The 72,089-nt window shown below is 36.4% G+C and overlaps 2 protein-coding genes across 4 annotated transcripts; both read right to left on the bottom strand.

Moving 5' to 3' along the window:
- Positions 1-19,388: 19,388 nt before the first annotated feature.
- LOC149150900 (uncharacterized protein C24B11.05-like) lies at positions 19,389-56,785 on the bottom strand. Of its 3 annotated transcripts, none has more exons than XM_089437790.1 (9): positions 56,706-56,785; positions 22,718-22,792; positions 22,562-22,627; positions 22,179-22,276; positions 21,761-21,798; positions 21,496-21,583; positions 21,139-21,384; positions 19,861-19,926; positions 19,389-19,780 (listed from the first exon to the last, which is right to left on the bottom strand). In XM_089437790.1, the coding sequence occupies exons 2-9, from the start codon at positions 22,779-22,781 to the stop codon at positions 19,616-19,618; spliced, it is 831 nt and encodes a 276-aa protein (XP_089293916.1). In that variant the 5' UTR covers positions 22,782-22,792; positions 56,706-56,785; the 3' UTR covers positions 19,389-19,615. The 3 variants fall into 3 exon arrangements, with proteins under 3 accessions (XP_089293916.1, XP_089293917.1, XP_089293915.1); XM_089437791.1 differs by lacking the exon at positions 56,706-56,785 and adding an exon at positions 23,166-23,205; XM_089437789.1 differs by lacking the exon at positions 56,706-56,785 and adding an exon at positions 22,930-23,117.
- LOC149150901 (uncharacterized) lies at positions 49,143-50,096 on the bottom strand. Its single transcript, XM_089442979.1, has one exon. The coding sequence runs from the start codon at positions 50,094-50,096 to the stop codon at positions 49,143-49,145; it is 954 nt and encodes a 317-aa protein (XP_089299105.1).
- Positions 56,786-72,089: the final 15,304 nt, after the last annotated feature.

Genomic DNA, 72,089 nt, shown 5'->3' with positions numbered 1-72,089 from the left:
GTAAAGCATTTAAAAGGGCTCTAACACCTTCTAATATCAAGGCTAGATTTAGGAGGACTAGAATTTGGCCACTGAATGTTGATGCTCTTATTAGTGATACTAGTTGCAACCAGGCATTTGTTGTGGAAGGTCAGGAAGTAGAGGAATTACATGACCAGGTTGATGCCCAAGAAAATGTGGATTGGCAGGAAGATGCTATTGCTGCTAAAGGTATGATATCCCTTTCTCAAGGGAACTTCTATGATGATGAACATGTATGTGAGACAAAATGCAGTAATGAACCAATTGTCAATAACATGGAGGCTGCCACACCCATTGAAGAACCTACTAATTTTTCATGTGATATTCCAAATGAGGTAGTTGATCATGAAAATGCCAATGCAAATCCAGTTTCAAATGAGAATGTAACAAAAATCAACGATTACCAATTGAGCATGCCAACCCAAGTAACCCCACCATCATCATTGGTAGAGGCCATGATGAATAACAACAAATATAATGTGTCATCCACCAAAGATGAAAGAATGGCAGTGCCTTCTCAACCAACAGATTTGAGCACTGAACTTGTTCATTATTTTGTGGACAATGGATTACTGGAAGAAGGGTCTATTAAAAAATAAGTACCAAACGAGGACAACAATGGAGTTCATCCGGTTTCCCTGAGGTTGAAAGGAAAGTTTCAAGCCATTAGGAGCATGTGATAATGAAGCAAACAATACTTGGTAGGTTCCTAAAGCTACAAGTAGAGAGAGTGAAGGCCTTATCAACAAATTTAGCAACAAACTATCTTCAGTTAGAGAGGAGTTCACAATTACTCACCTTTGAAGAATATATGAACCTAATGTTCAAGTCTGAGTGTAGAAAATTTGAAATTTAGGAATCTAAATAGAGGAAGAAGGACTTGGCCAAGGAAAAGAGAGATTCAAGGATTGCAGCAGCAACAACTTGGGCAAAGGAAAGGCTCGAAAGACAAAAAAAGAAAGGATGAGAAGGTACATAAAAAATAGTTGGCAAGGCAAGAGAGGGAGGCAAGAAAGAATCAACAATTTCTAGAAAGAGAAGGGGTGTAAGATAGGGAAGAGCAGGGAAAATTTTAAGGATGGAAATTTATCTTAAAGTTTAGAAACCTTGGCGAATCCCACTAGTCCATAATATGAAATCTATAAAATGTTTGGAGATATTTTTGTAAAAATATTCAAATTTATAATATTTTTATATAGTCTATATATACTTTTCTGGCAATTTTTAGAGTAAAATAATTTCATTCTATAAAATTTGGGTGAATCATTTTTACAAAAAAATGGAAATTAACAAATCTTTGTTTTGGAAAAAGTATAGAAAATTAGCCCATGGGCGAATATTAGCCCCTAAAATTTTCCCTGGGGAAGAGTATGGTGCAATTCAGTTGGAGGAAAATAGGATGATGTCCAACACTTTGGACCACACTGTAGATCATACACCATCGTACCAGGACCTGATTAACATCCAAGTCCCCCACTATCAGTGAGGGGTTACACCCATCCCCTATACACCTACCAGTGCAGTGGTAAATCCTATGTATTATATGCTACCTCCAGTTAGTGTTTGGGTTAGTAGCACAAGTGGACAATTTGAATATTCAATCCCTCCATGGTTACAAGGATTAAACTGGACTCAAGCATATGGAAAAAGCTTGGCTCAGGCAGACACTTCAACAAGTTTGGGCAATTCAAAAAATGGAGGCCATCAAGAATAGAGGTGGCATGACTTTTTGTTTGTAACCAAATTGCAATGTGGATGAATTTACCATCCCTTTTTGGTCTATTGCAATGTAACTTCCAATGTGCATTTGGATACAATTCAAAAGAAAAACATACAGTTTAATATACTAGTTAAATAGACAATATGTTTCGAGTATGTTTTATAATTTATAATGTTACAAAAATAACTAATTGGCATTTTACAAAAACTAACTAATTAGCTAGCTAAATTCCAATGTTACAAAAACTAACTCATTACAAAAACCCTGCATAATTTATAATGTTACAAAAACTAACTAACTGACTGTTGGGGCTTGGTTTTGCCCAATTTTAACATCCTTTTCCATACTTTACCTCTCCCATTTTGAACTATGTTTAACCCCTATTATGCCTATTTTGGTTATAATGCTTAGGTTTTTGCCAAAAGGGTGCCGTAGGCTGAAGGTATGCAAATTAACATGAAAAAGCATCTTTTACCTTAAATTTAAGTATTCCTTACAGCTAGTTGTTCTTTATTTGATTACCATGCCAACTAATCTAGAGTTCTTTTGTAGATTTGTTTTGATTCGAAAACATGCCCAAAATTCTCGCAGACAGCTATGCGATCCTATTTCCTGCGAACACTTTGGAATTCCTGCAGCCACGAATTTCTTGTAACTGCCTAGATTTCCTTTAGCAACATCGGCGATTAGCTATGTTCCATGAATATCTAAGTCAAACGGGGACATGGTTTTTGTGGGGAATTGATCACATATGGATGTTGTCTTATTGGTCGTTTCAAATCTTTCGACAATACCGCCGAGATTCATAAACCTTCTCTCGTTGGCTGTTTGAAGGAAAGCTACAACCATGTAACGAATTTTGTCTAATCCATGCTTTCAGTCATGGATTAGACCCAGTATGGCTAAATTTGATATTTTGTAACAGGACTGTTAGCCGATGGCTTAGATTAGTAGTCTTCCTTACTTCGAGCCATATATGGGCTTTTGTAATTGTATAAATTCTGTTCTAGTTTAAATGATAGGGGGTTGTTGGGTTGGTTTTAGCTAAGACTATATATCATATTATAATCGACTATATCTTTTTTAGATTAATACAATATTATATTGTTTTATCTATTTCAATGAGCAAGCTCTTCTAATTTGAAGGGGTTGTGAGTAAGGGAGGGCCCCCTTTACTCACAACTCCTGTAGTTTAGTGTTTATGCATTTTATTTCTATTATGTAATAATAATTTGTTCCTACAGCTAATGCACTCTTTCTGATATATCAACAACAATTGATTAAATGAATTAGTTTCCTATTAATGTGTGGAATTCATTTGACGAAGATTTAATTTCTAATGTTGAGTGAATTTATGAGTTTGCTGAAAGTTGATTTTTGTATCTTTTCCTAATCATCATCATCAATCTTAAGAGTTGTAAAGGGATGTTTGATCCACTCTATAACCTTTGCTGCTAAGTGATTGATGCAGGAAAGAATCATTGGTTTTGTATGATTAACTAGTTAGATTAATCAACACTCAGAGTGTTAAGCCTGCATATATTTTGCGCAACATCTCACAAGTTTACCTACCTTGCGCTAATGATTTATGTTAATCAAATTATAAGGCTATAATTTGACTCAACATTTTGGCATTGTTTTTGGAGAGGTGCTAAAGGGATAATACTGAAGTGTTTATAGTACATGCATTTTTTGGAATTTTTCAGGACTGGGGGAGTCAAAGTGGTAAGACAAAAGGCAAAGCCTATGCACCAGAGGAGGTTAGAAGTTTGCCAAAGTCGTGTCCTGATTGTTTGGTAAGTAGTTTTTTTGAATTTGTTTGCATAGTAGATCATTGGCTCCAACATATACACATGTCTTTTGTGGTGGTGTGAGCACCACTTCATTTACTAATACATTGGCAAGGAAAAAGAAGTTTGCAAGATATAAGGCAACAAGAGAAGAAGAGTCCAAATAGGAGGTCTGTGGTCTTGAAAAGAGCCTAGAACATATTCCTGCTTCTACAATAGCAACTTCTATAGGAAAATCTTCTGTTTCTGTGCATTTTGAATCTCCTGTCACAAGGAAAACAACATCTTTGCTCAGTGGTCAGCCTGAAAAGGAATTCCTTGGCAATCCTGTTCAAGAACCAGAATTCCAAACCATTGATTCCACAAAATCTATAGTTTACAAAGGCCCCACTTCCTTTTGGTCCAAAATGGCTCATGAAGAGGGGACTGGTCACACAGATGGATATGATGAGAAGGAAGAAGAACTGGTCACATTCAAATTCCCTATCAGGGAGGCTGGTGGAGCTACTTAGATGAAGAATATTTGTACTTCAACCTTGCCCAACTTTTGTGGGGTTCCCAGTGAAGATCCTGATGCCTTTATTTTCGAGTTCAATGTGTTATGTAGGAGCTATGACTATTCTTCCAATGCTCAGAAGCTGAAGTTGTTTCCTGCAACATTGAAGGATGTAGCTCTCAAGTGGTTTATGGGGTTGGCTTCAAACTCCATTACAACTTGGGAGGAGATGAAAAAGGTATTCTTAAGGAAATATCAATATTATTGCAAGACTAGGGACCTTAGAGAAGAAATTTTTGGCATGACTCAGAAGGAGGGGAGAGTCTTGAGGACTTGGTGGAGAGATTCCAGTATAATCTTCAGAGATCCAATATGAATCATTTGAGAAAGGATATTAAAAGAACAATTTTTCTTAGAGCAATCAAGCCAGAATATTTGGAGATTATGAACTTAATGGGAGGAGGTGACATATCAAAGTTGGGCTATGATGAAGTATGCAAGATATGTCGGTGATATTTAAGAGGAATTTCTAAAGTTGGAGGAGGAATAAGAGATACTTCTTCTAGGCTTGTCAAGTCAGTTGCTGGAGCTGGAGTAACCAGAGCTGAAATGGGTAATTTATTTGAAAATTTTAAAACTGATATTCTTAGCACATTATCTTCTCAATTGGATGTTTTGTAGGTTAAGAAGAAACAAGAAAAACAGGAGGGACTGGAGAAAGACCTGGTCGGGTTCTGTTCGAAATGTAGGAAAATTCATGCCTTGAGGGAATGCCCTGTAGATAGTTTAGAGGTATGTCGAATCTGTGAAGCAGAGCATTCCACTGATAAATGTCCTTCACTTACTGAAATAAAAGAAACATATCTAGCAGATCAAGGAGCTGTCAATGCATTCTATGCAATGGCACCTCAAAGACCATGGCAACCACGTGTTGCAGGTATGGCTCAGTTGCATTATCAAGTTCCTTATAATTAAAATCAGATGTGAAGTATTCCAATGCCCTGACATCCTTGGCCTCCACAACAACCTTGGTAGGGGAAATTTTATTACCCTACCACTCAGAATTTTCCTTCTCAAAACTTTTATCCACCACAGCCCACACAACAACAAATGATTCAACCTCAACAACAGCAACTTCAGTTGCCTGCCCCACCAAATCAACCTTGTCCTATGCAACTTCCTACCCAGCCAGTGTCTAACCCCAATAATAAAGCCATCCAATCCACTCACAACATTGGATTAGTCACTTATCGCACTTTTCCTACCTATTGTATTGCACCACATTTGCTGCAGGAAATTTCTGTTCCTATGTCGCTACAGGAAATCGAGCTTAGGTCGAGAAAAGTGGTGGCTTAGCCCGGAAGAATTGAAGATATTGTATAGGAAGATACTCTAGAAATTCCCGAAGTTGAAACCACACCTTAACCAACAGAGCAACCTACTTCAAGGCCACAAGAACCTTCCTCATTCCATACGATCCAGCCTCCTTTTCTAGAGAGGTTGGAAATGAAACTAAAACAAACCAAGTTTGATCTTGTGTATGAATTGAGAAATGTATGCATTAAGATCTCATTGCTGCAAGAAATTAAAGATATGCCGATCTATTCCAAAACAGTAAGGGAGCTATGTACCAAGAGGCCAGTAAGACAAAAGAGAGAACTCTCTATAATTCAAGTAGGTGGAAAGTTTGCAAGTTTAATGTCTACAAGATTTTGTTGGGTGTGGAGCATGATTATCTTATTTATTCAAAGGTATTGCTGCATTGGACCCCAGTTCGTAATGTGGTGGAAACGTCGCCCATAAATGTGCACCGCCAAGGGGGTCTCGGGGGGGGGGGGGGGGGGGGAACGATGATTATTTGGAGCCCCCCCGGAGGGGGAGTGGGGGCAAAGCCCTTGAAGCTAAAAACAGATGTAAAATTGCCTTGTAAATTTTTGTAATTTCGTAGTCAATCTGGGCCATTCAGTGGGCAGAGATATGACGGTAGAAGTTATGTTTAATTTAGGGTTTTTTTCCCTAGAAGGCAACCCTCTCTATATATGAGGGAATTGTATTGCATCTACATAGATTGGTATTCTGAGTGAGAAAGAGAGAGGAGATTGTGTGAGAGCAAAAAGGGAATTACAATGGATCTATTGTAGGTTGTATCTCTTCAGTTTGCTAGATAATATAAAGGGAAGGACTGACTGTTTCTCCGTGGATGTAGCCCAAATTGGGTGAACCACGTATATCTGTGTCTCTCTTGTTTTATATTTTTTCTGTGTTTATATTTCTGCAATATATTTTATGTGTGCCATTGCTGTATAATATATAATTTTCTAACAGATTTGTTATTGAAAAATATGAATACCTTGGAATCCCTGTGGTTACCACCTTTATCAATGGACAACCTATAAAAAACACTTTAATTGATTTGGGTGCAGCCATTAATGTGATGACTATGGAGACCTTATCTAGAATAGGAACCTTTGACTATTTTCCTACTCCTACCATGTTATAGCTAGCAGACAGGTCTAAGGTAAAGCCAGAGGGGGTATTAGAAGACATTGTCATCTCATTGGATTCCTGGAAATATCTTGCAGATTTTTATATTCTTCAACCCAAAACTAACTTAGGAGGGAATCCTTTGATCTTGGGGAGACTGTGGTTAGCCATGACAGATGCTTACATAGGGTGTAGGTCTGGAAACATGACCATCACTCATGGGACTGAAATAAAACATATTAATTTGTATCCCCCTGCTCAACCTCTCTTAAGATTAGAAAATAAACATCAGGTTGAAGAAGAAGAGCACGATTCAGAATGTACCCAACCATTTTTGACAATCACCCAAGCCATCAGCCTTAAAGAAAATTCAGAAGAAAATTTGATAAATTGTTGTATTTCTAATCCTGATTTTTTGTAGAAAGAAGAAGGGAAGTCTAGTCATAATTTAGATTTCATTATAATATGCAGGATTTTCATGAGTATAGTACATCAACCGAAATACATTTAGCCTTATTATCTGCATTTCCTGCATATTCCATGACTGAATGGGGGAGTAAGGTAGTGGAAATTTTTCCTGAAATATTAATTTTGCCTTAACCCCTGAATAGGAAAAATAGTTAATTCAAGCATTGAAGAACTTTTCAGACACTTTTGCTTGGGAATACACAGATATGAGAGGCATTCACCCAGACACATGCATTCATCATATTTATATAGAAGAGAAAGCCAGGCCTGTGAGACAGCCACAAAGGAGGATGAACCCCGCTTTAAGGGAAATTGTGAAAGATGAATTGCAGAAATTGTTAAATGTAGGGTTCATCTATCCTATCTCGGATAGCCAGTGGGTATCTCCATTGGTTATTGTCCCCAGAAGAATGGTAAATGGTGAGTGTGTGTGGATTACAGGGAACTAAACAAGGCTACCTTGAAAGATCACTTTCCCTTGCCTTTTATAGACCAAGTGTTGGACACTTTAGCAAGGAAAAAATATTTTTCCTTCCTAGATGGGTTCAACGGGTACAATCAAATTAGGATAGCTCTAGAAGACCAGGAAAAGACTACATTCACATGTCCCTAGGGCACCTATGCATATAGGGTATTACCATTTGGTCTATGCAACGCACCAGCCACATTCCAGCGGGCGGTCCTTGGTATTTTCTCTGATCTTTTGCATGATTGCGTAGAGGTTTATATGGATGAATTTACAGTCATGGGTGATACTTTTGATGAAGCTTTACATAATTTTGAGAAAGTTTTGCAGAGATGTAGAAACGCTAATCTCTCATTAAGTAATGAAAAATGTTTTATGATTATGAATGAAGGTATTGTTTTGGGTCATCATGTTTCTGTTGCAGGAATTAAAGTTGATTCGACAAAGATTGAAGTCATTGCAAAGCTGCCACCACCAACCAATCAGAAGGGAGTCCGAATTTTCCTTGGACAGGCATGCTACTATAGAAGTTTTGTTGAAAATTTTACAAAGGTAGCCTCTCCATTATTTAAACTATTGACTAAAGAAGTTGGATTTCATTGGGATGATGAGTGTCAAGCTACATTTGATACACTCAAGGAAAAACTTTCTTCAGCACTGGTCTTGAGAGGCCCAGATTAGAAATTGCCTTTTCATATTTCTAGTGATGCCTATGATTCAACCATAGGAGCAGTACTGGGACAAAAGGAGGATCCTATAACCCATGCTATTTACTATGTTAGTAAAAATTTAACTCCTGTAGAACTGAATTACACGGTAACTGAAAATGAATTCCTTGCTGTGATTTATGCTATTAACAGGTTTAGACATTACATCATGGGCTATGAGCTTTTTGTTCACACGGATCACTCTGCCATTCGATATCTCATGAATAAACCAATTACTAATGGCAGGATTACTAGGTGGCTTTTGTTGCTGCAACAATTTGACATCACGGTATTGGATAGGCCCAGAAAGGAAAATCAGGTAGCTGATTTCTTATCTAGACTTAAACATGCAGGTGAGGATGTTCCTATTAATGATAGCTTTCCTGGTGAAAATTTGTTTGCTATTTATGTTAAAACACCTTGGTTTGTGGACATGGCCAATTACCTTGCCATAGGAAAGTTGCCTCCTTACTTTTCATCTAATCACAAAAAGAGAATTATTAGGAAAAGTGCTGATTACTCTTGGATTACGGGAGATATTTTTTTCACTGGACCTGATTCGATTATCCACAGGTGTGTTACAGAAGATGAGATCTATGACATTTTGAGAGCCTATCATGATGAACCGTGTGGAGGACATTTTGCAGACAAGCGGACAGCTTACAAGATCCTTCGCTCAGGTTACTATTGGCCAAGTCTTTTCAAAGATGCAAGAGAATATGTTCGAAAGTGTGACAACTGCTAGAGAACGGGGTGGCCTGTACAATCAGATGAGATGCTTTTGCAGCCATAGGTTCTCATAGAACCTTTTGAGAGGTGGGCTCTTGATTTTGTAGTTCCCATCAACCCTATGTCCAAAAGTAAGAATCATATTTTAGTTTGTACTGATTATGTTATGAAGTGGGTGGAGGCAAGAGCACTACCTAGATCAACATAGAACACAGTGGTAGGTCCTTTTTTTTATTATGTATTCTTGTAAGATTTAGGGTACCTAGGGAAATAGTCACCAATCAAGGTGCTCAGTTTGTGTCAAAGATTATGCAAGGAATTGTGCAGAAATTTCAGATTACTCATTAGAAGTCCATCCCTTATCACCCACAAGCCAATGGGTAGGTGGAATCAACAAATAAGGTGTTGGAGACAATCCTTACCAAAAGAATGCAATTACGTAAGAAGGATTGGTCTGACCGACTTCCTGAAGCATTGTGGGCCTACAGGATCACAGGGAGAAATAACACTGGCTTTTATCCATATGAATTGGTGTATGGAAAGCAAGTTTTATTACCCATTGAATTTCAGATCAAAATTTTTAAAATGGTAGCAGATTTGGTTATAGACCTTGACGAAGCTAAACAATAAAGAATACTGCAACTTAATGAGTTGGATGAGATTAGGCAGGATTCTTTTCAGCATATTGACTTGATTCAACAACAATGGGCTAAATGGCATGATAGATACATTAAAAAGAAGTAGTTCAAAGAGGGAGACTGAGCATTGTTGTATGATTCAAAATTTAAGAACTTTAAAGGGAAATTTAACACACATTGGCTGGGCCCTATGAAATTGAGAAAGTTTTTGATAATGGTTATGTTTAGGTTAAAACCATTGATGGGAATGTTACGTTCTTGGCGAATGGGCATAAACTCAAGTTATATCAAAAACCGCAATCCAAGGAGGAATTTGTGGAAGAAATTGTGAAGAAAAAAGAGCTAGAGATGGTGAGAGAAGGGATCATTCCTTCCACTATCTCTTCCTGATTTCCTGCTGACACAATGAGCTCACTCTGTTCCTCCTTGTGCTTGGTAAAACATGAGAGGAATGTCTATTGGGTATAGGTTTATTCCTTTTTCCGGGCCTAATGTACTAGTTATGGAAAAGGAGACCTCTTGGAGTCTTCTTTTCCAAGTGTTTCAGACTCTCTAAAATTGAAATCTGGCAAGCATGGACTGCCCTAGGCTCGTTAAAATTACAGGTTAGTAGGTTCGATCCTCTCAATAATTTTTTTTATCTATTTTTTATTTTTTATTTTTTATTTTTTATTTTATTTTATTTATTTATTTTTATTATTATTATTATTATTATTATTTATTTTTTAATTTATTATTATTATTATTATTATTTATTTATTTATTTATTTATTTTTATTTATTATTTTTTTTTAAATTTTTAATATTTTAATTTTTTTTTTAATTTTTAATTTTTTAATTTTATTTAATTTTATTTTTCTCAGTTAAATCTGGATTGCTCGTGTTGGACTGATGTGGGATTTCTTAATGCCTTCCTTGCAACAATCTTGGCCCATCAACATCAACAAGTTATCTGAGTGCAAGATCAGAGTCTGATGATGCCTTGAAGCTTGTATGCCGTAATGACAAGCTATCTCACCAGCAACAATGGGGAATCACTATGGCTCCTTGACTGCTGGATCCTATAGTGGGGTTCGAAAACAACTCATTAATTCACACCTGATAGGATGCATTAGGGTACCTTGGTCCTCGCTCTCATTAAAGATGATGGGCCTCGCATTGGTTAACAACTGACCTAAATGGTTGGTAATCCAATGAGCTCATTGCACATTTGACATCAACACCTTTATTCATGTGCAGTTAACTGTACACCAATGAGGGAAAAGTGTAGATTGATAGTTCGATTTCCTGCAGAAGCTCTGTTTTTCATGGTCTGATTTCTTGCAGAATTTCCACAAGTTATGGTCTAATTTCCTGTAGAAGTTCTGAAAGTTGTGGTTCGCTTTTCTAGAAGGATCAGAAGTCACGGTTCCATTTCCTGCAGAAGGCTCAACAGTCCCGGTTTCATTTTCTGCAACGACACCTTGATCTTCTGAAAAACAAAAATCATAGACAAAGCGTTAACTTAAATTATTTAAAGTACTGATAGATTTTAATTACTACTCAAGGTCATGAATTATGAAGTCATATATCCGATTTAACTATTAAGTGGGTTATCATCTCAAGGACAGGCATGCGTCATCCAAAGGACTAGACCGTTGGAAGGTTAGAAAGGTAAAGTACAACCGACGATAGGACACTTGAGGTAAAGGGTAATTAACGCTTTAATTTTTAACATTTGTATGATTTTTTGGCTATGGTCACCCTTGTGGCAGAATGTGGTCATAATCCAGTGCATTATGACTCGAGCTTCACGCCTGATCACCATGATTCTAACATGACCAATAGACATACTCTCCATATCTTCCTGTAGGTCGGATCCTGATGATAATCATGATCACAACTTGTCTCTCGAAAATCCCATGCTTTTTGATAACTTTCTATAATAAGCCCTCCCTTATCGTGTGAGTCTGTTGCAAAGCTTAAACCTGATATTTTCAAAGAAGTGCATACGCTCTGTCTTTTAGTTTTTCACCATGTCGAAATTGTGTGCCCCCGTCCACTTTGAGCTACAAGGGCCTGAGTTGTTGGAGGTCAACCCTCGCAGTAAGTCGAGATTGGAAAAAACAGGGTGGCTACCATTTTTCCAGCGATTCAACGGCCACAACTCCAAAGTAAAAAAATCTTTCGCCTTGAATCTGAATGGTGATAAGGCTCAAGTTGGGGATGTCCAATTTAGGTTGGCTAAGGGTTTGGTAGTGCGAGCATGCAAAATTCCACAGCTGGGAGAATGCTGGTTTAAACACCAGTGTTTTAACAAGGGCTTGTGCGCATCTTTCCTCCATAAAGAACATTCAAACCCTGACTCGAGTAAGGGAATTTCGTAGGATTTCTTGAAAAGTAAGTACCGAAACTTATGGTTTTTCCTACAGAAATACATAACGTGTGAAGGTCGCTTTGGGCTCACATTCTTGTTTCACATTCGGCTCCTCACCCATTTTCATGACAAGACATTTTCCATATTACTTGAGAATGTCTCTGATGAATATGACGACCACCACCAAGGAAAGGGGGGGCAATTTAGAGGAAAATATCTATCACCACGGGCTGGTTAAAATCATCCTCGTGGAGGTTTTGAAAGACAAGAAGCGAACATGGGAGGAGTTCCTAGCTGAAAATACTTTGCAGAAAATGAGGATTCTGATTCCCTAGATCCCATGGAGGAAGCACAGGCAGAAAAACCGAAGAAAAAGTGGTAGACGTGTCGGATATAAATAAAGGAAAAAGAGGAAGAGAAAAACTCTAACTGTTCAGAGTCTACAGAGGAGAAACCAGTGGAAAAATCAAAGAAGAAGTCATGGACTCATGGGCCACTAGTAAAGAAGGAAGGAAGAGACGAACTTGACTCTCCAAAGCCCACTGAAAAGAAGCCTATAGAAAAACCAAATACGAAGAAGCTGCAGACCGTTGGGTTCCAGACGAAGGAAAGGGACGAAGAAGTGATGGTGATAGGGGAAACTATGGGCAAACAACCTAAGGCGAAGAATGACACTTCCACCTTTGTGAAAATATTTACCAGAAGCCAGGCTATTCAGTTGGCTAGAAACAATACTGTGGATGCAGAAGTGTTGCTCGAGACACCAAATAAGAAGAAGGAGAAACACCACGACCCACCCAAAGGTAAAGAGAATATTGAGTCAGCTGAGTTCATCGGCGAAGAAGCAATGTCCTTTCAGGACTCCCCGCTGCATGGAAGTAGTAATAGCGCAACAGGAGAACAACAAGTAGAGGAGGACCTTGGGTCCCCTCAATCCCTCCAAGGACATTAGGAAGGGGAAGTAACCCCCCAGAAGAGACGGTCTCTACAAGAATTGGAAGAAATCATCACCGAGCTCACCATTTCGGAGAGAGCCTTGAGAAAGGAAAACGAGACCCTAAAAGAGAACAACCTGCGTATACAAAAAGAACATGAGGAGTGGGTTCAGAAAGCGACTCGAATTATGAAAATAAGCAGGCTAGGATTAATCATCTAAAAAAGAAGAATGAATTATACAATGGTCAAATTCTTGTAGAATCCAGCGGTAACCAGTTGGACCAATTGGAAGAGGTAGCAGATCAGTTAGTTGCAGTAGCTGCAGCTCAAGATGCAACATTTTTTCTTGCATAAGGGGCATGCAAGAAGCTAGGTGTGGGGGAGATGTTGGGGCTTGGTTTTTCCCAATTTTGACACCCTTTTCCATACTTTACCTCTCCCATTTTGAACTATATTTAACCCCTATTATGCCTATTTCGGTTATAATACTTAGGTTTTTGCCAAAAGGGTGCCGTAGGCTAAAGGTATATAAATTAACATGAAAAAATATCTTTTACCTTAACTTTAAGTATTCCTTACAGCTAGCTATTATTTATTTAATTACCATGCCAACTAATCTAGAGTTCTTGTGCATATTTGTTTTGATTCGAAAACAGGCCCAGATTTCCTACAGATAGCTATGCGATCCTATTTCCTGCAAACACTTTGGAATTCCTGCAATCGCAGATTTCCTGCAGCAACATCGACAGTTAGCTATGTTCCACAAATATCTAAGTCAAACAAGGACATGGGTTTTGTGGGGAATTGATCACATATGGATCATGTCCTATTGGCCATTTCAGATCTGCCGACAATACCGCCCAGATTCATAAACCTTCTCTTGTTGGCGGTTTGAAGGAAAATTATGGCCATGTAATGAATTTTGTCTAATCCATGCTTTCAGTCATGGATTAGACCCAGTAGGGCTAAATTTGATATTTTGTAATAGGATTGTTAGCCGATGGCTTAGATTAGTAGACTTCCTTACTTCGAGCCATACATGGGCTTTTGTAATTGTATAAATTCTGTTCTAGTTTATATGATGGGGGTTGCTGGGTTGGTTTGAGCTAAAACTGTATATCAGAGTGTACTCGACTCTATCTTTTTCAGATTAATACAATATTATATGTTCTATCTATTTTAGTGAACAAGCTCTTCTAATTTCAAGGGGTTGTGAGTAAGGGAGGGCCCCCTTTGCTCACAACTCCCGTAGTTTAGTGTTTATGTATTTTATTTCTATTATGTAATAATAATTTGTTCCTATAGCGAATCCACTCTTTCTGATATATCAACAACAATCGATTAAATGAATTGGTTTCCTATTAATGTGTGGAATTCATTTAATGAAGATTTGATTTCTAGTGTTGAGTGAATTTATGAGTTTGGGGAAAGTTGATTTTTGTATCTTTTCCTAATCATCATCAACAATCTTAAGAGCTGTAAAGGGATGTTTGATCCACTCTATACCTTTGCAGCTAAGTGATTGATGCAAGAAAGAGTCATTGGTTTTGTATGATTGACTAGTTAGATTAATCAACACTCACAATGCTAAGCCTACATATATTTTGTGTAGCATCTCACAAGTTTACCTGCCCTAGGTTGATGATTTATGTTAACCAAATTATAAGGCTATAATTTGACTCAACACTGACATGTAACATTAACTAACTAATTGAATAACTATTACATAACATAAGCACTCCAAATGTTACATAACATAATTACTCCCACTATTACATAAGCACTCCAACTGTTACAAAACATAATTATTAAGTTCACCCATAATTTAGCTGTTACATAACATAAGCACTCCAACTAGATTTCATTTAGCAATGCCTCGAAAAATTCTTCAAGAATTTCATCGCTGCAAGTTAATCCACTTGAGAATTCAATAAAATTTAACTACAACAAAAATTTAGGGTTCCTTTTGTTATCATCTTGTTCATCGAATAAATGAAACTCATATGCAAGTAAATACTACAGGTGTCAATTTTAATATTGGCTCGAGCAACTTAGTGGAATATGCATAGACTGTGATGACAAACAAATTATTATGGTACTAAAAGAATGACAGAGTCTATGCTTCCTCTTATGAAACCTTCCTCAGCAAGGCCACCACTTCCCACAGATACATTACTTGTGAAGGCCACCACAAGGTTGCATAATTATATAATCTTCAGTTATTTAACCACCTACAACATGAAAGTCCAATTAATTGACTATTTTTCCACTGTAGAAAGCTATAGAACAAGACCTCAGTTTTGTAGATTATTTCCCAACCATGAGGAACCCTCTCACATCACAATATTGTATGTCTCCTAGTGAAACATGTGTGACACATAGAAGATAGGGTTTGGAGCAAAGTGGTAAGACCACAAATAAAATAGAATGTGTTACAACCCATCTAGAGAAGCCACAATTGCTACAAATCCACCATGATACAATACAATTACAACTCTAGAAGCTACAATAACCCCAAAAGAAACTACAATTATGAGAGTTGTAGTTGTAGAATACAATGTTGCAACTCAAGTATCCACATAATACCCCAATATTCCAACTGAATAAGAAATATTCAAGGTTTTCGTTGCAAATCTAAAGAGAGATGAAGGTAGCCATGATAGCAATGTGAATTCATAGCAATTAAACCCCTAAGAAAGAGACGGTCCATATGATACATTAAAAAATCCGTGCTGAGAGTGCCAAGCCTTAGGATTCTTTATACAACAACAATAATCAGAAAGAAATTGTCTCCAATAAGAAATACTCAAGGTTTTTTTTTGCAACTCTAAAGAGAGATGAAGGTAGCCATTATAGCAATGTGAATTCATAGAAATTAAACCCCTAAGAAAGTGACAGTCCATATGATGCATAGAAAAAATCCATTCTGAGAGTGCCAAGGCTCAAGATTCTATACACAACAACAGAAATAAGAATGAAATTCTCTCTAATAAGAAATAGTCAAGGTTTTCGTTGCAACTCTAAAGAGAGATGAAGGTAGCCATGATAGTAATGTTAATTCATAGCAATTAAACCCATATGAAAGAGACAATCCATATGATGCATACAAAAAATTCATGCTGAGAGTGCCAAGGCTCAAGATTCTATACACAACAATAGTAATCAGAAATAAACTGCCTCCAATAAGAAATACTCAAGGTTTTCATTGCAACTCTAAAGAGAGATGAAGGTAGCCATTATGGCAATGTGAATTCATGGAAATTAAACCCCTAAGAAAGAGACAATCCATATGATGCATATAAAAAATCCATGCTGAGAGTGCCAAGGCTCAGGATTCTGTATACATCAATAGTAATAAAAACGAAATTGTCTCCAACTCAGTGGAATATGCAGAGATGTTGATACAAAAAAATTATTATGAATTCAATTATTTAACCACCTACAACATGAAAGTCCAATTAATTGACTATTTTTCCACTGTAGAATCTATAGAACAAGACCTCAATTTTGCATATTATTTCCCAACCATGAGGAACCCTCTCACATCACAATCTTGTATGTCTCCTAGTTAAGCTTGTGCGACACATATAAGGCAGGGTTTGGAGAAAAGTGGTAAGAACACAAATAAACTAGAATGTGTTACAACCCCACCTGGAGAAGTCACAGTTATAAAAACAAATTATTATACATACAAAATTTGTTCTACAAACAAGTTATTATGTAGAGACTCGCTCGATCAACTTAATATGGAGAAGCCATAGTTATACAAACAATTTATTATACAAACAAATATTGATCTACAAACAAATTATTATGCAGAGACTGGATTAAGCAACTCAATCTGGAGGAGCCACAGTTATAGAAACAATTATTATGCAAATAGAGATTGTTATACAAACAAATTATTATGCAGAGACTTGCTCGAGCAACTCAGTGGAATATGTAAAGACTATTATACAGACTAATTATTATGGTACTAAAACCCCATTTTTTTTTCAACCTAAGCCACAGAAGCCACTAGAAGCCACGAATTGAAGCCATAAATACTCCATACGTTCAGAGAAGGCAAACAAGTCACCAAAAAACCCAACGAGTGCATAAACCCCAATTTTTGTTTTTCAACCTAAGCCACAAAAGACACCAATTAAGCCACAAAAGCCATGATAGTTGTATTAGAGCTTTGGTTGTGAGCTAGTAAGGTTTGAATCTTATATTACTTATCTATGCTGAGGGACAATTGATGCACTAGAGTGGTAGTGAAATGATTTCTATTGCCTCTAGAAAGAAGCAACTACATGAGAGGGATAAACCTTGATGGCTGAAGCAAAGACAAGGTTGTGGTCTACGTAGTGTTGAAGGTGAAGAACTACCTATGAATATAGGTATGTGCATGATGATGGATAAAATTCCAAGGAATTTGCAACACCAAGACTGGTGGTAATGGAGGTATCCACAACTTATTCTCACAACTCTATTCATGCGCGTCACCAAGGTCAAGGTTTTATTTTTATTTTTTTGTATGGAATGAAGTAGGAACTATATCATGGTGGAAAACATTAACATGCAAGGTGACATGGGGTTTCATTGATAGAGTAGACCAAGTTCTACAATGGAGAGGACCAAGTTCCAAAGAGATTAAGTCATTGCCTTTGATATCAAGAATTTTTTTGGATTAGATTGAGATTGATCATGCTGATTCCCAATCCTATGTGGTTCCTCATGGATAGTGCATGTGAAACTGAGACAAATTCAACGATGTCAGGTTTTGATATGAGAAGGAAATAGTGATTGGTGCCACCAGAGTAGATAGAGAAAAACATGTCACAATGGTGTTTAGGCTTGTGAAAACCAAGGTGAATGAATCACATAGGAGGAGTGGTAGGTTGTGGTCATGCAAGCTACTTGTGAAATCATAAAGAAAGGGAAAATATGGCTAAACGAAAGGTGGTGACCAAGGATAAAGTATGGAGAGAAAAAGAAGAAGTGGGGGAGTAGTGAGGAGTGGTGTGAAAATGAACCTTGAATCCTAAGATTTATAGCTTAATGAAATGTTGCTACTAAGAAATTAGGATTTCACAAAAATAAGTTAATGGTTATTTGGATGGAATTGTGTAAGGTTAGTTTTGAGAGTTGGGTGGTTGAAAAATCACATGGATATGGAAAGTGCAAATGAGGTTGGAATGACCAGTCAAGGTGAGCTGAGCACAATTCATTGTTGGGTGGATGTTAAGGAGTACATGCAAATTATGGATTGACACAGGTTCAAGATATATAGTGAGAAAGGTCTCATAGCTACATGGGTAAAAGAAAATAGATTGAGTTGATTGTGGTGATGCCTAGCGAAGAAGTTAACATGGAGAGTTGCAATGATTAACACACTAGAGTGTTTAGTCTAAGTTGTAAGGCCTAGACACAAGTAGGACATATTCCTCAAGGTTTTTGTAAGACCTATTATTGAGGCATGCATGTTCAAGTTTGTAGCACATGGTGTCATCCCTCTCATTCATAGAGAGGATGGAGTGTCAAGTTGTGGAATGAACCACTTAAAAAGGTACAATAGTGGAAGGTGGATTTGTATGCTAATTTAAGATTAATTTGTTGTAAGATCTATTATTTATACATACATGTTGGAGTGTTGTGGCTCATGGAGTTATGTATGGAAGTTGTGGAATAGTCCACATGAATAGGTACGACGGTGTCAAGAATATTAGTATGTGAGCTTAAGGAGGGAATGTGAAATATATAATAAATTGGAGGATATAAAAACTTTTTATCCATGTATTAAAGTGGTTAGTAATTTTTTATATGAATACCAACAAAAATATTGAGACCATATTAACCTCAAATGAAACTTAAATAGAAAAGTGTTCGGGTAGTTAAGCTAAATATTGATTAAATGAAGCTTAAGTGGAAAGGTGTTAGGGTAGTTAGGTTATATAATGATTAACCGTTTAATATTGGCTATTTATGAAATTTAAGTTCCAAAACCCATAGTTGTACCTCTAATATTTTAAACTAATATAACTTATTGAAATGCTCTATGACTTCATTATAATTATGAAAATTATGTGAATGCCCGAGAGACTAACATAATAAAAATACATACAGAAAATTTTACTTACTGCTAATAATAAAAGGTATTGCCATTCTTAATGGATGACATATGAAAGCAACCACATATATTTTGTTTTTTTTTGGTATATCTATTATATCGTGTCCTTTTACACAACAATCTCGAGGATAATTTGTAATTGTTTCTATTATGTCGCTTTTTTATTTTTCCTCTTTCATTACAAAACACTCAGTCCTATTAGAAATCCACCTAATATGTCAATCATATTAGGGAACGTATTCTAATTTTATATCCAATGACTCTCCCATCCATTTTTATCTGAGCAATGCTTTTATTGAACATTTAGGAATCAGGAATCTGTTTCTGATGGCGTGGAGAAGAACCATGATAAACGAATAAACTTTTCAAAATGTCTTCATTTTTAAGCAAAGCCCGGGATAGAGATAAACATTAACTTTTAATGGAGAGCTGCCAAAATCGGAGCAAGCAAAGGCAGAAAGAAAATAGCATCCGAAGAGATATTGTTTTATTAAAGCAGGCTACAAAGTGATGTGATATATTGATCAACTGTAACAGAACTAATATCGCTAAAGTATTCGGTAAAGGATTTTTCAGATCAGATATACATTTTAGTACCAAGGTTACAGACAATAGGAGTTTCCCCTACATAGGGGCAAAGTTCCAACGGGATTATCATGGTTCCCCACTCCCTTATTCGACGAGATCTTGGCTTATGCAGTGACAACAGTTTCAATAGCCGCAGTTGCCCCTGTTGACTGTCGAACATTTTTGGAGCTCTCTGCATCTTCTTCCCATATCTCAGGCAAAGCTTCTCTAATGTTGTGAATACTTTCGAGGGCAAAATCCGCACCTTCTGTACGCACTGGAGTGCCCACCTATTGACAGTGAAATCTAATATTAATATTAGAAGAAGAGTGGACGACTTATAAAAGCATTTAGAACCAAATGGTCTTACCAATACAGTATGCAAGCCTTCACGCTTTCCTGCGGCTATATTCCGGGGACTGTCATCAAAAAAGATCTGCCAGAAAATGAAACAAGTTTAGAAAAACGGATGTTTTGTGGTATGAAATAAGGCCTAAAGTGATAACCATGTGATGAGGAAGTGTAAGGTTGCCGAGATGTTGTCCTCTTTTTCTAAGGATAAGTGGTTGAATGGACAGTATTTAAGATATGATTGCCCTATCAGGAATCTCTTTCGTGTTCAAATGCTGTCACAAAACTTTAATTTTATGCTTTAGCCCTGAGTATAATATTCTCTTCGTGGTTGCCTTGCATCAATGTAGAAAAGGAGATAAGTGGATGATTTATAAGACTACATTTCTGACCTCTTGAAATCTAGGGTAGTATATATTTTCAAACTATCATATAGTATAATTGGTTTGCGTGGTGTTTAGCGGGGAGAATGCTTTGTATCAATGTAGAAAAAGAGATAAGTGGACATTTGTAAGATTCACATATATTTTTAATTTTTTCTAATTTAGTGAAATCTGGACCGTATAATTTTTCAATATAACTCAATTAATTAGTTTATGTGGGCTTCAGTGACATTATACCATAAATTCATAAGATTAAGAACTATTTTTCAAAATATTAAATTATTCCAAAAACACTTTTGGTAAGTAGATTATTCTTCCATCCTACAACATTGAAATTCCCCATCTCACTTGTATTAAGTAAATTATTCTTCCATCCAACCACAATGAAATTCCCACTAAGCTCAACCTATTTCTAAAATGAAATAAATAACTTTTCAGATGACAATGAAATGTTTACGTTGGAAAATGTTTCTGGATTTGGATCCGATTTCTGACTAGATGACCAGTGTTTTGGGAAGACATAAATACTGGTCAAGTTGGGCCCAACAAAGTTAGTGCTCTTTAAATTTTTTCGAATATATCTAAATTATTAAAATCATATCAAGGTGGATATCAACAATGAAGCTTAATCGTAACAATCCTTAACATGGTTAAGGATTACATAATTATACATTCAAATACGATAACTTACCCTCAAACAATCCTTAACATGGTTACTGCATTACAAAAGTATACATTAAAATACAATAACTTACCTTCAAATACAATGGCAGTAGTAAGTTTTGACACCAATATATATCAAGCTTGCTATGCATGTTTATCATTAGTTTAATAAAAGAATAAATCACTCCATTTAGGAAAAATAAATTATATAACTGAAGGGAGATGGCTACGAAAGTTGATTAATCCCATACCGTTCTTTGTGGATCAGCCTTTGCAAGGCGAATAGCCTGTCTGATGGCCTCTTTTGATGGCTTGCAAACAACGGGAGTCTTCGGAATCACAGAATTAACAGCAGGTATATCCAAGTGATTATTGTTTGCAGTAGTTTGCGAAGGAGGATTAAGTGTCTCAAAGCATATTATGCCTTCAAAGCAATCTTCCAACCCCAGCCGCTTAAGGACCTTTGCGGCATGTACTTTGTCACCGTTTGTAAATATCTGTTTTACATGATAAACCGATAAGAAGTATCCTTTCAAGTTTCCCCTCAGGGCGCCTTCATCATGTATTACAATCATATGGAAAAATTGAAGGGAACCATTTCTACTTACAATTTTCCTCTGTGGCATGCTTAATAACAAATTCTTCAGTACAGGATCTGGTTTAAGATTTGCATATGGCAATCTTCCATGAACAAAACTGTATAAGAAATATTTGTTTTGAGTTAAGCACGACATTTTTTTCTGGCCAGAACCAATGAGTTGTATTCCAATCAAAGTAAAGAAAGAAAGGAAAATCATTGTAATTTTATTTAATTTTTGTAGGAACTTTTGATAGCTGTATAGTCAGGAACAAGAGATGAGATTTCTTAAATACCTGTGGTAATCGTCGTAGTCAAGTTCATAGCCTACCGCCTGCATAGATCAAACAATATGGTGAAAAAAACAATGAACTAATTAACATTGAAAAAATGGATCCCAATTCAAGAATCTCCAGTCATGATTTCACAGTTTTGGTCTCAATATTTCACAATAGGTCCAGTCTTGGCAGTGTGGTTACCGGTGGATCAATTCCAATCGGCTAGTCATAGAAAAGAAGCGAATAATTATGGAAAGTGTGTGTCCGACTCTCTGGAAAGTGGAATGTATTCAGCTTATCATTCTACTTTTAAGCTATTTGCTAACTCTATTACAGCTACATTATTCCAGAAGAGCTTAGCAGTCCACTAGAGAAGGACCCTAGTGTTGACATTGCCATGCTGATTTCCATCAAACGAAAAGGATTGAATTCTTACCCTGAGTCCAGCCATGGATGTACCATAAGTTGTATACAACTGTCTACACAAGTCTGGGATTCTGTTCTTTTCAATACCGAGCTTTTGATTCACAAAATCTGTCATACAACCAACCAGGCCGACGCAAAATTCAAACAACAGAAGTTCTCTCAGTGCCAAATCAGAAATCTTAATTGCATGTTCTCTAAGTGCCGACAGAAGTTCTCTCAGTGCCAAATCAGAAGGTCTTCCGAATATGAATATTAGTCCCCATCACCTTCATGTTGCAGAGCTCGAAGATGGATATTAAAAATAATCCATATAGGAACTTGGTATATGCAGCCTCAAGCTTGACATAGCTAAAACTAAAATCTAAAACTAATATTTGAATCGAACAAGATTACCTGCAATGTTTTTAGTGCATGCTAGAGCAAGTCCGGAACTCAAGGGATATAATGTGTCATCGAGATCTGAAATCAGAAACGAATACATGCAACAGTTGTTGATACCCACCGAAAATGGAGAAACGTAAAAAACAAAGAAAAAAGTGTGATGCTCACCAAACAGAAGGCAATCATATCGAGGCCTCTGGTCTTTCACGAGTCGATTCTCATCCCTCGCCATTATCGATCACTCTGCAATATACAGTCAACCATTCTCATTCTATTTGATTGAATTATATACATGACAAAGGCAACAAGGATATCGTACTACATAGTGAATGAATTAAAAGAAACTCAATACAAACGTAAGAACAATCCATTATGGTAACCTGTAAACAAGATCAATTGTATTGAATTTGGGAAGAGAAGAAGATACACAGCAGAATGCAATAGGTAGAGACTGGAAAAGAGAAGGCAATTGGTATTCTGCCAATAATATGGAAAAGAGAGAATGGAAAGCAGGTGCAAGGTATTGAGATTAAATGGAATAGAGCGGGTGTTGAAGGAGAAGGTTGGGTGCCTTAAATAGATCTCCAACGCCTCAGATTAAGTTATGCGGATAAACCTGAGTATTTACTAAGCATCCTGCTGCATGGCCACATCTCTTCAAATTCATTTGATGTCACCATTATGCGTCTCTACATTACTTTGTTATTTATTTGAACAGGATTCCTTTAACAAAACCTCAAAATGTGGGTGCAATGTAGATGACTTTTCTGTGGTGGTCCAGTTGAGAATACATCTCGACAGGCAGGAGGGAATTGGACTTTTGCCAGGGATTTGAACTTTTGCCAGAGATTTCGAAGCTGGAAAGGCATGTGAAAGCAATGGAGAATCTCAAAAAACAATTAAAAAAAATACATTTGAGTTGTCGCCAGGTAATACATAATTAGTACAACCACATAATATCCCAATCGTCCAACCAATAACATTTGAATTGTCCTCTCATTATGAGAATCATATTTCACATTATGTCAATCATATTTACCAATGTGATTGATATGTGGAAGGCTCATATAAAACACATCTACAATTATATTTACCAATATGATTTATATAAACTAATAAACATATATCCACCACTCATTAATATAATATTAATTATTACATTAAAAAATTGCTAATATACTAATAATTATACTTAAAACTATAATATAATTCACATATAACATAATAACATTTAGTTATTATTAATAATATATATTTATCATAAATAAATATTATATATTTATTAATATAATTCTCAATATATTTTATATATTTACTTTGAATATATTAGTAATATTAACTATATATGGAATATAACTATTACTTCTATATATATATATAATAGTAATATAATAATATAATAATATTTTAAATAATAATATACTATTTAATAATATAATATGTAAAAATAATATATTATAAAATTTAAACCCTAAGGTTTATTAATTCATGGGGTTTATTAATTTTTTTTTTTAAATATTGATCCCAAGATATTAATAACACCTATGAATTAATATTTTAAACCCAATGGATTAATAAACAAAGCGATTAAATTATAAACCCAAGGAATTCTTAATATCATAAACCAAAGCGACTAATAAAATCAAGTTTTTTATATTATAAAGCCATTGAATTAGTAAACCAAAAGGATAAATATTATAAACCTAAAGGATCAACAAACCTAAGGAATCAGTACTAAAAACACATGAAATTAATAATCCTAAAAATTAACATTTTAAACCCAGGGGCTTAATAAACACTAGGAATTAATATTTTAGACTTGAGGGATTAATAAACCCAAAGGATTTAATTATAAATCCAAAGAATTATAAACCCAAGGGATAAATATTATAAACCGAAGGTATTATAAACCCAAGTTATATAAACCATAAGATACATAAACCCAAGGTATATAAACTCTAAGATAAATTATATAAAACCTAAAATAAGCACGGTTGACCATGGTTGATTTTCATATTCAGACAATCTTTGTCGAAATGCGATGTTGTACCATGGCTGATTTTCATATTGAAACAATCTTTGTCACAATGCGAACCCTTAGATAAAAAATCCAAGGGATTGATATTATAACCCATGGGAATAAAAAAACCCAAGGGATTAATACTAAAAGCCCAAGGGATTATAAACCCAAGGGAATAATATTACACCCAAGGGATTAATATTATAAACTCAAGGTATATAAACGATAAGATAATTATTGTAAATGCAAGAATTATCATGGTTGACCATGGTTGATTTTCATATTGAGACAATCTTTGTGACAATGAGATGTTGCACCATGGTTCACCATGATTAATTTTCATATGCAGAAAATGTTTGTCACAATGCATAGTTGGACCATGGTTGATTTTCATATTGAGAAAATCTTTTTCACAATGTGATGTTGAACCATGGTTAACAATGGTTATTTATATTAGACCCCAAGGATTAATATTATAAAACCTATGAATATTATTAAACCCTAGGAATGAGAACCCTTAGATTAATAAACCCAAGGAATTAAGTGAATTAATACTAAAAACCAAAGGGATTATAAACCCAAAGGAATAATATTAAACCCAAGGGATAAATATTATAAACCAAAGGTATATAAACCCTAAGATAAATATTATAAACCCTAAAATAAACATGGTTGACCAAGGTTTACCATGGTTGATTTTCATATTGAGACAATCTTTGTTACAATGCGATGTTGGACCATGGTTGATTTTTATATTGAAACTATCTTTGTCACAGTGCGACCTTGGACCATAGTTGACCAATGCTGACCATGATTATAAACCCAAGGGTTTTATATTAAATAGTAAGATTAATATTATAGATCCTATGAATACTATTTTGTATTGAGACAATATTTGTTAGAATGTGACGTTGAACCATGGTTGATTTTCATATACAATCTTTGTCACAATACGACGTTACAATGTGGTTGATTTTCATATTGGGAAAATCTTTGTCACAATGTAACGTTGGACCATGATTAAAAACAAAGTGGATTTATATTAGACCGAAGGATTAATATTATAAACCCTATGAATAATATTATACCTTAGGAATAAGAACCCTTAGATTAATAAACTCAAGGGATTGACATTATAAACCTAAGGGAATCACAAAGCAAAATGATTAATACTAAAAACCCAAGGGATAAATATTATAAACCCTAAAATAAACATGGTTGACCATGCTTGATTTTCATAGTGAGACAATCCTTGTCACAATGCAACGTAGGATGATGGTCGACCATGTTTGACCATTATTTGCTGCCATATCGATACAATCTTTCTCACAATGTGACATTGGAATGTGGTTGACCAAGAATGATTTTCATATTGACAAAATCTTTTTCACCATGCAACATTGGACCATGGTTGACCATGATTGATTTTACACGATGCGACTGGGCATGATTGACTATGGTTGGGAAAGATTGTCAATGTCTCATGAAGATTGACCATTTTTTACCATGGTTCATTATGATTGACCACTGTTAACAAAAATTGATATTTTAAAGCAAAGGGAATAATAAGCAGAAGGAAATAAATACTAAAAAGCCAATGGATTATAAAACCTAGGGAATAACATTCAACTGAAGACAACAATATAAAACCAAGGTATATAAACCCTAAGGTAAATATTATAAACCCAAGGGAATAATAAACCAATTGAATTAATACTAAAAACTAAAGGGATTATAAACCCAAAGGAATAATATTAAACCCAAGGGATAGATATTATAAACCAAAGGTATATATTATAAACCTAAAATAAACATGGTTTACCATGGTTTATTTTCATATTGAGACAATCTTTGTCATAATGCATGTTGGACCATGGTTGACCATGGTTGATCTTAATATTGAAACAATATTCGTCACAATGCGACGTTGGACCATAGTTGACCATTGTTGGCAACGCTTGATTTTCATATTGAGACAATCTTTGTCACAATGTGGCATTAGAACATGGTTGACCATGATTATAAACCCAAGTGATTTATATTAAATAGTAGGATTAATATTATAGTTCCTATGAATAATATTTCATATTGAGATAATATTTGGCATAATGCGACGTTAAACCATGGTTGACCATGCTTGATTTTCATATAGAGACAATATTTGTCACAGTGCAATGATGACCATGATTGATTTACATATGGAGACAAACTTTCTCACAATGCAACATTGGGCCATGATTGAATTCATAGTGAGAAAATATTTTTCACAATGTGACCTTGGACCATGGTCGACCATGATTATAAACCAAGGGGATTTATATTAGACCCATGGATTAATATTATAAACCCTATGAACAATATTATACCTTAGTAATATGAACCCTTAGATTAATAAACCCAAGGGAATAATAAACCAAAAGGATTAATACTAAAAACCCAAAGGATTATAAACCCAAGGGATAAGTATTATAAACCTAAAGAGAAATATTATAAACCCTAAAATAAACATGGTTGACCATGGCTTACCATGGTTGATTTTCATATTGAGACAATCCTTGTCACAATGCGACGTAGGATGATGGTCGACCATGTTTGACCATTATTGATTGTCATATCAACGCAATGTTTGTCACAATGCAACCTTGGAATATGGCTGACCAAGGCTAATTTTCATATTGACAGAATATTTGTCACAATGCTATGTTGGACCATGGTTGATCATGATTGATTTCACACAACACAAAAGGGCATGGTTGATCATGGTTAGCCAAGATTGAAAATCGATGAAGAAGATTTACCTTTGTTGACCATGGTTGACCATGATTGGCCATGGTTCAAAAAGATTGATATTTTAAAGAAAGGTGAACAACAAACACAAGGTAATAATACTAAAAATCCAATGGATTATAAACCCTAGGGAATAACATTCAACCAAAGACAACAATATAAATCCAAGGTATATAAACCTTAAGATAAATATTATAAACTCAAGGGAATAATAAATAAAAGGAATTAATACTAAAAAATAAAGGGATTATAAACCCAAAGGAATAATATAAAACCCATATAATACATATTATAAAACCAATATATATAAACCCTAAGATAAATATTATAAACCGTAAAATAAACATGGTTTACAATGGTTGATTTTCATATTGAGACAATATTTTTCAAAATTTGACATTGGACCATGGTTGAACATGGTTGACCATGGTTGATTTTCATATTGAAACAATCTTTGTCACAATGCGATGTTGGACCATAGTTGACCATGGCTGAAAAATCGTGATTTTCATATTGCGACAATATTTGTCACAATGTGGCATTAGAACTTTGTTGACCATGATTATAAATGGAGGGGATTTATATTAAATAGTAGGATTAATATTATAGTTCCTATGAATAATATTTCATATTGAGATAATTTTTGTCATAATGCGACATTGAACCATGGTTGACCATGCTTGATTTTCGTAAAGAGACAATATTTGTCATAGTATAATACTGACCATGATTGATTTACCACAGAGGATTTGGACATTTTCCATGCATTTGAGCTTTTGCCAGAGATTTGGAATCTGGAAAGGCATGTGAAAGCAAGGGAGAATCCCCAAAAAGAATTTGATTTGTCACTAGGTAATACATAATTATTGAGAACCATTCACTCCTACTTGTCCATTCTTCACGACGGTGAGAATGAGGTTGGGTCCATGGAGATTTTGGAAATGGACTCTCTGCACGATCACATCCTTGCAGATACCAATAGAGAAAATCTCTTATTGTCATTGAGGTTCCGAATTTGTTAAAGTGCTATCATAGTTGCCCAGTGGAGCATTATTCCACTCTAGGAGTAGAACACCATTATATGTCTTTGTCGTTTGAAGAGAATAAGTGCCCTCTAGAAAACACTAGGGGACAATTTCTCATTCGAAATGGGATTTTCTTAATGTAGGCCACCTTCTTTATTTTGGTTTTCTATAGATCTCAATAATGATACAATATATGAAGTATGAAGTAATAAAGATCTCAAAGAATGACATAATATATGAAGAATTAAGTAATAAAGATGATGTATATTTTATCCTTCTAGATTACATTATTTTTAGATCAATAATCTTTTTACATCTCTCCCGGGATTTGTCTAAAATTTCCCTTTTCCATAAAGAAAAACACCTTTTTTCATTGATAAATAAAAGCAGTTACATATTCAAAGTTTTGGTGTCCACAAGAATAGTAGGATTATTATTATAGTTCTAATGAATAATATTTCATATTGAGATAATATTTGTCATAATGCGACATTGAACCATGGTTGACCATGCTTGATTTTCATAAAGAGAAAATATTTGTCACAGTGCAATACTGACCATGATTGATTTTCCACAGAGGATTTGGACATTTTCCATGCATTTGAACTTTTCCCAGAGATTTGGGATCTGGAAAGGCATGTGAAAGAAAGGGAGAATCCACAAAAAGCATTTGAGTTGTCACTAGGTAATACATAATTATTGAGAACCATTCCCTCCTACTTGTCCAATCTTCACCATGGTGAGAATGAGGTTGGGTTTATGGAGATTTTGGAAATGGAATCTTTGCACGATCACATCCTTGAAGATACCAATAGAGAAAATCTCTTATTGTTGTTGAGGTTCCAAATTTGTTAAAGAACTATCATAGTTGCCCAATGGAGCATTATTCCACTCTAGGAGTAGAACACCATTATATGTCTCTGTCATTTGAAGAGAATAAATGCCCTATGGAAAACGCCAGGGGACAATTTCTCATTCGAAATGGGATTTTGTTAACGTAGACAACCATCTTTATTTTGGTTTTATATAGATCTCATAGAATGATACAATATATGAAGTATTAAGTAATAAAGATCTCAAAGATTGATATAATATATGAAGAATTAAGTAACAAAGAAGATGTATATTTTATCCTTCTAGATTACATTCTTTTTAGATAAATACTCTTTTTACATCTCTCCCGGGATTTGTCTAAAATTTCCCTTTTCATAAAGAAAAACACCTTTTTCATTAATAAATAAAAGGAGTTACATATTCAAAGTTCCGGTGTCCACAAGAATAGAAGATATCTATGGACCATGCAAGTGCCATATATAATCACCATACCTAAGATCGTCATAGAGAGAAGAAAGAAAAATCGAGGGATAACAATCATATGGGACCTATGCCAGGGAGAATCCCAAAGATAGCTAATAGAAGCACCTTTTACAACTAGAGATGCATAAAATATCTTAATCCGAGAAACAATGGTAGAGATAGAACAACTCCATTAATCCAACGAGCAAAGGTTATTCCAATAGAACAAAGGCTCAAAAAGACAAAGGACATAAAAAGAGATAGAGGGGGAGCTATAAGGTGATTTGACCCAAATTTGAGATGAATTCCTCGAAGTGGATTGAGCCCGGGGGTGCAAAGAAACCACTTTTTGACAAAATATCTGCATCCTAGTTTTGTTTAAAAACAAGGCTCTCATTCTCTGTTGCTAGGAGAGAAGGGACAAATATTGAAGCTTGCAATGGTTGTTGGCCCAGTCAATTATAACTTTGGAGTCCCAAAAATTTTCAATTTTTGACAGATTGATCCATGAGGCATAGAATAGAGAGGACGATAATGCCAGAAGCTCAATTGTAGTACTCATTCCCTTACCACCAAACTAGAAGAATTTGTAGTGGTGAACAAGATTCGGGAATATGATCATACCACAGCTGCAAAGCCCAAAGGAGATCACTCCATCGAAGAAGAAAACTCGAAAGTAGGTCCAGAGGTTGATAGAATAGTGGGAGGGGTGACCACGAGGCGATGAGAAGTGAGGGGCTCAAGTTAAAATTCTTTAAAGTAAACCATAATCAAGGAGTTGATTTTGTGAATAGTTGGCTAAACAAATTCAAAGATAAGGGCATTATAGGCTCTCCAGATGCCCCACAAGAGAAAGAAAGGAAGGGTTCTGAGGGATTTATGCACAACAAACCAATAATAGAGCTATTCAGGGATGTGATTCTAGTCTAGGGAAGGAGAGGAGTCCAGGAGACAAAGCACTTCTAGCCAAACCGATCTAGAGAAAGGGCACTGCAGGAAGAGGTGAGAGACCTCCTATCCATGATCCCTGCAAAGGAAACATTGTCTAGTGCCCAAGAAAACCCTCTTAGTGAGGTGACCCCACATCAATATTTTATTATGTGCCACCAACCATATAAAGAATTTGAGCTTTAGTGGCACCCACCATCACCAAGATCTGGGGAACCATGTCAAGAATGGGGCCAACATCAATTACTAATCAATGATCTGGTAGGCTTATTCAACAATAAGTTGACCTTTGTGTGTGCATCCCTTCCAACTTAGTTTTTCCTCCTCATGGGAGAATGATCCCAGATAGTTGTAGATTGAGGATATACTCTGTCCCTTCAGAGTAAAGATGTGCTGAGTTGTTTAGTGATTGGAAATCTATCCAAGGCGTTGTAGAGGGACATGCTTCAAAAATGACTGTTATGTCTTTGAGCACTTGGATATTCACACTTTGAATAAAATAAACCAAAGGAAAAGAGTTTGTGTGAGGACCTTCCATACCAGAAAAGATGTCAAGGCCGATTTTTGCAGCGGATCTGTTGTCAATGCTCCAAGAAAAATTAGCAAGGAACCAATGTTTCGAAAGGAGAAAACTTCACCATGAATGAGATATCATTGCCAACACATGAGCAGCATCACTAATCCACCTCACTAGGTCCTTGTTTTTGAGATATTCTTCTTTGATGATCTTGCCCCAAATACCATCACCAATGAAAACCCTATAAAGGTTCTTTAGAAGAAGAGCTCGATTGAATATGTCCATGTTTTTTATGCCCCAACCACTAGCCTCAACTGGTCTAGTGAGTGCTTCTAGTCTAATATGATGTATTTTTCATCAACACCTCTTGATCCAGCCCAAAGGAACTGGGAAAAAATGTTGTTGATCTTATGGATGAAACCCTTGGAGATTTTATAAATGTGCATCCAATATATTTAAGTTCTTTGCAATATTGATTTAATGAGAATGAGCCTTCCACCTAAGGAAATCCATTTGTGGGACCAAGTGTGCAGTCACTTCTCTACTTTATCAATCATCCAGGATTAGTCGTTGATCCCATATCCCAACGATTTTAGGCCAAAACCCCATATATATAAAGTCCCTATTCATTGGAATGGAATGTACACAAACATTGTTACAATCTCTTGCATGTTATGCTCCTCATGGTCCAGCCATATCAATACAAATTTATCTTTGGTCATGACTAGACCCGTGACTTATCCAAAGTTAAAGAGAATGTCATGCAACACCCTGAGATTAAAATGTTTGATGTAATATTGTAGCTCGAGATTATGCCTTGGGTCCTTGTTGCAATAATACCTCTCCTCGAACGTCTAATAAGAAAAAGGAAAAGAAGTGGAGAGATGACACAACCTTGTCGAGGTCCTCTTGATGCGATGAAGAAATCAATGGCACTACCATTGATCAGGATGGAAAAAATTGTTGAAGTGATGGAAGCCTTTATCCAATCTATCATGAATGGTCCAAAGCCAATATTTGAGAGGATAATCCATAAGAATTCCCAATCTACACAACCAAAATATTTTGGGAAGTCGATTTTCATGAGACAATGATCAATTTTTCAAACTTTGATGGAGTGAATGCACTCTTGTGTAATTCCCAGTACATCATGTATCTGACGCTTCTCAAGTTAGACAAATTGTTTGATAGATATGAATCTAGAAAGCATTAGTTTGATCCCGATGAAAATTGTCTTAGAAATAATTTTATAAATCGAGCTACAAAGAGAGATCGAATGAAACTATGATAAGGAGGTCGGGTCCATTGACTTTGGGATTAGAGAAATACAAGCTGCATTCACTACCCCAAAGACCCAATCAAGACTTCTAGAATCCTCCGCTAAATATGTGATTTTATCTATCATAATGTCTTGAGAGTTAAGGAATATAAGGAATAGTTCAATAGCCCATCCATTAAGACCAAGGATCTTACCCCTGGTCATCGCGTTGAGAGTCAGGAGTATTTTTTCTTTGTCAACTAGACATTCCAACAGGGCACAAGTCCCTTGATCAACCATTTAAGAGTATATGGAATTGAAGTCCATATAATTGTGTGTGGTTGGAGCATTTCTCATTCTCAAGGAGGATTGAAAATATTTGTGTGCTTCATTTTGTATCTCATTTTGTTGATATATTATTTCCCCAGCTTCATTTTTAATTTTCCATATTGATTTTTTCTGTAGATTCATAGAAGTCTTCTCGTGAAAATATGCGGTGTTCTTGTTCCCTTCGTCGACCCATATTTGTCTACTTTTCTGTTTTCATTCCTTAGCTTGACACAATAACATTTCCCTTTTTTCTCTGTCCAAGTTTGCTAACTTCTGTTTGGAAGCCTCCGAGAAGTAGCCAACAAAAAGAGGATATTTGAGAAGTTTGATTTGAGCATCTATTTGAATAATTTCTCTAATCTTGGTGAAATTTTGTTGGTGTACCCAACTTCGACCACCTATTTAGGCTTTTTTAGCTTGTGACTGAGATTATCCATGGTTGAATTTCCAATGGTTTGATTGTATTTTGTCCATAATTCACGGACCAAATTGGTAAATCCATGTTCTTTCACCCAAAAGTGATTAAATTTGAATGGAGAGGGCTTCCCTTTCACTATGTTTGTCTAGACCAAGATTAGAAAGTGATCCAAGATCAGGGAAGGAATAATGCATGAGATCAAGTTAATAAGGCGATTAGCTAGACCATTCTTCACCAAGAAACACTCAAGTATTTTTGAAATTTCTTGTGTTCCCCATTTGTCGTTCCTCCATATCAGGCCAACTGTACCAGGCCTGATGTCTGTGAAACAATTCTAAGAGAAAAAAATCCTTGAAGTGAATTACACGTGTTTCTAGTATGCTTTATTCTCCACAGACCTCTGATTTCGCGAGAATGAGGTTCAAATCACCTGCTGGAATCATGGAGTCCAAATCCAATATACCACTATTTTTAACTTGTTTCCAATGTTCCTTCTGGTTTTGGTACGGGGCGTTGACATTGATAATATTAATTTTGGTATGGATTCCAATACGAAATCCAGAGAGGAGAATTCCCATTGTGGATTTATAGGCCTTGAAATAGAAAATATTAGGATTCCATTGTGCAATAGAGCCTCCAGACATTCCAGAAGGACTAGTGGTACAAACATGCCAATTGGGGTGTAATTGAAGAAGAAGTTTGCATGATTTTTCCTTACTGAGCATTGTCTCCTATAGAAAATAATATTCGGATTATGTATCAGAAGAATGTTTTTGAGGGATATCCCTTTTTGGACTAGACCTAGTCCCTAAATGTTAAGGGACATTATGATCATTCTGGGTACGACTGCTCAGGTGTCATCTCTCTAAGGTCTCGGGGCACAAAAATGGAAAAATCAAGATGCCTAACCTTGATGGATGTGGAATCAGGGGATGTTGGGTCCCTATAATACTAGTGATTACCCCATTACTATTGTAGTTATTCCCCTTATTTATATTGTTGTGCCCCTATTACCCCCATATTGTTATTTCTGTGCCCCATAGAATCCCTCTATTGTTATTTATGTGGCTTTATATTATTATTGTTAGGTCGGCTGGATTATATTGTGACTCCTTAGACTCCTATATATAGAAAGGAGGTTTTGTCATTTGTATCATCCAAGAATTGTTCATTTGTGTAATGTAAAGGAGGTTGCCCCCTCGAAGAGGCTGAATTCTAAGGCGTTGATCTATCTTTTCTATCTTTTCTTGAGCTGGTTACATAACATTTGGTATCAGAGCTTTGGATTCTAGGGTTTCGCTGCTCCAAACAGGTCATCGTGGAATTTTCGCTATAACGTTTTTTTCTGTGATGTTTCAGAAGTCGCAAAAAAAACCCATTTGAGAAGAAATCACGCTGAACCTTGGGTCCGAATGTCAGAGCGTTTTGCGCGATATTTGCGAAGATATGATCTGAGGAAGTTGGTCTTTTTGCAGACTCCTGAATTACATTCAAAACAGGTGACCTGGGGAAAATCGTCATAACTTTCTCTCTGGGGATCAGATTGAAATTTTGTAAGACGGTATAGAAAGAGGACGGACTGTAGTTTCTTGTGTGTGAGTTTCAGATTCAAAGGTTGAAACAGTGACTCGTGGCACGTCGTACAAGTTCTCTCTACTGAACCAGTCTAAAAGCAAGTCACTGTGGGAGATTTCACATAACTCTTCCTTGGAGAATCCAATTTGGCTCAGACTTATGGCATTGAAAAGAGGACGCAGAAGGCTACTACAAGTAGCAATTTTAGAACTGGATGATCCAAAATTACGGAGATACATCAGATTCAATATCAGGCTTCTATAAAGTGAAAAAAGGTGTGTAGTTTTTTTTTTTTAATTTTTATGTAAGCTTGGTTTAACGGAATTCAAAGGGCATAGTAAAGCATTATTATCGGTAACTGATGCCCCGAGGAAAGAAAATGCAAACACCTAGTAAGGAACCTGAAAGCTCTAGCATGACTCATGAAGAAGAGGAAGAAATGCTACATGATATATCAAAATTACAAGAACAAGTGCAACAAATGTCACGCTCACAAAAGCTAACAGAAGCTAAGATAAGTGGCGTGGAATGTAAGATAAATGGTGTGGAATCTAAGATAAAGGGCATGGAAGATAAGATGGAGGATTTGATGGCAAATTTGAAGATAGATTTGAAGACAGACATGGAAGAATTGAAGAAGTTGCTACAAGAAAGGGTCACTAATGGTGAAAAGGTAGTAAAGGAAACTCATGATGAGAACAAAAGAAATGTTAATCATGATTCCATAGACACTAATGTTGGATCGAAGAATCACCATATTCCAAAAATCGATATGAGGAAGTTTGATGGCAAGGATCCCGCCACATGGATATTACAAATGGAGCAATTCTTCGATCTCAATAATGTGCAAAACGCACAAAAGGTACGTATGGCAACTGTATATTTGGAACCAAATCAGTTTGTATGGTATCAATGGCTTTGCTCTCGTAAACAATTTATCACTTGGGCAATTTTTACGGAAGAATTGATAGCACATTATGAAGATACAAAAAGAAACACTTTTTTTAGCCAATTGATAAGTCTCAAACAAAAGGGTTCAGTAATGGAGCACATTGAGGAGTTCCAAAAATTGAACATAAGGGTAAAAGATATTCCAGAGGAGCATAGGATTGATGTGTTCATAGGGTCTTTAAAGGATAATATCCAACATGATGTTCGCCTTTGGGAACCTGATTCATTAGAGAAGGCATTCAGGTTAGCAAGAAAAATGGAAAGCAAAATTATGGCAACCAGGAAGCATACCACTCACAACTATAAAGATGGAAGTGTTGTTGCCCCTAGTCTTCCACAACCTATAAGGTTGACACCACAACAATTGGAAGAAAAAAGAGCAAAAGGGCTTTGTTACAGTTGTGATAGCAAATACACTAAAGGTCATAAGTGTGCTGAGAAGAAATTATTCTACATAGATTGTGAAGAGGAAGAAGAAAAGGAGCAAGAAAGGTCAAAAGAAGAAGATATACTCCAGGAACAAAGCCTAGATGAAGAACAAATAAATCCGACCATATCTTGTAATGCATTGGCGGGAATTACCACTCCTCAAACCATCAAGATAGAAGGACAAATCAAGAAGAAAAAGGTAATAGTGTTGATTGATTCAGGAAGCACCCACAATTTTATTCATTGTAGGGTAGCAAAAGAATTGAATTGCTTCCTATATCCAGCACCAGAGTGTCAAGTGATGATTGCAAATGGAGGAACAATAAATTGCTCTGGGAAGTGCCATAATATCAAGCTATCCATGGGAGAATATGTATTGACTAGCCCAATGCTTTCCATTCCAATGGGAGGTGCTGATGTTGTACTAGGAGTCCAATGGCTACAATCCTTGGGTACAATAGCTTTTAATTTTCAAGAACTTTTCATCAAATTTTCTACGGAAGGAAAGGAAGTTGAATTAAGGGGTATTGCAGGGAAACCAGGAAAGATAATCAGCTCTAATGGCATGACAAAGCTTCTTAAAAAGGAGCAAAGAGGTGTAATTGCACAATTATGTTCGCTAGATGTTTCCACATTGGAATCATCTATTTCTCCAGATCTCCAAAAAGTCCTGGACAATCATTCCAAGGTATTTGAGACTCCCAAAGGTCTCCCACCTATGCGTGATCATGATCATGCTATTCATCTGATTCCAGGAAGTGTTCCTCCAAACATCAGGCCGTACAGATATCCCTATGCCCAAAAAAGTGAAATTGAACGTATGGTTGCAGAAATGCTAGAGGCTGGTATAATTCAACCAAGTCAAAGTTCTTTCTCAGCTCCAGTAGTATTGGTGCACAAGAAGGATGGATCATGGCGCATGTGTCCGGATTATAGGGAGCTCAACAAGCTCACTATTAAAGATAAGTTCCCCATTCCTGTTATTGATGAATTACTGGATGAATTGCATGGATCAATTTACTTCACCAAGTTGGATCTTCGTTCGGGATATCATCAAATCAGAATGAAGATTGAAGACATTCCGAAAATGGCATTTAGAACTCATGAGGGTCATTATGAATTTTTGGTCATGCCTTTTGGCCTTACCAATGCACCTTCAACATTTCAAGGTTTGATGAATTCAATTTTCAAACCATTCCTTAGAAAATTTGTGTTAGTATTTTTTGATGATATACTAATCTACAGCAAGTCTTGGAAGGATCATGTTGAACATGTTGACAGGGTGCTACAACTATTGGAGGAGAAACAATTATATGCAAAAAGATCCAAATGTTTCTTTGGAGTCCAGGAGGTGGAATATTTGGGTCATATTGTATCTCATGAAGGAGTTAAGGTAGACCCTAGCAAAATAAAAGCCATTAAGGAATGGAAAATCCCCACATCCATAAAGCATCTGCGAGGATTTCTTGGGTTGACAGGGTATTATCGCAAGTTTGTTAAGAATTATGGGAGAATAGCAGCACCTCTAACAACATTATTGAAGAAAGATTCATTTTCATGGACTCCGGAAGCAACAAAGGCCTTTGAACATCTTAAAGAGGCAATGTGCCAAGCACCGGTCTTAGCTACACCGGACTTCACAAAAACCTTTATTGTGGAATGTGATGCTTCAGGAAATGGAATTGGTGCTGTTCTAATGCAAGATGAAAGACCCATTGCTTTTGAAAGTCGTCCAATCAAGGGAAAGTTTTTAAACAAAGCTATTTATGAGAAGGAAATGTTGGCAATACTCCATGCACTTAAGAAATGGCGACCCTACCTAATGGGAAGACACTTCAAGGTAAAAATGGATCATGATAGCCTTAAATACTTTTTAGAACAAAGATTATCCTCTGAAGAGCAACAAAAGTGGGTCACAAAGATGTTGGGTTATGACTTTGAAATCATCTACAAAAAAGGGAAGCAAAATGTGGTGGCAGATGCACTCTCAAGAAAGGATGAGGATGTGGAAGCATTGTTGTGTGCCATTTCTATTATCCAACCAGATTGGATAAACGAAGCAAGGGAGGAATGGAAGAACGACGAAGAAGTGTGGGCACTTATTCAAAAGCTACAACAAGATTCCAGTACTTCTGATACATTTAGCTGGCAAAATGATTCGTTATGGTACAAAGATCGCTTATACCTCTGTAAGAATTCCCAGCTAAAACAAAAGATTCTTATGGAATTGCACACTTCTCCCTTAGGAGGGCACTCAGGATTTTTAAAAACTTACCACAGGGTTAAGAAGGAATTTTTTTGGGATGGCCTTAAATCAGATATTCAAAAGTTTGTGGCGGAATGTTTGGTTTGCCAGCAAAATAAAGTTGAAACAATTAAGACACCAGGTCTATTACAACCTTTATCCATTCCAAGCCAACGTTGGGAGGAGGTTTCAATGGATTTTATCACAGGTTTACCCAAGTCTGAGGGAAAGAGTGTCATCATGGTGGTAGTTGACAGACTTACCAAGTATGCACACTTTTGTGCATTATCACATCCATTTAAAGCCAGTACAGTTTCTACTGCATTTATGGAAACAGTTCAAAAGCTACATGGAAACCCAAAGATTATTGTAAGTGACAGAGATCCCATTTTCACTGGAAATTTTTGGACAGAATTATTTTCTTGTCTTGGTACTCAGTTAGCTCATAGCTCATCTTATCATCCTCAATCTGATGGGCAAACTGAGATAGTAAACAAATGTTTGGAAGGATATCTTCGTTGCTTTGTATCTGATAAACAGACACAATGGGTCAAATGGTTGCCTCTGGCTGAATGGTGGTATAACACTTCCTTCCATACAGCAACAAAAATGACCCCATTTATGGCACTTTATGGGTATCAACCACCATCCATCACATCATATTTAAGAGAAAATTCTAAGGTTCAGGTAGTGGAACATCACATCGAACATCAACAACAAGTCCTCCAACTCTTAAAGGATAACCTCGTGTTGGCACAAAATAGAATGAAACAACAGGCAGATCAACATCGCAGTGAAAGAAGTTTTGATGTAGGTGATTGGGTATTCCTACGGCTACAACCATATAAGCAAATGTCCCTAAAGAAAGCTAAGAAGGATAATAAATTATCACCAAAGTATTATGGTCCGTACAAGGTGTTGGAAAAGATTGGTACTATGGCATACAAATTGGAGCTTCCTGCAGCTTCTCGATTGCACCCAGTTTTCCATGTTTCAAGTTTAAAGAAGGTTATAGGTGACAAGCTCCCAATTCAAACAATATTGCCAGAACTTGACGAGGAAGGAAAAATTATATTGGAACCGGAAGCAGTAACAGAAACAAGAACTCGACAGCTACGAAATCGATCAATTTCAGAGTATCTTATCAAGTGGAAGAACTTATCCGCTGAAGATTCCACATGGGAGGATGAGAATTTTATGCAGAAGTATCCAGAACTACTTAAGCGTTGAGGACAACACTTTTTTGAAGGAGAGGGTCATGTTGGGTCCCTATAATACTAGTGATTACCCCATTACTATTGTAGTTATTCCCCTTATTTATATTGTTGTGCCCCTATTACCCCCATATTGTTATTTCTGTGCCCCATAGAATCCCTCTATTGTTATTTTTGTGGCTTTATATTATTATTGTTAGGTCGGCTGGATTATATTGTGACTCCTTAGACTCCTATATATAGAAAGGAGGTTTTGTCATTTGTATCATCCAAGAATTGTTCATTTATGTAATGTAAAGGAGGTTGCCCCCTCGAAGAGGCTGAATTCTAAGGCGTTGATCTATCTTTTCTATCTTTTCTTGAGCTGGTTACATAACAGGGGAAGATATTGTATTATCCACCAGAGGATATTTAAATTGGTCACAAAGATTTGAGGGGGAGAAAGTGCAGTTTACAATTATTTTTGTATTTGGTCCCTTTTTTTTGTCCCCTGGTAGTTACATTTTTCCCCTATTTGCACGCCTTGGGAGAACAATAAAATATTTATTGATTGGTAGAGGTTCCATTCCAATTTGAGAGTTTTGAGCTAAGGCTTCCAGTTCATAGTATTTGGTGAATAGAGTGAAGGAATGGCCAAAGGGGGCTCTGAATTTGATTGGATAGTTATAATATTGAATAGAGGCTTCTCCTTCGGGGTACCTAAGTACTCTAAATATTTTCATGGGACTCTTATGTGAATCAATCCTTGATATGATTGGAGAGGCATAGTTGGTTGAAGATTTAATTATGGGATTGCAACACAGAGAAGGTTGGATAAGATGGGATTATTTGAATGAGGGGAGGTCTTGAGGAGGAATCATAGGTGGGATTATGTGGAGGGGCATGTCGGATGTCATGGGAAAATGGGAAAAAGAAGGTGGATTATTTGTTATAGGCATGGATTTTATTAGAGAATCAAACCATCAATGGGGAGTGAAGGAGGAGTGGGGAGGATGCCAATCTATGAGTTTAGTTGTGTGAATTGTCCAATAGAGACTTCCCAAGTTCATCCTCCAATATTTCTCCATCTATGTCGACCTGGACAATGTGTTAAGAGGTGTCTTGTTTTATGATAATTGAGGCATCAAAATGGGACTCGCCAGTAGTCGATGGTCTGTCTCGAGGAACAGGTTCCTCGAAATAAGTTGACTTCTTTTGGGAGGCCCCTTGTCATGTTTCTTTAAATCAGGAACCATGTTGTTTTCTTGTCAAGTCCCCCAAGGATACCCCCATTGAGATGAAATATGATCCTAATTTTGTTTTATATTGTGGAAATTGCTTCTTCAATCCAAATTTCTAAGGGTAAGCATGGGAGCTTGACCCAAATGATGTTTCTACATGGTTTATCCTTTGTAGGATCAAAAACAAATTTCCAAGTTTGTAAAGATAGAAAACCTCTACCCATGACCCATGGGGATTTGTATATACGGTTTTCATATTCAGGGTGAGTGAAATGAAATGCAAACAACCCATTTTGTAGCATGCTGATCAGGGGACTATATTTCACGATCATAGACCATATTTTCTCTGCCCAAACTTTCATTTTACTTCTAGTCTTGTGATTGAAGACCCACCTTCGCACCAGGGCCTTTTGTTTCAATTTCCCAACTTCTTCTCATTAACCTTCATCTCCTAGAACTATATTCTAAACTAGTTCCGTTGTATTGATTAGCCTGTTTTTTTTGAATGGTTTCTTGACACCCCCAAAAATCTCACTATCCCTATTTGCATGTTGGTATCTTATGTGATCCTGGAATTCACAATGATTATTAGCTTTGTCGGAGTGTGTTTTTTGGTTGGCGTTGTTTAATGGGCCTTGTGAATGAAGTGATTGATCCTTTTCTTCTCTTCTCTTTTGGTGCTCTGTCTTAGCTGCAATAGTTCTGTCTATTAGTTGGTCGATGTCCACTATGTCCTCCAAATGTGAAGAGTGAAATGCCATGTTAGTAGTGTGAGCATTAGCCACCTCAGCTATCGTTGACTTATCAATAGGTCACTAGATTGTGAGGGATCAATCATGATCACAATGTCAAAACATTCTCCCACCACTACTGGGGAAAGCACCACCTGATTCGACATACTAATCTGCCTTGCAGGATCCTTCCACAACTAGATAATCTAGGAAAAGGGGGGAAATTGAACATTTAAATAATGTTGCATGCAACCTTTTGGACAATATAAGAAATTATGTTAGATAGAAAATTCCCAAGGTTTATTCTCCAGGTGTGAGTCTATCATTCCAAATATGGCCTCCTTAAATTATTATGGAGTTGTTGGAAGACTTTATCACCCTACACCAAACCCTAAAAACACTATTGATGACACCGAATTTGAAATTAGAGGAGCGACTTCTGGAAGGAATGGTCAAAAGCTCTGAAACTACTATAGGGAATTCTTGTAGATTGTTTAGTATGTATCCATGTTATGCAATGTCGCACAACATTAATGAACATGAGTCTAGCATAGATTGAACCATATCCAATAACTGTAACAATTCGACCTGAGATAGTCTTTATTGATCTCCAAGTGATTGTCTAGAAGTGTTGCCCCCCCCGTTCCCCAAGTAATCTTGTTGTAATTACTTACCTCTTTTGGGTACCTGTCACATGCTCCTCTTGGAATTTAGAGCATCTTTTATAAGTAGAATGAGCAGAAACATGGCGACAATTATTAGACCCAAAAGTTGTAATATTTATGATATTAATTAAGAATCCATGTATTAATTTGTCAACTTGATTTTAACTACCAAGTGACTTAAACTGTGAAAACATCAGGTAACCATCCCCCCTGTCTTCGTATCAAGCTACCATGCTCCCATATATTTCACCGAGTTAAGAAGACTCCCTAACGCCTACACAGGGATAATGATCCAGACTTCCCAGAAAAACCATTCCAATTGGTTTTGTGAATGATCAGTGACCACCAAATTTTTATCCACACCAGATCCAAAACATCAAGACTCCAATCAGGAGCGAGTTCTCCAGAGTCTTCAATCGTCAATTCCATATAATAATGCCAATGGGATGAAGCGTTCATGGGAAGCCAATCAAATGTTATCTCTCGACCTCCGAGTGTGAAATGCCAGCAAAAGATGACAATGGAAGATGACAATGCCATTCTTTTTTTGTACCATAGTAGTAGATAATCGCCAACCTACATATAACTCTACCAATACATGGCACCAACTATATTTTTATCTGTGAAGTCACCAACTATGCCATAACCAATTGAGGACATGTTTGTGTCCAACATTGTCCCAACCTAGGCAGCTTTGACTACGAGCACCCCTCCCAGTGTAGGCTGCAACTAACACACAACTCCCACTTCCTCCCCTCGGGGGCACCTTTGGTAGTTTTTGGAACAAAGAAGAGTGATTTCGAGATGAATGGTGGTCGTAGATCTCTAGGTGAGTTGTTTTGGCTAAACCACTTCCGGAGGCTCTCCTTTCTATAAGTTTCATGTCAGTTATGGAGACGAGACTCCGTTGATCTTGGGCACGAATGATATAGACTATTGATTGTGCTAGAACATGCAAAACATATAACTCCTCCAGACCTAGAATGATGTGCAGTTGTTATTCCATACTAGTCTTTGGAATAACTACTCCATGTCATGGTGAGATGGAGCTTGAGTGTTTTTGGAGCTACACTAGAATAGTTCCAATGCACCCTTTAACGCACATCGTCATAGTTCCAGCATCGTTCAATGCACCATTTTGTATTTGTCTAAACCTTCCCTTAGCATCTAGATTTGGAGTTTGAGCTAAATTATGTACAAGTATTTTTTTGAGAAATTTCTACCAACAAATTTATCCTTATCCATTTTATTTTTATAAATTTTTTTATATATAAAATTATTGTAATTATTAGTAAGAATAGTAATTTAGAAATATAAAATTATTGTAAATTATTATAATTATTATTAAGAGTAGTAATTTAATTTTAGAGCAAAAATTAAATTAACTTATATGAAACCATCTTATTTATGAAATAAGAAAAATGTCTCTATGTAGGTTTTTAACTACTAAAATTGATGGTCAATCTACATACATTATATCCCTTTTGGTTTAAACTTATACTGTAAAATATCATATATGTCACGTTTAATATTCTATAAAGATAATTATTATTATTTACTTTGAAAATATTTAAAATAATTTTATTATTGTAAGTTGTTTTTTTTTTATAATTATAATTAAATTAAAAATTTCTATATCATCATAAAAATAATAATAAAATCCAACATTATTATAATAATAATTTATTATAATAAAATGTGATAAAAATTGAATAAAAAATAATAATAATTATAATAAAGGAAGAATTTTCAAATAAATAATGAATGATAGGTCTAATATATTATAAATATATTAAGTTTGGTTACCGACGATTATGAGTAGTTAAGTTTTTTTTAATATATTAGAAAATATAGAAATATATTATTTTTTTATTTTGTATTATTAAAAATATTTTTTTATCAAAATTTAAAAAAAGTTTATGATTTAGTGAAGAGTTATAAGGCATTATAAGGAGATGGTTAATTTAAATTTAAAAAAAATGATTTTTTTAAATAGTTATGATTAGTTTAACGACACTATTATAATAAAAACCAACTTCTATATGGTATATAGTAAAAGTAGGGTATTGGAAAATTCTGAAATCTTTTTGGGATGTTATAATTTATCATTTTTGTGATGCCAATAAAGTTGAAGATGGTTTTTTTAGACTAATTAAAATTCAATTTCAAAAAATTGATTATAATAATAACATCCCTAACTTCTTATATCACGAAAATATTAATAACCTTTGAACAATTATTTTAATGTTTCATGAGTAGAGAAATATAATTATAAACCAAATTAATTAATTCTGGATTTAGCCTTATAACATTTAAACTATTTATTATAATTTCACTACAACTGTCTGAGTTACTATTAGCAGTTCTCTACCAAAACATCATATAAAAAATATAGAAATTGAAATAATAATAAAGTCCAACATTATTAGGATAATATTTTAATAAAAAAATAGTTAATAATTATAATAAAGCAATAATTTTCAAATAAATAATGAATGATATATGTAATATATTATAAATATATTAATTTTGGTTACATATTATGGAGTTGCAATTTTTTTTAATATATTGGAAAATACAAAAATATGTTATTTTATTAGATTTTTATAACATTAGTAATATTTTAGTATTAAAATCTAAAGAAAATTTATGATTTAATGAAGAGTTATAAACTAAAAAATTAAGTATAATAAGATGATAGTTAATTTTAATATATAAAAAATTAAAGTTTTTTTGTTTTTTTTGTTTTTTTTTTAAGTTTAAGAACACTACTCTAATTGAAACCAACTTCTTTATGGTATATAGTGCAAGTAAGGCATTAAAAAATTTTGAAACTTTTTTGGGATGTTATAGCCTATCATATTTGTGACATTAAAGTTGAATATGATTTTTTTTTTTTTTTTTTGCTTTAAATTCGTTGCATACATTCAAATTAGAACTCAATTTCAAAAAATTGATTATAATAATGACATTCCTAACTTCTTATGTCATGAACACATTGATAACCTTTGAACAATTCTTTTAATGTTTTTTGAGTAGAAAAATATAATTATAAACAAATTTAATTAATTCTTAATTATTTTAAGATTTAATAAATCATATTCATATATATATAAATTTGTAATAATAACATTTTAAAAAATTATTGTAATTTCACTATAACTTTCTCTAGTACTATTAGCAAGTTCTCTACCAAAACATCATATAAAACGAATAATAAACTTATGAAGCCTTGCTATGATAATGATTGCAAAATTGCTAGAAATGAAAATAAGGATGCTTTTAACAAAACCTTAAAGATTGATGAGATAAATATGTACAAATCTCTTACTAAAAGAAAGAAAAGATACTATATAAGTAGATTCAAAGAACTATTATTGCACCTCGCTAAGCATGATCCTTGGATAACTTGAATTTTTATCTTAAAGACCTCTATAAAGCCCCTAGAAAGAAAACCCGTATATAAAATGATATATTTTCTTTGGAATAAATTGAGGTTAGGGTTAGGTAACTTACTATTGGGAAAGATAAGAAAATTAAAGGCCATTGAACTAAATTTTTAAGATGTAGAATCTATCCTGGTCCAATATATGCAAAATCTCTTCAATTCACTAAGCTTTGGATGTAGTCCCTTATTGCATTATCATTAAGAGTTGGGATAAACATATTCCTTCTAATTACATGGCCATTATGATTAGCCACATTTCAACAAAGTTGTATATACTTATTTTGGTAAAGAAGATTAACTGTTGGCCTGAAAGCCATGGTAAAAGAGAACAAAACCAAGCTAGGTTTATGACATATCATTCAACTATGGACCTTCTTGTTACTCTTAAGACAATTATAGAGGAGCATTGCAATAATAAAAATGATCTCTTCTATTGTTTTGTTAACTTTAGAAAAAATTTCGACACCATTCCTAGCACAAAGTTATGGAAGAGACTACAAGAGAAAATTGTTCATGTTGAGTTGAGGGTTGTTCTAACAAGGCTATATAAGAATGTTATTGTGAAGCTTAGGACCACTAAGAGTTGCTTGGAGGATATTAAATTTAATATTAGAGTCAAGCAAGGGTGTTGCTTATCCCATACCCTTTTTGGCATATACCTTGATAAGCTAGACGAGTTATTTAAAAAATGAAGGTTGTGTTGGTGCCATGCTCACCAGTATAAACATAACTCTTCTTCTTTATGCTGAGGATGTTTTCCTTTTGGAAATTAACCATTATGATCTTACAAGAAAGAATCCTCAATAATTTCCACTCCAAGTTGGGTATGACAGTAAATACTAAGAAAAATGAAGTCATGATAGTAAAATCCAAAAAGGTCAATTTGAATATGGCAATGTAAGAAGACGATAGATGGATTTTGGGGGATTTAAAATCATTAATACAACAAATAGATTTCAATTTTGATATTTACAACTACAAAAATACAAATTAAAATCTTCTGTGAAATAGAAAATTTTGATTTCCTAATTTATAAAATGAATGAGATGAATGTGGATTGGGGAGTGCAATGATTTGTTTGAATGCTTACCATTTACACCATCTCGTATGAATGTTTAACAATCTTGGGTCCAATGAGTAAGTTTAGGAATCTAAAAAGACATGATCTTAATCGGGTTTTAATCCAATGTTGAGCAATCCCATGGTGTGTTTCTCACATTTCATTAAAGTAATTGGCTTTTAATCCAATGTTGAGCAATCCCATGGCATATTTCTCACATTGCATTAAAGTTTGAGGTTGTGTGATGATTGGATGAGCTTAATTGTAAAAATATGTTTTGCTTGACATACAAAATAACTGAAGATCTTTTGATAACTAGTATGAATGCAAATGAACCATTTGAAATATGAAATAGTACAACAACCATCTACACACTTTTACGTACATGAGAGAGGTTTATTTTACATTTAAATCACCCATTCAATTATGTTTTCACTTTGAATAACAGTTTACTTGAAGCTTATCCACATCTAATGAAGATAAATGTAAACACTAATTTGAGAGGCTCATTTGGTTATCAACCTGGCGATTCCCCAAAGAAAAATGATCATTGAGTTTAAAGGTAAGCAAACCTTTAAACCCAATAATTTTTACTTTCTATATTGGATTGGATAAAATTCCCCATTATAAATATGACAAAGGCATATTAGCTTTAATATCTTCTATTGTAAAAACTAAAAAGATCAAATTAATAACTTAGTGAGATAGTTGACTTCCTAACTCAATAATAACATCCCTAGATAATTATTTTCTATTCTAAATTCCCCTTTCTTAAATTCTTAAAAATATTAAATATTTAAAAGTAAAATTTAGAATTTAAAATTTAAAACTACAGTTTAAAAACATCCAACACTAATGCACATTTTATTTTATTTTCTTAACTTTGAATAACATTACACATTAAACCTACAAATAGCTGCACCTCATTTGCTTCAGCATGACCGAGCTCCCCTAAAACCCCTAGTTTCCGTTAAGATACAGGGCACTGTCCCCCTTTAAAAAATAGAGTCTCCCCCACAACTCCCTTGCATAAAATAGAGACTTAATAAAATATAGTACTTACTTTATTCTCTTTCCATTGCTTTTTTCTCCGATTCCCATACTTCCTCTATATAACAGAATTTTAGTTAATGTTATGATTATTATCTTCCTTTCCTTTCCTTCCATTTTCCTCAATTTCCTTTCGCTTCTCAATCTTATCGTTTTGCTACGATTCACCGTCACTCCTAAATCACATTGCTTGTGTTTCGTTTCTAACGGATACGAAATACGAGAAGGCAAATATTTTTTTTTCTAGATCTGTCTACTTCTATTATTATACAAAAAGAGAAAAAATTACAACAAGGCTGTGGCCTTGAAAGTCTTGCCAAAAGGTTGGCAATTTGCACAGGTGTTCACATTGTTAGTTCTCAGAGGACCTCCATTTTTGATATGGCCTCTTATAAGACCCGACACATATACATAGCTGAACAGAGACAGTAAAGAGCCCTAAACAAGGCTAAATAGAGACAACAAAGACAGTAAAGTACCCGAAACATTGCCAAACACAGACATAGACCCGATACTGGCATGAGTCAAGAAGCAAAACAGAGTGGTGTTCCTGCTGCTGAAGCTGCCTTTAGCGGAGAGCCGAGAGAGATCAATCATCATCAGTGGTGTATGGTTCCTCTACAACTCTGCAACCAAATTGTAAAGAGTCCTCCGTATCTGAGTGTCGAGCCCCCGAGCCTGTTGGTTCTCTCTGCACTGGCTCGCTTGGACCTGCAGTGACCGCTTGATTCACCATCGAGGAGCTTCCTGAGACTGGGCGCTGACTGTCCATTGGAGACTCCCTTCGTTGGACGGCCAACATTTCCGGAGGAGCATCTACCTGGCCTCTGGGATCTTCACATTTCTCAATTGTGACAAAAACAATAAAGGTCGAATGAGCAAGAGTGCAGGGGATTCGATAGCGGACTGTGGGGTGTGCCTCATGCTCACAATTATTCCATCTACCGTGCCCTCGACCTCTGCCACGACCAAATCTTGTGCCAAGAGGACTGCTTCGCCCGGAATCCTGCACCTCCGTGAATGAGCGCGTCGGGGAGGTTGACCGCTGCGAGATGGCGCGACCCCTGGAGCCTCCTCGCCTACTTATCATCCTGAGCCGTTCTTGCGGCATTGCCAGGCCCTGAGGTGGAGCGAATGAACCTGGAAAGTAATTGAACACTGCCACGCTGAGGGAGAGGCTCTTCTTTACCCTGACCACAGTATCCCAAGAGACTGGAGCAGCAGAAATGAACTCGGAAGCATCAGGAGAGCGACGGATATGGTGCTCCATGGCACAGTTAACCGGGAGTCTGGTTGAGGAATTAATGTCGCGCGTTAAAAGCATTAAAAGCCCTGTACACCACCTCATATCAGGCGTGTTCGGACACTTGTCCATGTGACCGACCACGTGCCTGCCCTCCTTGCCATCAGACACCCGCATCCGGGGGTGAAAGATCCTTTTGCACCAAAGAGGTGCACTCCTGTATGAGTTGTTCATCATCTGCGCTTTCAAGGGGTCCTGAAAAGTAAGGTTGCTGCCAGTTTACTCCCTGATTGGCTAATCTATCTGCAACCTTGTTGGTCGTTCTTCGAACATGCCTGAAGGTAATACTTTGGGGTTTCCTCGGTTTTTCCTCCAGGGATTCCAATCGGATGAGCAATCTCCAGCTGCATGCTGTCTTGTCAGCGGGGGTTCCAGCTTGGATTTTATTTGCTGCTGTTATAAGGATGAGGGAATCTCCCTCAACTTCTAAAGGGAAGAAGTGATTTTGATTTGCAATACAGATCCCTTTCCATAGTCCTTCCAGCTCTGCTGCATTGTTTGTGTCGTTGCCAATCGATCCATAATAAATGTGCAATATGGCTCCTGTGTGGTTCCTGAATATTCCTTCGAACCCCGCTGGCCCGGGATTACCCTTTGCAGCCCCATCGAAATTTAGCTTGAAATAGTTGATTGCCGGAGGAGACCAAATTAAGGGAGAGACTGAGTAGGCAGGAGGACGGGTTTTGGTCTGGGCTAAGAAGGATAAGTCCAGATTCCATGCTTTCAGAATAGTGATTTCCTGAGGAGAGTCTGGCAGGTCCTCGTCATGCCAAATTCTGATAGCCAGAGTTTCTTGAAGATTTTGCTTCAGGAGGAACCACAGAGCTTCTGTAGGCCTACTGGTGTTGTTGAAGATTCTGCTATTTCTTTCCTTCCAAAGAATCCAGTAGAGGAAGCCTGGTATTAAGGACCATAGATAGTTCAGAAGCAGGCTTTTGAAGGGATTTCTTGGCCATTTTCTAATGTTATCTGTGATGTCTTCCGTCCGGTCGTCCAATCTTCTATTGCATTGCTCAGTTCTTTTCCATAGTTGAGTTGCAAGCGGGAAAGTCTCCATTAAATGACTAATGGTTTCAGAATGGAGATTGCAGTTTGGGCATCTTGATGGGCCAATGAATCCTCTTTTTTGCAGGTTGTCCCATGTGAGTATGCGCCTCTTACTTAAAAGCCAGAGAAAAGTGGAGACTTTGGGCCATATTCCCGGTTGCCAGACCTTTTCCCATAGCTGATCCTTGGCTGTTTGGGGGGCAGAGTAGCGAAGCTGATGAGCTTCCTTTGTAGTGAAAATTCCTTTTGGCGTGTGTCCCTAATGCAGTTTGTCCTGCTGAGTTGAGTATTTGATTCTTCTATTGTTTAATTCCGGATCTGTTTCACTGTATGTTTCCCCTTTCCAATCCTCCTGCCAGGTACTTGCGGATTTCCAAATTTGAAAGTCTTGATGCATGTGATGCCGCCAGAATTGATGCACATGTATAAGATTAGCCTGTTTCATGGAGGCTTGCCATATTGGCTTTTGGAATAGGGTCGCCAATTTTGGGAGTTGCTGCCAAGAGTCCTCCCAGAACCTTGCAGCTTTGCCTGAGTGAATTTCCCAGAAACTGTGCTCTTGAACGAAGGTGCTATGAAGCTTTGCCGCATTCCAGATCGGTGAACCTTGTGTTGTAGTGTTGATTCTGATGAGGTCATGCCATTGACTGCCCGGAGCGTATTTTGCTTGCCAGAGTCTCGCCCATGGTGAATTTGGTTTAGAGAGCCAGTTCCACCATATTCGTGCACCCATAGTGTTATTGCTGTGGAGAGGATCCCTTAAGCCTAGCCCGCCATTTGATTTTGTTTGACAAACTTCTTTCCAGTTGACGAGAGCCCATTTCCTGTTTGGTCCAGAGGAGCCCCATAGAAAATTTCTTTGTAGATTACGAATTGCTTTGAGAACCCATTTTGGCGCAACAAGGATTGAAAAAAGATACAGTGGCATGGCCTAAAGTACCGACTTGATCAAGACTAGTCTACTGGCCATGTTTAGGTATCGAAAAGTCCAAGACGAGATCTTTGAAGTGAGTTTGTCGAGTAGAGTTCTCCATGAAGCATGTTTGATGGCAGAATCTGCCAGAGGGCCCCCCAGGTATTTTGAAGGAAGCTTAGCAATGGAGAACCCCAAAATTCCGGCAATGTTCCTTTATGTGGAGGCGGGAGTGTTGAAAAAGAAGAGATGAGATTCTGAAGCATTGATGGTGGTGCCCGAAGCTTCAGAAAAAAAAGAGAGCAGGGATTTGAACACTTTGGCTTCTTGTGAAGAAGGATGACCAAAGAGCATGGTGTTGTCTACAAATTACTGGTGGGATTGGGGATTAAGACCATGGAGAGAAATGCCTTTTAGAGCATGGGCGGAGATGGCGGATTTGAGCAGTCGACTAAGCCCTTCTGCCATGAGGACAAAGAGGAACGGTGATAGAGGGTCCCCTTGCCTGATGCCACGAGAGGGGCGGAAAGGCAATGACGGGGAACCATTGAGCAGGACAGAGATGCTGGGAGAAGAAATGAGATTCATGATCCATCTGGTCCAAGTGGAGTTGAAACCAAAAGCCAGTAATATTTTTTGAATATAGTTCCAGCTAAGTTTATCAAACGCTTTGGAAAGGTCCAACTTTAGGATCATACCTGGTTTCTTTAGAAGCTTTAGAGAGTGGATTACCTCATTCGAAAGGATGATGCCGTCCATGATCTGCCGCCCTTCTACGTAGCCCGTCTGCTCCGGAGAGATGAGAAGAGGAAGGAGAGGTTTGAGCCGGTTCGCTATTACTTTGGAGATAAGCTTGTAGATGACATTGCACAGTGCAATCGGTCTGTATTTGTCAGGCTTATTGGGTTCTTCACCTTTTGGAACTAGCGCTAGGAAAGTTGTATTGAGGGAAGGGAGAATCCAGTGCATGACTCTTGATTCCTCCACTAGTTCCCATACCTCTGTCTTAATGAGCTCCCAAAACTCATGAAAAAAGTTTGCTGTAAACCCATCAGGCCCCGGTGCCTTGCCATCCTTGAGTTGTGCCATCGCTTCTTCTACTTCCTTGAGAGAAATTGATTGGAGCAATTTGTTATTGTGATCCTCCGTGATGATTTTGGGAATGTGCTGCGTGATATTTCTGATTGCTTGGTCTCTATTTCCTGGAGGTTCTCGTAGAATTTCCTAAAAGTGGTCATTAAATTCCTTTTCCATGTCTTCATGTGCTTCTATTCTTTCCCCTTGTTGATTGTTTATGAATGCTATGTTGTTGTTCATTCTCCTTTGGATAGCTGTTCTGTGGAAGAATTTGGAATTCTTCTCCCCCTCCCTAAGCCACTTAATTCTGGACTTTTGGCGCCAAAGAGTTTCCTCTTGTTGTTTGTGGGCTTCAATTCGATTCCAAAGAATTTGTTCCTCTTGTGCCTGCTCTTCTGTTCTTCCTTCCAATATAAGAGTCTATTGCAGCGAACTCATTTGCTGCTCCAGTAGTTTACGGTCTTCGAAAATGTTGCCAAACTTAGTTCGATTCCAAAATCTGAGGACTTGTTTTAGATTTTTTAGTTTCTGTTGGAATTTATACATCTTGGCTCCTTCCTGAGGGATGAAAGATCGCCATGCATCATTAACCACTGTTTTAAAATTGGGATTTGAGAACCAAAAGGCTTCAAATCAGAATGGTCTATTGCTTTTTGTACCGGGCCGAGACCATTGTAGCATTATTGGCCAATGATCAGAACCTCCCTGAGTCAATATGGAGGCGTGAAAGTCCCCCCCCAAATGAATAGCATTGTTCGAAATTAGGAACCTGTCTAGCCTTGAGGCGATGTGTTGAGTGCCTCTGCGCTTGTTGGTCCAGGTGAAGATTCCGTTGGAGGTTTGAATATCCATTAATTGATTATTTAGAATGAAATCTTTAAGACTGAGGCTATCATTATCTAGCCTGATTCTACCTCCTTTTTTTTCCTCCATTGTCTTGATAATATTGAAATCTCCCCCGCCAATCCAGAGAGGGTACTGTCTGTTTGTATTGAGAAAAGAGAGAGTGTCCAGTAGTTCTATTTTTTGCTGAAGAGTCTGCGGGAAATATACATTTGAGAGGTGCCCATGAATGTTGGTGCCTATGAGGTGGAATGATGCTTGAATGAGGTGATGAGATGCATGGAAGTCGTATAGAGTGAGAACCTGTGGATTCCATAGAATGGTTAGCCCTCCTGAAGCTCCTGAGGCATCTACTGAGACAGAGCAGCTGCCTGACCAGATCTTGTTGCTAATTTTTTCTATAGTAGTACTAGTGCTTTTTGTTTCTTGAAGAAAGACTAGTGAAGGCTTTTCTTGTTGAATCAAGTTTTTTATCATTCGATGTTTTGAGGGGCTATTGAGCCCTCTCACATTCCATGAGATAAGCTTCATGATGGACAATGTGGTTTGGGCTTGTAAAACTTTGTCAACTTAGGGAACCGACCGGATTCCATAAGTATTTCTCCTACTATGATTGTCCTCTGTAAATCTGTCTTGCGCCCTCTTTTCTTTGTCTCTTTAAGAATTTTTTTGCCATCCCAAGGACTACCAGCTTGTATACCAAGACTTTTGTTGTGCTGTGCTTTCATCAGGACTCCTTCAAGTCTGTCAATTTTCCAAGGGGGTATTGAGTTGTATTCTTTCTGCTTGCATGTTGTTTCTAGTTTGAAGATATCAAGGCCATCCAGACTAACATGCACCGGATCTTCTTCCATGATGGATGGGGAACTCTGATCTTCTTCTTCTGCAAGGTCCTGTAGACTGAGAGCGAGAGCTGCATCTAACTCCATTGCCAAGGGCTGCTGAGAGTGCTCTGGAACAGATTTCCCTTGGGAAGAGGGGAGAGGATCAGCATCCGAGACAGGGATTTTCTCTGAGGGGGGATCGGTTAGAAGACGTTGAAAAACAGGAATGGAAGGCTGCCGAGGGCTGGAGGGAGCGTGAGAGGAAGAAGCTAGGGAGGGGTTCTCCTGAGGTTCAGAACTGGGTTTTTCCGGAGGATCAGGAGAAGCAAGCAAAATAAATCTGTTCTGAGTGTCAGATTTGAAGGTGCTATCTGAAGCTACAGGGTTTTTTTTGGCATGCCTACGGCGGTTCGGGACTTTGATGAATCCTTCAGAGTCTTTAGTAGATTCATTGGCTGATGGTTTGGTCTGAGAGTTCAAAGGGCAATCTTGGAAGAGATGTCCATGTTCATGGAATTTGCGACAACGAAAGGCGATATGCTCATAGTCTAAAGGTTGATTCCATTCAAAATCATCATGAAAGAGACTTACCGAATCGGCGAGAGCTTTGGTCAAGTGCATCTGGACGCAGATTCGGGCATAGGAGGTGTATTTGCGGGATTTGGTTTCCTCAACAACTTTAATAAAAACCCCCAGTTTGTTGCCAATATCTGCAAATGTTTCTTCTCTCCAGTATTCCACAGGGAGGGAATACATGCGTATCCAGACTGGAGCACAACTGAAGTCTTCTTTATCAGGGTTGAACCTGGGTTTCCAGTCTCGGAGAAATAGTCCTGAGGAGTTGAAGAAATACGGACCTCCTTCAAATATGCGCAATTTGTCCTCCACACAATGGAAAATGGCTGTGAAGAAGCCTTTGGGTCCAAGCTGTAGAGTGACTTGGCCTTTAGGCTTCCATTTCGAAGCTATCCACCCCTGCAGCGCCTTTTCAGTTGGCCAGAATCCAATAAACTTGCCGATGAGCGCATGATCCTGCATGAACTGGATCTCGCCGTTAATGCGATGACTGGGAAGGTCAACCTTGATTCGTTCTGCAGCTTTTGGGATGCAGGTAGCTGAGGTTACCTTTGGCTGAGACGAGGGAGCTTTTTTGTGCCCATCTTTCTCTTTGTCGTCCGTCTCACATGGAACTGAGGGATCTGCTTCATTATTTGTCACTTTTGCTCCCTGATCATTGTCAGTGAGGCTGCCAGGAGGGGTCAGAGGTTTTCCAGACTGATCATTGTCAGAAACCGAGGCTGGGTGAGGAGGGGGGGAGGATCCCGCCCCTCCTGCAGTCATATCCATAGAAGACGTTCAGATGGAGCCCGGCGGCGCGAGCTCAGAAGGGCCGAGAAGAGCTGGGGTTAGGGTTGATGCGTAGCTAGCAGGCGAGGCGTTCATCCCTCTCCGAAAACATCATGTGTTTCATGAACTTAAGTAGAGTCTTCTTAACCAAGCTTTGAATGATGAATATCGAGAAGGCAAATATTAATAACCATAGTGTTTTGCAATATATTCTAATCACACTGAGCCCCGATAGAACTCCACGGCGTATGACAATCATCTTGACTAATGTACTGCAATAATGTGTCCCATTCCCCTCCCATCCATTTTTCTCTTACTATAGAAGCAAGCAAAGGCATAAGTAGAAATAACATCAACAGAGATATTGTTATATAAAAACAGGATCGAAATTGGTCTCATATATTGATCAATTTTGACAGAGTTAGAATCGCTAAAGCATTCAGTATAGGATTCTTCAGATCAGATACGCAATTTAGGTGTTTCCCTTTAGAGAGAGGCAAGGTTCCAATGGATTTTCATGGTTCCCCACACCCTCATTCAATCAGATCGTAACTTATGCAGTGACAACAGTATCAATAGCCGCAGTTGCTCCTCTTGACCGCCGAACATTTCTGGAGCTCTCTCCATCTTTTTCCCATATCTCAGACAAAGCTTCTCTAACGTTGTGAATTCTTTCGAGGGCAAAATCCGCTCCCTCTGTTCGGACTGAAGTGCCCACCTATTGGCAATGAAGGCTAATATTAATTATCGAATCAAATTGGACCAGCAACGCCTTCTTCTAAAAACATCAGATCCCATTTAGAATTATATGGTCTGACCAATACAGTATGCAGGCCTTCACGCTTTCCTGCGGCTATATTCCGGGCACTGTCATAAAAAAAGATCTGCAAGAAAACAAAACAGACAAAAGGCGCTGTGCAAGGTGAAGAAAAATGCATACTTAAATAATTTAGCACGTGATGTGGATTTAGAAGGTTGCCAAGATGTACAATATTCTCTCTATAGCACCTCTTGGTTGAAAAGGGACCATGTCTAAGGATAAGTGGATGATATGGTCAGCCCAACATGTATCTGTTTTTTGTTGAAGTCCTATGTCACTAAGCTTCAGCTTTATGTTTTGGGACTAAATTACCGCCGGGTACAATATTCTGTTTGTCTTGATGAAAAGGCAGACAAGTAGATTATTATACGCTACGCAGTATCATAATTATTTGCATTGGAAAAAGGTTATACATTTAGGTTCTACGCTAACTAGAGGGCCGTTTTTAGAAAGTATATAAAGACCCTTCAACTTGGAATAAACAAAGACAATACTCCCTCCGGTGAGGTAAAAATCTAGTATGATTATTTTATCTTATGGGATAATGTATCGGCATATGGTATGAGTATTTGTTAATTTTTTTTTTGTTTATTAGTGTATTTATAATTTGTTACATCAATTTATGGATTAAGGAATCACGATGTCAAAGTATGAGGTGAGTCCGGAACTCAATGGATATAATGTGTCATCCAGATCTAAAACCGTAAATTAGAATCACAAACGAATCCATAGAGCAATAGCTAAATATCCATCGAAAAAGCAGAAAAGAAAATTACGGAAAATTGTGATGCTTACCAAAAAGAAGGCAGTCATACCTAGGCCTCTGGTCTTTCACGAGCAGATTCTCATCCCGCGCCATTATCGATCACTCTGCAATACATAAATTCAGTCTATTATCGATCACTCTGCGACATATCTGATCAAGCATTCCCATACTAATTTATTGTTTTCTATGCGTACGAAAAGCAACAAGAATATCGTACTAGACAATGAGTGAATTTAAAGTTAACTGAATACAAGCGTAAGAGCCATATGTAAATAAATATGTTGGAATTGGGTAGAGGAGAAGATACCCAACTGAGGTATATTAACAGCAATGGCTATTCTGCTATTAATATTGCAGGATTGCAAGATTAAATGTAATGGAGCGGGTATTGATGGAGAAGATCGGGTGCATTAAATAGATCTCCAAGTGCTCAGATGAAGTTTTTCGGATAGACTTGACTATTGTAGATAGCATCCTCCTGCATGGCCCCATGATTTGAAATTCATTTGATTCCAACGTTATCCGACTATAAATAATTTTGTTATTTATATGAAGAGGATTCGTTCAGCGTTTTTTCAATTAAAACCCTGACCTGATAATGTGCGTGCCTTGTAGATGGCTTCTTTTCTAGGGGTGGTCCACTTGCTTGACATACAACTTGATGGGTATGAGGGATTTGGACTTTTCTCCAGATTTTTGGAGTCTGGAAAGGCAGGTCAAAGCATTGGGGAATTTACAATGAGAATTTGAGTGGTTGCCACGTCATACATAATTATTCAGAACCATTCTATAAATCCTAACTGTGGTTAGACTGAGATTGGGAGGATGGTTATTTGGAAATAGACTCTCCACATGTTCACTTCCTTATTGGATAAGGACATACAAAATATTTTATTCCATTTGAGGTTAAGGATTTATTAAAGCACTGGGATGGTTGCGGAGTGGAATATTGTTCCACTGTAAGAGCAGCCTGACATTTTGTATTTGTCCTCTGAAGAGAATCAACGCCCTTTGGAAAACGCTGGTAGAGAATTTGTTTGTTACATATCGGATTTGCTTAACACAGATTGCCTTTCTTTTTATTGTTCGCAGATAATGGAATATATGAAGAATTAGGTGACAAAGCACGGATATACTTTATTGTAATCATATTCTTTTAGATAATCATGATCTTTTAGATTACATTCTTTTGTTCGGAGAAATAGTTGATTTATATTTTTATACATTTCCCCTGGGATCTCTTTTAATTTGCCGTTGGCGTTTGGATTTGGTAAATTGCACTTCTAAAGAGAGAGTTTAACTTTCTGACCAGGGATTTCTGAGAGCACTCCTCTTTGCTAATTTTGTGATTAAGAGTTTTATTTTTATAATTTTTATATTAAAAATTTATAAAATTGATTACAATTTTATTGGAAAATTTTTATGACTATTATAATAATTTAAAAAAAAAATATTATTGTAATTAATTTCTTTTGCAGTAATGGAAAAAGTCATATATTAATTGCCACTATATTTTTATTGTAAATATTAAAGTGAAGTCTACAAAAATTGATTTCATCTAGAATCTTTTATGGTTTATTGAAAAATGAGAAAAAGATATACATAGTTTTTTGAAGCATGCAAATTTACTATAATAGTTTCATTTCTATTTTAAAAACACTAGCATATTTTTTATTTTCATTATTTTTTAAGAACGTTGAATTTGTGTGGACTAATGAATGCCAATATGTTTTTTTATGTTTTGAATAATAGGTGTGTACATCTCCTCTTTTTAGAGGAATTAATTCATCCATGCCTTTTCACATTTTTACATATTTGTGTGATGCAATTATCATTTTAGTGTCGGGACAAAAAAGTACAAAATCTTTTTTTTATTTGCTTCATTAGCAAGAAAATAGTTCTCGAAGTACAAACCTCTTTTTGTTATCTATTCCCTTCATAAACTTCAGCATGATAAAATTGGCTATCTTATTTTATACATATTAACCACTCAAGTCTTGGTTATTTAATGAACAAGTTGATTATTAATAGAAGACTTCCCAACTGGTTATGTTATTGTGATGGTTAGATGTTACCATCATTGATAATCTTAGAAGGGATGATAAGTCACAAACTTTTCTTTATAGATTCACTTATTTCCATAATGATCTATAGAAGATAGTTTTCTTGATAAACATATTTTGTATTATATACTCACACATTATGGTATGCAAATATTGCTAATTACTAAGTCATAGAGAACTTCCTATACCACCTTCCACCAAAATAATGATAATGAATCATCCAACAAGCGTTAGTTATTATTGGACTCCTCGCTACCTCTTTTAGAGAGGGTTAGATCTAAGGATTTGGTGTTGTGTTAGAGAGGATGAAATATTCAACATCTTAAATGTTTGTTATGACAAGTCTTGAGGAGGACACTTCACTAACAAAAGGATGGCCTACAAATTTCTCCTCGTGACATGTTATTGGCATCATATTTTTAATGATAAAATATGTGAGAAGCTATGATAGCTATCAAATAATGTACCAAACTACTAAATATGATGAAATTCTACTACAAACTCTTGACATGTTATATATCCCTTTGAAAAATGGACCTTTGACATTGTGGGGCCAATCAACTCATTAACTCATTAAAAGGTCCATATCTTGGCCTACGCAAATTATGTCACAAAATGGGTGGAGGCCAAGGCACTTCCAAACGTCATTGGGAGACCTACAACACATTTCCTTTATGAGGAAATATTCATTCATTTTGGGGTACGCTACGGAACTTATCATAAATGGAAGAACTTAGTTTATGTCCTAACATATTGAGAATATTACCAAGGAATATTAGATTTAGCATAATACCACATCACCTTAGCACCCACAAGACAAAGAACAAGTGGAGAGAACTAGCAAAGTGTTGGCATACATTTTAATAATGATCATGCAAATTTTCCACTATGATTAGATTACTAGAATTCCATAGTTCCTCTGGGCATACTAAACCAAATGGAGAAAAATCACATGCTTTACCCCTTGTGAACTTGCTAATGCTAGAACTATTATTTTTCCTATTGAATTTCAAATCCATACATTAAGAACTACTTTACAAGTGGGTCTGGATCTCATGAAGCACAAAAGCACAACTTAAGATAGCTTAGTGAGCTTGATGAGCTTCATCAAGCAACTTTGCACCAAAAATTTTCCATTCAATATTGGTGGGAAAGATGTCGAAATACATTTATAGGAAGGAAGATATCCAAACAAGGTGATTGGACATTATTGTAAGATTCTGGATTCAAGCATTTCAAATGGAAAATATACACATGATGTCTAGGAACGTTGTAGGTATACACAATTTATGATAATGATTATGTTACTTTATATACCATCGATCAGACTTGGACACCCTTAATTGATAATGGCCATTGGTTGCATCATACATTGTTTACCAAGGAAGCCCTTGTTAGATTTTGAGGTTGTTGGTAACATGGGTTTTTGATTGTCACCTACAATAAAAAAAAATATATCTCTATGAAATAATAATAATCATAATAAAATGATAATAATAATAATTTTTCTTTCAGTGAAAATTCAACTTGAGTGCTATAAGACCTAATAGTTCTAGAAAACTAGTTCCTTGCATATATACGGCATATAAAACAAATGAAAATGGTAGGAAAATAAAGTAAATAAAAAGACCACTCTTCACCAAATTATTTATCTTGTTGATATTAATTGTTGTAAATTATTTCTAAAGATCATCCACCCCCCAAAATTCTCTATATCATCCCAAGATGTTCTATTTGCTACAACCCTTTCCTTGTTACATTTATTTAGCCCACTACAAAGCATCTACATATCACTACACAATGTTTTCATTATACAGGGTCATTTATTTATGCATTTTATAGGTACACTACCTCTATTACAATTTCATTATTCGCCTATTTTAGTTGTTTCTATTATTTTTACATAAATGCCACGACTAATAATGATTCGTGCTATACCTAATAATTGCAATTTCTATTTGTACTAGTGATTGTGATTCCTATTTATCTTCCTCCTACTACTCATCATTCTTATATTATATTCTTAACATGATAATGATTCAAGTTGTTGTTGGTGGTGTTGCTAATCCATATCACCTTGTGTTGCACATCCACTTCACTAGTTTGTAGTAGAATCCTACCAAATAACCATTTCAACCACCTTGATTTTTCATAGGTACCAGTGTTCCTCTCCACTTATTTAATAATAAATTTGGAATGTACAATGATTTTAGTTATATTTCCTTTCCTAACCTAGGACCATATACTCCAATTGTTTGTGGTATGCATGCATTCCTTTCCATAATAATTATGTCCTTTTTAGTCATGTACTCACTCACTTTTCATCTGATAATGGGGGGCTCATAATTGTTTCCCTTTCAATGTATGATGACCATGGATTGTCTACGTGGCCCTTAAATCATAATACATACCTCCCTTGCATGTTTTTGTATCTATACTAACACATCATCTTTCCATTATAGTTCTAACACCTTGCAATTCTACCACAACTAATTCTAATGTTTGGAATTCCATTCTTTCCAAGTAATTTCAGCACTACTAATATTCACATCTCTAAATGTTTTCCATGTGCTATCAAAATTCACTATAAGTTTGTTCATAGTGAGCCTCAAACTACAAATTTAGTAGCAAATGGGATTGATGTATTAAATTTTGTTATCGAATCATGGTGTATGGTTTGTTTTGACATGTTGTAGATGTTTGGCAAGGATCTTGCAGTGGATTTGGTTACACTCTTCATGGAAAAATTGTATAGATATAGGGGTCGTTAATTATGGTAGTCATGGATATCACTACAAATGTGATTAAACTTCCTTCAACAAGGGAGTACTACATTAAACATAGAACTATAACCTATATTTAGTAGTAAATATGATTTTTAACGACACAGAAGATAGGGTTGAGTGAAATTATATTCCTTCAACTTTGAACAATGTGACTTTGTGGTTTCAAGAGTTTCTAACATGTGAATGCACATTTTTTATTATTTGACTATCAAATCAAACTACTAAATCATATATACCTGCAAGATCATATATATATATATATATATATATATATATATATATTCCTTCATTCTCTGCTAATTAATGGCAGAAGAGTTAAAAAGAGTAAAAATGAATATTGTTACGTCACCCACCATGTGTTGTTTCATGTATTGGTCATTGATGTTTTGATACAAAAGAATATAACCTAGAAGAAACTTATAAGACGCAAAACTTCTTTTTCTTTATCTATATAGGAATATCATACCCATTTTCTATGAAAAGGTAGACGTGAGAAATAGGATTTGAAGGCCTACACACAGAAAAAAGTAGTTTGTTACAACCAAAGAATTATGTCAAATCCTAATTGAAATTTCATGAAGGAACCTAAACTTATCTTGAAATTGACATTATGGATATTAAAGAAGGTGATTCATAGGAAATACACAAAGGGGATGGTGGATATCTTTATATAGACTCTCTAAATGAGCCACAAATTGTCACAGACCACTTTACTAGTGATTTTCTTTTTCTTTATGAAAACAAGAGGTACTGTCTTTTTCTTACTTACTCTGTTTCAATGTTACCCACTTCACACTTGATCTTCTTACTTGATATTATTCATTTTAACCTATAGATAAACCTATGATGTGCACCTGTATACGTCCTCCATAACTCTATATATGACCTATGGTATTACCACTAGCATGGATATATAACTTTTTTCTTGGGTTTAATACATGAGATTAGGGAGTGGTCAAATTTAATCTTCCATTATGTGTCATCCCTATGGTTTTATTGCCAATGCACAAAAACTTGAGGCACTAGTACGTGAAATCCAATGCTTTCTTTCCAAGATGTGAGGCACCATGTGAATATCACATGGGGGTTTAGTGCCATACTTTTGTAACACCATCCTCGCACATCTACCCAAGTAACTGGTCGATCGAGGTAAACATGTTACAAGAGGCCACTATGATATGATTAGGCCTCCTAAGTCACATTAAGGAAGCGAAACCAATGGAAACACATAATACAAACCTTCAACATCAGAATTAGGACCCTCAAGAACCATCCAACCGTTCTACCAATCAATCCCTAGGTCCCACTAATATTTTAGACCACTTCACCAATGAACACTCCCATGCTATAGGCCTGCCAGCATTCAGGAGGCTCTTTACACTCTCATGACAAGGCATGCTAATGTCTAGGGACTATTTTTCTATGTATTCTGCCAACGCCCTTGGCATTTGAGCCAATTTTTCAGGTCCAAGGCGTAGGTCAATATCCACAATTGAATGACACTTTCAGAACAAAAAGATAAGAAGGAGACAATAAGGCAAAATAATTTACTTAAACAAGCCCTTAACTGGACGCGTACTAGCCATGATAGGCATTTTGTCAAACATATCATGAATATGTAATCTACATATGTAATTAACATATCTAGGCATATTTGTTTCATAGTTGGGAATCACTAAGAAACATTGATACCTCAACACATTAGTTTCCATTTCATTCATTAGGTCATAGATACATTGTTCATCCATCTACAAGTAGAATTATGAGAGTCATACATAGCTAGTTTCATAAAACATATACATAACTAACATAATATAAATATAAATACCAAGGAAATCACAACAACATAATCCACATATAAACTAATAGAATACTGATAGGAATACAAGGAGAAATAACCTCATATTATTGATGATGCAAAATCCAAACTCGGGATGGGACTTCCACTTTGCACCTGACCGCAGAATGGTTGAGCCAAATATCTCTTCAGCCATTCACCCCCCTACCATATTCCAAGCATGAATGTGGGATCTCATAGAACATGTCTAGAGGCCAAAGACCTCAACCCATAAAATAATGATTCCACCTCACAGTCGGACATCACAAAGCCATCATCAGATTGGTCTCTACCCAAGCCTTCCAGGCGTCTAGAGTGTCTGTTCCAACCAAGGCTTTCAGGACTAGTTACTTAATCCATAACTGTCGTCAAGATTCTAGAACATTTTTCCAATTGGGGCTTCCAGGACTAGTAGTTGAACCCACGAAGGGCTTCCAGAGCATTTTTCCAACCAAGATTTCTAGGATGAGTAACTCAAACCAAGTTGTTACAGGGCTTCTAGAGCATTTTTCCAACCAAGGCTTCTAGGAACTAATAACTCAATCCAAGCTAGCTAAAGGAAAGATGAGAACAAACCAAAACAAAATAAGAAAATAAACCCACAATATCCATGAATATCTAGGAAATGGAAAGGCTAGGAAATCCACTGTCAATCAAGACAATTCTTTATGCCAGTGACAAATCGTGACCAATAATCCACATGCATATGCCATACATGCCAAAACTAGTGAGGAAAACATACATGGAACTCAGTACCTGCAAGACAATGTTGGAAATAATACTAAGAGGGGGGGTTGAATCAGTATTTATCAAATCAATAAATTTTCCTTTTCATACTCAAATTATATACACTACTTCAATGAAGGTAACTTGTGTGTACACACAACTGTACTTAAGGCAACGAGCATATATCCAGTGAATTTATGACTCATCATATTTTAATATTTCATCAGTGCATCAGTACTTTATTAACCATATAAAAAGTAACCATGTGCAATAATAACAAAAGAAACCATCACACATAAGCAACACAGATGAACACCAAGAATTAAGGTGGAAACCCAATTCTGGACAAAAACCACCTGCTGTTGTCTTCTTTTATTATAAGAAAAACCTGTTTACAATCTTGTACTAGTGTAGACTCATACCAGTATGCAGACACCCACTTGTAGAAGGCTAGAACCTTCTCTTGTTCTCCAGCTTCTACTGGAAGGGAGCTACAACCCCCTAGCTCTTGTACTAGCCGATGCATTTACTAGTATGTAGGCGCCGACCTACAAAAGGCTCTAACCTTCACTCATTTCCCAGCTGCTACTAGAAGGGAGCTCCAACCCCCTGGCTCCTGTACTGGCCGATATGTTTACCAGTACATAGGCGCCCACCTACAGAAGGCTCCAACCTTCACTCGTTTTCTAGCTACTACTGGAAGGGAGGTCCAACCCCCTGGCTCTTGTACTAGCCAATATGCTTACCAGTATGTAGGCACCATCCTACAGAAGGCTACGACTTTCTCTCTTCCTCCATGGACCATGTTTCATTTATTCTCAGACAAGACACTCCTCGAACACAACACCACAATCTAAAGGCCTCGTTTCATCCAATTTTCATACTGGACCCATCAACAACATTGAAGCTCAAAATCAATCACCACTGTAATACAACCGATCACTAAAAACCCATCATCATTGAAGCAAGTCACAATCAATCAATCTAAACATTGAGAACACTGTCACAAGAACACAGGGTAGAACCCAAAACTCTGAAACAACAATCAGAAGAACCTGCAACTTCAAAGATCATATTTCATAATGTATATGCTACTTTGATGTGCCAAACCAGTGTGTATATGAGCTTTTAACAAAGAGAACCAACATATAGATCTGCAAACACTAACTTAAAACTTCACAGTTATCCCAGACTTCAGCCATACCCAGATCATAACATTTACATAATAAAACATGTGTTAGTGTTCATATCTAGACTATCCATGATTAAACCACATAATGATAATTCATTTCAGGCCTTATGATCTTGATCCATCATCCATCATCAACCACTTAGGTGAATCCTTAGCTCAGATCAAGTAAAGCATCAGAAAGCCTTAACCTACATATTTCATCTAACACTTCGTAAGATATTCAATACTTGGACCCCAATAGCCCTTTGATCTTCTCCTCCTTATATACTTAGATCCTTTGTCAATACCTCAGACTAAAACCACTTAGTACCCGTGGTATACTTGTGTGGGATCAAATAGGCATTACTCTGCTCAATATTGTGGGCTAATACCATGGTATTGACCCCTGGTATTATTTGCTCTTGAATTTCTTCGTTTTTTCAATTTTTACACGCTTTTGCTCTTGTTAGAATGCGTGTATATGTATACGCCCTTTTTGTTCTATGGACTCGCGTGTATATGCCACTTTGATAAAGTGAACCAATGTATACTTCTTAAACCACTCTCTTTCTTCAATCTCTGGAGTCTAATTTGTAATCCTTTGTTGTTAACCTATTGCACTGTGAACTTTCATCTATGTGAGTTGCCATCAAGGATAAAATCTGTGTCATAATGCCAACAATCTCCACCTTTGGACTTGATGGCAAACACAACACAAAGATACTCTCCCCCTTTGACGTCTAGGGCAAAGGGCAGACCAAGATATTCTCCCTCTTTGATATTCATTATGTTGTCCATGCCCCCCTGAGTATATGCAGAGTCTGCAAAGATATTTTTCAAAAGAATAAAATGACTCTATAACTCAGCTAAGTGAGTATGACATCCCTAAGACCAATGACTCACACATACATCAATCACCCAACCAAGTGGGGATACATCAAGTTTGACTCGTCCACCCAACCAAGTGGGGATATACTAAATGTTTATACATGACTGAAATAGAAATTATTACATCATCCTTCCCATGAATAGTGGGATTACAAATTATGTCTTTTCATCACCTTTACATCAAATGATATACATGACATTTATAACAAGGACCAACAATCTAAAAAATACCATTATAGTCATCAACATCTATCATACACAATATATGCTCTGCCCCATCAGCATCTGTTAGGAACATCAAGATCAACATCCTGTATGTGTCCATCATCAAAAGAGTCACCTGAATCAAAACAGCTATGTGGATCAAGCACTATAAGCATATTCATGTAACAAGATCTTCTAACATAATGCCAAAAATGCATTATTAGAAGCATATGCTCCCCCTGAACTTGTGCCAGCCGTTCACTGTCAGATCTGATCATTGCAAATACCAGTAAGAATCATCAAGGCATCATCATCAATCAAATATACATCAAGTTATTAACATCTTATGAGGGCCAAAAACACTTCCACATATCATCAACAGACTATAACCATCATCAATCAGAATAGAATAGATAATTGATAATTGGCTGAACCATATCAGACCCCTTTTCCTAAGTCTGTCCAACTGCTTTTTCATTGAACCAACATAGATGCAACTGTGTAGCTTCAAACTTGCATATATACGCGACTTGTCTTCATGATAATTGTGTATGATATTTAGAACAATGAATTTTGATACTTTCAGCTCCCCCTGCGTCTATTATGTCTGTATACTGTGCTATGCTACATCTTTCTAGTCGTACTTCCTTCTTTTTCCATACCTTGGAGTGCGATGATGTTTTCTTGTTTTGGTATGTTTGCCAAAATTTTCTCCTGAATTCTTTTCCTATGTTCCCAAACTTGTTACAAGAATAACATCTTATATGTTTCATATTCCCTCTATAGCAGTCAATGACTTTGTGACCAAACATATTGCAAGAAAAGAAATATCCCTTAAAGTACCTAGAAGCTCATGATCTTTCTGTGTGATGGTTATTAGCTTGAACCATTCTACTTCTACATCTGGCTACAACATGTCCAAAATTATGACATACAAAACATTCAACATTATTCATCAGAGGAAATAACTAACTATCACTTCCATAGTTAGGAGCAAATGATTTTCTTTGAAGACTTTCTTTCCTTTGTTATTTATGGGGTTGACCTCTTATCTCCTTTTTGATGGGGTTGACCTCTTATCTTCCTTACCTTGTTTCCTTCGTGCAACTGATCTTTTAATATGGTAACTTCTTCTTTGAAGGAACATTCCCTTTTTTTAAATAGATCTTGTTGATCTCTAATTTTATCTGTGAGTCTTTTAACTTCTGCCTCTATATTTCTTTCACTATTACTTTCAATATCTTTCACTATTACTTTCAATATCTTCAACATTGCATGAATAGAGAAAAGTATAAGAAGAAGACCAAAAATTTGTACCTGATACTTCTTTTGCTTGTTCATCTTCAAACTGAGGTGATTATGAATTTGAATACTTTCTTCCACTTGATGACCAATTGTCTCTCCTATTGTCACTGTTCCTTTGAGATGTCTTCTTCTTCTTAGGCACTTTCTTCTTTAGCTTCTATCCCATTGTTTCTATAGATCTCCTTCAAGCAAGCAATATTCTTCCAAAGGACCTGCTCTGATACCAATTGTTGGAAATAATATTGGGGGGGGGGGTATCAATAAATTTTTATTTTCATACTCAAATTTATATATGCTACTTCAATGAAGGTAACTCGTGTGTACGCGCAAATGTATTTAAGGCAACAAACGTATATCCAATGAGCTTATGATTCATGATATGTTAATATTTCATCAGTGCATCAGTACTTTATTAACCATATAAATAGTAACCATGTGTAGTAATAATAGAGTAAACTATCACACAGAAGCAACACACATGAACACCAAGAATTAAGGTGGAAACCCAATGCAGGATAAAAAGAACCTGCTGTTGTCTTATTTTAATATAAGAAAAACCTGTTTACAATATTTTACTGGTGTAGACTCATACCAGTATGTAGGCACCCACCTGTAGAAGGCTACAACCTTCTCTCATTCTCCAGCTTCTACTGGAAGGGAGCTACAACCCCCTAGCTCTTTAATAGCCCATCCGTTCACTAGTACATACGTGCTAGCCTACAAAAGGCTCAAGCCTTCAATCGTTTTCCAGCTGATAGTAGAAGGGAGCTCCAACTCCTTGGCTCTTGTACTGGACGATATGTTTACTAGTATGTAGGCGTCGACCTATAGAACGCTCAATCTTCACTTGTTTTCCAGCTGCTACTGGAGGGCAAGCTCTAACCCACTGGCTCTTATACTAGCCGATGTTTTTACCAGTATGTAGGCGCTTGCCTATAGAAGGCTACGACCTTCTCTCTTCCTCTAGGGATGATGTTTCATAAATTTTTAGACTGGATACTCCTCGAACATAACACCACAATCTAAAGGCCTTGTTTCATCCAATTTTCATATTGGACCCATCAGCAACATCGAATCTCAAAATGAATCACCACTGTAATAAAACCAATCACTAAAAACCCATCATCACTAAAGAAAGTCGAAATCAGTGAATCTGAACATTTAGAACATTGTCATCAAAACATAGAGCAGAACCCAGAAATCTGCAACAACAACCATAACCAACTGCAACTTCAAATATCATATTTCATAATGTACATGCTACTTTGATGTGTCGAACAAGTGTTTTAATGCACTTTTAACAAAGAGAACAAGCGTATATATCTGCAAATACTAACTTAAAACTTCATAGCTATTCCAGACTTTAGTCATACCTAGATCATAACATTTACAGAATAAAACATGCGTTAGTATTCAAATCTAGATTATCCATTATCAAGCCACATATTGAAAATTCATTTCAGGCCTTATGATCTCGATCCATCATCCATCATTAACCACTTAGGTGCATCCTTAGTTCAGATCAAGCAAAGCATCAGAAACCCATAACCTGGATATTTGATCTAACACTTCATAAGATATTCAATACTTTTAGCCCACTAGCCCTTTTATCTTCTCTTATATACTTAGATCCTTTACCAATACCTCAAAACAAAACGACTTAGTACCCATGGTATTCTTGGGCAGGATCAAATAGTCGTTACTCCACTCAATATTGTGGGATAATACGATGGTATTGACCCCTAGTATTCTTTGCTCTTGAATTTCCTTGTTTTTCCAACTTGTACGCACTTTTCCTCTTGTGAGAATGCGTGTATACGTATACACTCTTTTCATTCTGTGGACCCATGTGTATATGCCACTTTGACAAAGTGAACCAGCGTATACTTCTTAAACCACTTTCTTTCTTCAATATCTGGAATCTGATCTGTAATCCTTTTCTGTTAACCTGTCACACTGTGAACTGTCATCTATGTGAGTTGCCATCAAGGACAACATATGTATCATAATGCCAAAAACCAAATTCGTTGTAGCTGCTGATCTTGATGTCCTATTGTGCTTTCATGCTCTTATGTTTCCTTATTTCTACAAAACTCCAAGTATGCCACACTCTCCAAGAGTGATCTAAGAAAACTCTAACTATCAAAGAGTATGAGAGAGAGAGAGAATAGAGGGAGAGCTCCAAAACTGAACTGAAAAAAGTCTGTGTACTGATCCTCAAAAGCCTTTTTATGAATGAGGCCTCTATTTTCTTCATTTTCCATTATTTTCCTTCAATTTCCTCCTCACATGCAATCTGTGACCTTTCACCTTCCTTTTCTCCTAGTTTCCATTATTTTCATAAATAAATGTGCCAAAATGCCAATTTTCCTTTCCAAAGCCTTAGCCATTTCCTTTGCCAATTTCCTTAGTGATTAATAACCAAATGAACGCCCACACTAGGATGTCTTGCCCAACATTTAGCTTGGAATAAGTATCCCATCAACCGTGGTTATTATTTTTCCTTTATTACATTTATTACATGGAATTTTCACTAGGGATATTACAAAACCCTCTCCCTTGGGGGAACACTGTCCTCGGTGTTCAACAACACCTACAACAATAAAAATTGCTAGAAGAAAAACATACTTTTGATGGATCTTTATAATGTAGCTCATTGTAGTATTTACCAACATGAAAATATAGCAAACATAACATCATAATGACATGACACCCATACCACTTATTGGAGCTTTATAACATAGCTCATGGAAGTATTTACATCCATATATATATATATATTTATATATATATATATATATATATATATATATATATATATATATATATATATATATATACACACACCAAACATCACCAAAACATGTACCGAAACACATACCAATACATATACCAAAACAACCATTCCAAAACTTCATTGCCTCAACCAGAAAACAAGGAAGGATACATAACCTACATCTGATCTGTTATCTCCCATGTAGCTTCATCGGGCCCAAAGTGCTTCCATTGCACCTTAACCTGCTTGATTTTTCGATTCCTGAGCATGAGAACCTTTTTCTGCAATATACACTGAGGCTTTGACTGGAATTCTTCATCTGGTTCCACCTGCAATACATACTAGTAAATCACATGATCAACATCTTTAACATACTTGTTAAGAAATGACACATGGAAAGCATCATGTACTTTCACTGTCAGACACAGTGTAAGTCGATAGGCTACTGGCCCAATCCTCTCAACAACACTGAGGGGTCCACAAAACCGTGGTGCTAGCTTGACACATGATCCAATTCGTAAGGAGCTCTTCTTTAGTTTGATGCACAAGTACACATGTTCCCCAACATCAAACTCCTTGAATAACCTATTCTAATATTCATTGCTCTTCTGCCTATCCCATGTTTCCTTCAAATTCTTCTTGATTACCTGCATTTCCTATTCCATGTCTACCAACATGTCTGATCCAATCAACTCCCTGTTAACTAGATCACTCAAACTAATGGATGTATTACAACTCCTCCCATACAATGCCTCAAATAGACTCACCTTCAGAGATTCATGATACCCATTGTTGTGAGCTAACTCTCCCAATGGAAGATGCTCTTCCCACTTTCGCTCCTGATGCATCGTGTACATCCTCAACATGTCCTACAATATCGTGTTGAACCTCTCTATGTTTCCATTGGTATGTGAAAAATAATTTGTACTAAAGCCCAACTCCATGCCCAAAATAGTGAATAGCTCCTTCGAAAACATGGAATTTAAGTTCGCATCCTTGTCTAACACAATCTTCTTCAGAACAACATGCAGTTTGACCACATCTCTGATTAATAGCTATGCTACATCACTAGCTGAGAATGTAGACTTCACTGGAATGAACTGCACAACATCCTATACACAACAACCATGATGGGATCATGTTGTCTCACTGTCGTCAACAAACTAGTGATGCATTCCATGGAAATGATCTCCCATTTCCAGTGTATAATCACAATCGATTGTAGCAGTCCACCTGAAATATTATACTTTGCCTTCGCATGCTGACAATCAAAACACCTAGCCACAAATGTTGCTACATTCTTCTTTAGATTTAGCCGTTAATAAAATTTCTTTACTATAGTCAATGTCTTCTGATAACCTGGGTGACCCAAATATGGTTTTGCATGAAATTCTCTCAATATCATCCTCTTAAGCCCACTTCTATCTAACACACATATCCTATCTTTGAATCTAACCAATCCATATGATATAAGGAAATAGTCCACATCCTGTGCACCTGCACCTGTACCTATCCCTATACCACCACGTGTACCTGTACCTGTACTCTACTACAACCTATGTATAACTTCCATATACTTGACATCCTATTGACCTGCATGCAAAAATCTATGCTATAAGTGTCTCCCATAGGAGTTCATAAATCAACCAACTTGTTC

Source organism: Pinus tabuliformis, chromosome 9, assembly GCF_031772625.1.
Source record: "Pinus tabuliformis cultivar Carrire ecotype Pingquan chromosome 9, CPIR1, whole genome shotgun sequence".
In the NCBI taxonomy this organism is placed as follows: domain Eukaryota; kingdom Viridiplantae; phylum Streptophyta; class Pinopsida; order Pinales; family Pinaceae; genus Pinus; species Pinus tabuliformis.
The sequence above is the reverse complement of the archived record's forward strand: the minus strand, read 5'-3'. Positions and strand labels throughout refer to the sequence as shown.

Excerpts from the sequence above, each read along its gene's own strand:
- LOC149150900 (XM_089437790.1), bottom strand. The coding sequence starts at position 22,781 with ATGGCGAGGGATGAGAATCGACTCGTGAAAGACCAGAGGCCTCGATAT. Across the intron at positions 22,628-22,717 it reads ATATGATTGCCTTCTGTTTG|ATCTCGATGACACATTATAT; the intron begins GTGAGCATCACA and ends TTCTGATTTCAG. Across the intron at positions 21,799-22,178 it reads CATCCATGGCTGGACTCAGG|GCGGTAGGCTATGAACTTGA; the intron begins GTAAGAATTCAA and ends TGATCTATGCAG.
- LOC149150901 (XM_089442979.1), bottom strand. The coding sequence starts at position 50,096 with ATGGAGACTTTCCCGCTTGCAACTCAACTATGGAAAAGAACTGAGCAA.